This window comes from Fringilla coelebs (assembly GCF_963513975.1).
Source record: "Fringilla coelebs genome assembly, chromosome: 3".
Classification (NCBI taxonomy): domain Eukaryota; kingdom Metazoa; phylum Chordata; class Aves; order Passeriformes; family Fringillidae; genus Fringilla; species Fringilla coelebs.
The window spans coordinates 45214949-45276402 of NC_140030.1; the positions used below are offsets into that span (position 1 = coordinate 45214949).

At 44.2% G+C, this 61454-nt stretch overlaps 2 protein-coding genes across 2 annotated transcripts; one reads left to right on the forward strand and one right to left on the reverse strand.

The window, feature by feature from the left end:
• Nucleotides 1-17894: 17894 nt before the first annotated feature.
• NR2E1 (nuclear receptor subfamily 2 group E member 1) lies at nucleotides 17895-34185 on the forward strand (the record flags this gene model as incomplete). Its single annotated transcript, XM_084202039.1, has 9 exons — nucleotides 17895-17919; nucleotides 22971-23116; nucleotides 23837-23924; nucleotides 24202-24437; nucleotides 25743-25889; nucleotides 30637-30733; nucleotides 31119-31268; nucleotides 31534-31639; nucleotides 34023-34185. 9 exons carry the CDS (start codon nucleotides 17895-17897, stop codon nucleotides 34183-34185), a joined length of 1158 nt encoding a protein of 385 aa, XP_084058165.1.
• A 4256-nt stretch (nucleotides 34186-38441) lies between these two features.
• SNX3 (sorting nexin 3) lies at nucleotides 38442-56059 on the reverse strand. Its single transcript, XM_084203027.1, has 4 exons — nucleotides 55773-56059; nucleotides 43047-43142; nucleotides 42593-42717; nucleotides 38442-39140 (listed from the first exon to the last, which is right to left on the reverse strand). The coding sequence occupies exons 1-4, from the start codon at nucleotides 55932-55934 to the stop codon at nucleotides 39035-39037; spliced, it is 489 nt and encodes a 162-aa protein (XP_084059153.1). The 5' UTR covers nucleotides 55935-56059; the 3' UTR covers nucleotides 38442-39034.
• Between the last annotated feature and the right edge of the window lie 5395 nt (nucleotides 56060-61454).

Here is a 61454-nt window from a genome sequence, read left to right on the forward strand (position 1 = left end):
TTTACATTGAAAAAAGCCTGAAACAGTACAGTTTGGAGAATTTTTTATTAACTGAGGAAGGAGCATGTTATAGTAATTAAAAGAGGCCTGAAAATCAGGCTTTCTCCAGACTTTTCCTTCACTGCCATTGGTTCACAGTGGAATATGTCAGCTTTGACCCTGATGCAGTTTCTCCCTCTTCAGAGAAGTTGTGTCCGTGAAGTAGCATTAAAAAAAACCCTAAAAGGCCTTGAACTAATCAGGTGTGAAAGCTGCAGTCATGCAAAATGCAACATGCCTGACCAAGAATCAGAGTTCTTGAAATTCTTATTTTGATGCTTTGGGTCTGCCACCATGTACATATTTTCTAGTAGAATAATTGGCAAGTACATTGACATCTACGGCTCTTTACTCTCCAAAGGAGTGGCCCAAAGTATATTAATGATCCTCCCAAGGGTCCCCTGATTGCCCTACAAATGTCTTGGCTGTGGATAAGCAAGACCCAAATTTCTGAGGAGATTTGAATCATGTCACCTATCAAAAATATCCTCAGCTGGACATGCCTTGTATGTTTCTGCCCGCAATGTCCTGAAGGATGTTTGGCATCATGTGGGACTGATTGATGGCGAAAACCAATCAAGTTACAGGTATAGGATCAATATACTGATAAGAAGGAATTCACCTTTGCTCCCCCTGGAAGTCTCATCTCTGGATACCTGGAGGACTAATGGGGGCCCAGGGCTTTACCTTGCCCCCACTGAACACCACAGCCAGGCAACGATTTTCCTGATCCTTCAGAGGAGAGACAAGCGATCCCAAATCAGTGGTTATGTATTGCCCTTTATAGCTTCTGGAAACTTCCAGGGGCCCCAGCATCAGGCTCTCCCTCAGAAGGAGTATTGGTACTAAAGCCAGGGGTCTTCAGAGAAGGGGATCACTGCTAAATTCTCAGGAAAACTGGGCTCATTCTCAGACACCAAGACAAACCTCCCATGTGACATGTGACATGGAGCCAGGGGGATTCATCTCACCTGACCTTTAATGTCCCTGTGATGTTTTCTGCACCTGGGCCTTGAGGGACTGAATGCCTTCAGAGTCAATGGAAGGCAAGACATCATACAACTACCAGCCAAGAAGTTCTTGTTTTGGATGTCTGGTACAGCAAGAATGAACTGTGCTCCAGGAGAGTGTTCCCAGGACTGACTATGAAAAATCCACATACAAAACTTGAACATTTGCAGCTAGCAATGCAAATGGCTGTCTGAGGGCAGACGAATCCCACCTTCAGTCCCTCTAGACCTTGGTTTCCCATCTGTAAGGAGATGATGATTTTTCCATTCTTCCATTTTCTGCCCTTTTTTCCCTCCTAAACAGTAAGGCCTTCAATGACCTGTCTAGAATTCACCTGACAGGAAATGGACAGTTACTTTTGGAGCATCTATTAAATTTATATTTTTATGAAGTAGTTAATTTCATCCAAATTCAAAATATAAAATACATTTTTTTTCTCTGCACAAAGGGGATGAACATAACTAAGTCTGCAATTTGGATTTTTAAAATCAAGTAAAATTAATATTCTCTGTTTGTTTATACAATACCAATCACAACAGAGGGCTTTGATAACAATAGTTTCGTTTTCTTGTATTAGTCATTTAACTGCTCTTTGTGTCTTAAGTAATCCAATGACTAATTAATTGGGAAAACCTAGTTAATACTCAGTAGAATAAAATGTAAAACATTTTTTCTCAGTGTCATAATTTAACCACAGTTGACAACCACACAGCTGCTTTCACACACACACACCTCCCACCAGTGGGATTGGGATGCTGAATCAGAAAGAAGTTAAACCCCATGGGTTGAGGTAAGAGCAGTTTAATGATTGAAATAAAAGATAATAATAACACTGTGATAATAATTGTATTGAAAAGGGAGACAACAAAAATAGAGAGAAAGATAAAACCCAAGAGAGACAAGTGATGTACAATATACTTGTTTACTCCTGTGGACAGAATCCCAGCCCATCCTGGAACTACTACAGCCCCTCCCAGACAATTCCTCCTGGTTTGTATACTGAGCATGACGTTCTATGACATGGAATATCCCTTTGGCTGGTTCAAGTCCCCTGTCCTGGCTGGGCTCCCTCCTGGCTTCTAGTGCATCTCCTCTTGGCAGAGCATGAGAAACTGAAAAGTCCTTGACTTTGGGTAAACACTACTTAGCAACAACTAAAACATCAGTGTGTTATCGACATTATTCTCAAACTGAATCCAAAACACAGCACTGTACCAGCTACTAGGAAGAAAATTAACTCTCTAACAGCCAAAACCCGGACACTCAGTAATGAACATAACAATTTAAAACTTGTTATTTCAAGCTAAATGAATGATCAGTGGAAATATTTTACAGCAGATAGGATGCTCATTATTTACCTTCTTGACACAACATACTGGGTTGTGTGTACCCAGAACTGGAATTACCTCTCTGACTCTGACCTTAAAGTAATTTTTCACAGTTTGTGAAAGATGCCTCCTTGCAGTTCATTTTCCAGAGGAAATCAATTATTTTTACCAGATAGTGTAGATCCTGGTAGTGTGCAGTTAAATTAAATTATACTCAGATGTCATCTAGAAATAACAATGTCATACAAATAACCATAAAAAGGATTTAAGGACAGAGAATGTAAACCGGGGCGCCTAAAATGCATTTAATTTGTCTTGTCACCACAGAAACATGATCCTTTTCAGGTCAAACTCGAGTGAGGTCCAAACCAGCTCACTGAATGCACTGCCTTGGCAAGACAGGAGTTGGACCTGAGATACTGTAAATGTTCCAACTCCAGTACTATTGCCTGAACTAGAAATTCCACCTTGCCCCCTTCTCAGCCCTGAGGGTGTGATGAGCTGGCTTCCCAGCCCAGGAGCTCTGAATGGGCTTTCTCTGTCGTCTGAGAAGCCCATGGACTCAGCAGAAAGAGAGGTGACAGCCCTTGTCCTCTGCAACTTAAGGGTGAGCTCGACTCTTAAATGCAACCTTACACAAAGCACAGCAAGGCTGCACATTTGCCAATTCTTGGTGGTTTTCATATCAAATATGTTTCATTTGCAGGAAAAATATAGTGTTTCTTTCCCTGCTTGATGCTGTGGCAGAAGCAGCCTGGGCTCTGAGAGGCAGAAGGCTTGAAAAAGGTATGAAAGATCAACTCTATGTTGCTGCCTAACTGCCAGCAAGCATAGTGCCCATGCATAGATCACCCTTGTAAAGCTTCAATACAGTAGGTCTGCTTCTCTTAGAAGCCCAAAACCACTATATAGCTCTAAAGATAGAAGAAAGCACAACTCTCCTTCTTATTTCTCCCCAGGCCCCTGTACAGTGTCAGAACTTTGGGCATGAGCTGCACTAGACTTACAGTCTGAGACGCAGAAAGGGTGACTGAGCTGCTCAGCATTCTCCCATAGCAGACAGGAAGAAAAGCAAATGTTTTGTCCCCAAAATAATGTTTATTTAAGTGCTTCCTGGTTGATATAGGCACCTGTATATTGATCTTGGGAACTGAAGAGAAAATGTGAAGTGAAAGAAAAGCACTTTGTTCAGTCCTAGTGCAAGAGCCACTGCTGAGCACTAGACTCTCTAGATAGGAAGCAAAAATGACAGGCTCAGAAGACAGATCCATCTGTCCAAGATCCAATTCCAAATACCTGACAAGTTCTGAGGGTTCCAAGGGGGTTATATGGATGAAAAATACAAAAGGGAATCCATAGATTCTTCCCTGTATGCCATTCTTTCATATTAAGAGCTTCCTTTATATTTCCCAACTATACCAACTGAATCAGGGCCATGGGGTTTGGAAGCCTTTATGGCTACTCCTCAAACTGGATTAATATGTCAAAATCCCTTGTACATAATGGCACTGCTGTGTCCCTAGTTCTCCTCGCCTCACTGTGGCCTCCATTGTGTTGGCCAGCTGTGGTGCCAGTCCCTTTCTCCTGTTCCTTTATCTGCTGCCTTACAGTGTGATTCTGGTAACCATTTCTTTTCATCCTCGCTGTCACTGATTTGGTTTCTCTTGCTGATTTTTGCAGCTTAAGTCCCATATTTAGTACTCCAGTTTCAGCTGCTAGCTCAACAGAGAGTCACTGACCTCACTGCATAGCTGTTTCTGCCTTTTACACCTTGTGCATTGTCCAGTTACTTTTTGGCTACTCTGATTGTCTTTTTTTTCCCCTTCTTTTTGTCACTCCTGGTGATAGTTAGCCCCAGCTCCTCTCTTAGCTTCCATCACTGCCCTTCCCCACGCACTAACTGCTAACTCTTCCAGCCTCTATCCTGCCCTATTTCATCCAGGCATGTGGTCTGGTGAATTTCTCTAGACCCTTGTGTTCGTCCTCTGCATCTTTGTATTTATGCTTGGAAAAAAATCCTTCCTTCACCCACTCCCTGCTATGGTCCCTTCAGCCTCCCCCATTGCTACTCATTCTTTCATTAGCACTTTCTTTCTCCAGACTCACCAGCAAACTCTTTCTATGGATCACCCTCTTCGTCTGTTTTCAAAAAAGCCTCTAAAGTCTATGCAAAAACAACCCTTCTCTACATACCATTATGCCTTTCTCATCTCCTTACCTCTTATCCTTTCAAATGACCAGTTTACTCCCATTCTCTTGAACCCACCTCTCTGACACTCAGCAGTCTGGTTTCCAGCCACTTCACTCTGCAGGAATTGCTCTCTCTCAAATCACTAATGATGTCCTTCTAGTCAATTCTAACCACCTCTTCTCCAGTCCCTTTCCCTTTGATTTTTCCAACACCTTTGTCGTATCAGACCATTCCTTCCCTTGGAGTTCCCCACAACTCAGCTGCTATACTGAAAATTGCCTCCTTTCGTTTAAGAGCTTGGTAGCTGGCAGCCAGAATAGGGGCACAATGAAAATGATAATTCTTTGTATTGTCTTCTGCACACTAATGAAGCCCCTCTTAGAAAACCATGAAAATTTTAAGGACATACCCAACAGTTGGGAAAACTCCAGCACACAATCTCTTTGCTTCCTATAGACTTCTGTGCCAGACTTAATGTATAATAAAGGAAATTTCACTTTCATATCTTTGAATTTTCCTTGATGGAGTTTTGTAAGGAGAAAGAAAAAGGAAAATAAATGAAACTAATAATTTCATCTTTCCACAGATCTGTTGATTCCCATTTTTCTCTGTTCACTGATAAAATCAGAGATGAATTAATTCAGAACTATATACAGAAATATAAAACAGACAAACAGAGGATCAGCCTGGGAAGATAGTTGAGTCTTTCCAGTGTCAGTTTAGCCAAAAGTCAAAGAACATCCAGAGGGCAAAAGCAAATGCAGTGGCGTAGCGAAGGTCACAGTCAAAGGTTCGGGGGAGGGGGGTGTGTGGTATGGTGCTAAATCCTCCAGCTCAGTAGTGAAGCCAGAGGCTCTTTTCAAGTTAAGCTATACTAGCAGAGCTATATGGATAATGTGAACAGATGTTCCTACTGTTTGGCTCTTGCTTTACCCATTTTTACAAAGATAGCTCTACTTCAAACATAAACAGAATGTAACCCGTAATCACTTTATGTGGACTTTATAATACCAAAAGTTCATGAGCAAGGTGCACAGAGATATAACACACAAGAATTATCATTGACTTCAGATAAAAATGCTGCACTCTTGTACTCTTCTACTCTAACTTCAAGCTGTTTTTCTCCTTATAGTCTGCAACAAAGCTGTGGATGATAAATCACAGTGTGTTTTGCATTAGAGAAGGAATACGTCGCAGAAAACAGTGTTTAAAAAATCGAGGGAATTGACTTTAACTGTTGGATGCCCTACTCCCTCCCCTGTGTGTCAAAACAATTACTGAGAGTTAGATCAAAGGATCCACTCTGTAGAAAAAGGAGAAATAGAATCCAGTGTGAAACATCCCCCGGCAAAGACAGAATGTATGCAAATAAATTGCAGGTAACCTGGAGATCTGATACTATACCACCTCCAGGAGGAGAGGGTCAGCAGTTACATCTGACAGTAGCCTCTCTCTTTTATTGGGGATCACTATTTTCTAAAAGAAAAGCTAAATATTGATTAGGTGATACCTTAAATACCACAAGATTATCAAAGCAATTACAGGGATTAACTCCCCAAAATGCTCCAGTATAACCTCAGCTGCAGAAACTGTGCCAACTTGGTAATGGCTATTAACATCTGTACGCACAAGAGTAATCCCCTAGTTTTCTTTCTTTTTTCCTCCCGCTTTCTCTGATTGCTCCTATATATGTTGCTGCTTTTCTGAGTGCATGCAATATACCTCCCAGGAACCTCATTCCACATTTCCTTGTTTGACCTGCTTAGAGTCAGAGGAAGTCAAAGATTATTCAAGAAGGACACAAGACATCTATTTGCGCTGCCCACTCCCATGTGAGAGAAAACCTTCCCTGATGGAAAAAGCCAGGAGACCTGCTGTGGTCATGAAGTCCCCCGTGGATATGCTGACTTTGACCATGTTGTCTCAGTTTCATTCCCTGGCAGGACGATCTGCCTAAGAACTGAATGTCCTGCAGACACCTTTCAGAGCAGCATCAGTGGCTGAAGAAGTTTAAACCCCCAAAGAAGAGCCCTGCTTGGTTCTCATCACAGTTGCATAGTTCAGGGTCCTTGGTAGCTTTCTATTCTCAGAGCCTACTCCCATGCTCACACTGATGAGAACCTCTCCCTTTTGCTTCCATTTTCCCCTCTTCACCCTTCTCTTAGTGGGAGAAGCAACTTTAAAGCATGGGAGAGACAGACAGAGAGAGCATGACGCCCTATAATCCAACAAGTCAACTTCCCGAGCTCAAACATGAACTGATTTTTTTTTTCTTCCCTCGCCTTATAAAAAAGAAATTGACTTTTGTTTGGAGTTTGTGAAAAGTGGGACTCGGGGCCCAGTCAATGGGGCTCCCCGCGGCGCGGGCTGAGTGGAGCCATCTCGAACCAGTCAGCCGCGGCACCAATTAATCCGCTCTTTGTCACAGCCCCGGCCTCAGCAGCAGCGGCAGCAGTAGCAGCAACACATTTGGCCATTGTTCAGACCTTCATGCAACGGGATTTACCCTTTCAAAGAGGCAGTTTTGTCCCAAAGAGTTCGAGCGGAAGTTTCTCACTGACAATTTGCCCCAAATAGATAGATTTGTCAGCAGCAACCTTTAAAAGCAAAAAGCCATGGAGGAAAAAGGGGAGAAAAAGAAGTGTGGGGGGAAGAGCAAGTGCATCCTTGTCCGTCTGTCTGGCTGGAAGCCTGTCCTGAGCAGGTGGGGTGGGTGTCAGGCCTGAGGTACAGAAGGGCGAAATGGCATTGATGGGGGCTCTTGTTCATCTCAAGGCAGATGTAGCAAGGGAGCTAACAAGCTCCCAGGCTGTTGTATAGCAGCTCTGACTTCTGAAAGCCTTTCAGGGAACTTCTTTTACATGGCATTGTCATGCCTGCTACACAGCAATGTGCTAGGCTGGCCAGGGTTTCTCAGCCTCCAATACTCCAACAGCAGCTCAACCCTGAGAGGAGCAGGCCTTGTTGTCTATGGTCTCGCCACCAAAAACTGCGTTTAAGCCAATGCAAGATTTTTTTTGCAAACAGGCTTGTGTACCTTTTCCTATGCACAGTGCAGTGGGGCTCATATTCCAGGCAGGAAAAGGGGAAACAAACACATGTGTGTTTCCCACACTGATGCTGCCGGGCTCCTCATGGGCACACCCTTTGTACTTCAAGGTCTGATTGCACGGACAGAGTCAAACCTGCTCTGCTGCAAACTGCAGCTATTCACAGGCACTGCTCTTGCTCCCACCCTCAGAGCATAGCACTGCCCAATATCCTTGGCTTACGCATGGAACCTGCTCTTCCCCACAAAACTTCCTCCCATACTCCAAAACTAGAACAGGAAAACGTGCAGGAAGCTCCCTCCACAGTGTGGATTCCAGCAGATCCACGTCCATGTACAGACAGACTCTTCCAGCCTTGCTCTCACACTGGAGAGAAGAAACAGGGAATTCCCAATCTATCTAATAGCACAAATTTTGGGAAAAAATGGAAAAAATATGCCTACTTTCACCTGTGACTCCACCTTCTGTTACACCCACTGAGCCCATGGGGAGGTGAGGGGCTAGCATGGTGCTACAATCTAGAGCCCTGTTTTTCCCTAGGAAGGGTTGGGAAAGATTGCTCAGCCTGACACGAATTTCCTTTCGCATATGAGAAACCATCACCTAATCACCTGCACAGAAAGTATGGCCCGCTCTTCCCTAGAGGCCTTTGCATGGCAAAGGAGCCAAATTCATGGGAGAACAAGTGGTTCTGCTGCAGTCATAGAGCTTATCTGCTGCCACTCTGGCAGTTTGGCTCCCCAAAGTAAGCTGAAGAAATCCAGTTTGGTCATGTAGATCTGCTGCAACCATCTGACCAAAAGAAGGGCATGAGAAATGGATGCAAGGCAGCTACATAGCCCTAAAATTTTGAAACAAACTCTGGAAACTCCATTGCTGGGTGACAGGTGGTCCAGCACTTCTGTCTTGTATTTTGTCTCACTGTATCTAAAATGGGGTTTATCTATGCTACTCAAAGAACCTTATTGTTTGAGTATAGCCCAGCCCACTGTTGTTTATTTGATGGCCTTCCCAAGGCATTTCCTGAAGGGCAAAGATATGAAGACTGAGTTTAAAGTGACATAAAAAATGTCACCAGCCAGCTTTTTACCCACAAAGTTCCCTTAAGCTTGCTTACACCTGTTCTTGGAAAGGGAAAAAGGTACAAATGGCTGCAACCTAATTATAACTCAGCCTAAAGCAGGGTTTGTTCACCATTGGGTTAGGACTGTTCAAATTGTTTGGCTTCCAAGAGATCTAGAATGCTTTGATTTTAAGCTGAAACTGAGTTAAATCTGAAACATTGGGCTCCACACTTCAAGATACATCCACACCAGTGGGAGTCACATGCTCTAGGTTCTCACCACAGGGAACAAAGAGTTGCAGAGCAGCAGCATCTTCAGTCCCAGAAGGCAGATGTAGGAGCTTAGACCTTCCCCATTTGCAGAGGAATTTTAAGAGACCACAAGGGCAGGGGGGTAAGGATGGACACAACTTGCCACCGCACAGTGCGCTGAGATGAGCTGAAAGTCAAGCAGTACAATGGCAAATACATGCAAACATGGCTTTCTCCATAAGGCATCTCTCCAGTGGAGGCCTCACTCCTTCAACTGGGGTGGAAATGCACATGTAAATTACCATTTGTTCTTTCCTGGCATGGGAGGAACACCAATACCAGGGACAATGGTATTCCTGAGGAAACTTAGCTGTCCTATCCTTTATTCCCCTAGCATGGTTGGCCCTGGTTATCAATCAAATTGATGGGATTCCAAGACCAAAACTCTTCTTTCTTTAGTAGTAATTTTGCTTATGATTTTCAATAAAAGAAAAGAAAGACTACTGGATATGACAGAAAATAGTCTACTAGCTACAGTGTGCTTACCATGTGTATAATAAAAAGAACAGAAGAAGGTCACATTTCCTCTGTTGGTCTGTCAGGTTCTGAATCACAGCAACCCAATGCCAGCAAAAGGGCTGTCTGGATTTTAGTAACTTCAGCCAACACTGACTGTAATGGCAATATACAGAAAATTTAAATAAGAATCAAACAAATGCTCCTGACAGAAGAAAACTGGTTGATCAACCACACAGTAGGTCTGTAACAACTTCCCATGTGTATTTGCAGCAAAATTACAGTATTTGGATCACTCTTGGGGTTTCCTAAACATCATGATTTACTATGGAGCATAATCTCTGCTCTTAGAGTTGGAATAAAACCATTGTTGAACAATAATCTGTACATTGGATTTCTACTGATTTTGCTAAATGATCTGCCACACGGCTTTGTTCACCAGTGTCAGCACTGTCACACAACAGAGTAATTATGAAAAGCAGTTTAGGTATTGCTAGTTAAGGCATTACTAGCAGTTAAGCATTACTAGTTGTTATCGATCCACAAGCACCATTCCATGGTGGATTGGCATCCACGCCAGTCCTCGGAGCTTTTGATTCAGTGCTTCAACACTTTGTGCTCTGTGTTGCAGCATGAAAAACTAAGTCACAAGGTAAAGCCCTGTCCTGGTATTCCCATAACACATCCCCCTGATGTACATTTGTTTAATAGAGCCACGCTTCATAAAAAGGAGGGACATAGAGATAGTGGATCACACCTCACCAGGGAAATATCATCTCCTATATACATGCACCTGGAATTCCCTGATATTTATGGTGCTGAAATGTTTTTGTGACAATTGCAGCAAAACTGTATCTGGCAAAATCATGTGAGGGCATGAATGAAAATATCTGAAGTCTCTTTTAAGAGCACTTAGAGCCCAGAATCCCTGGGTTGGCAGCATCTGAGTGCCCCACACTGAAGAAAGCACTCCATGCACCGGGGTTTGTAAACCACCAAAATGTATCACATAGTTCAAGGATATGCATTGAATTCTAATGGTGAAATCTTAGTTGAGGACTGACAGGACTCTTCCACCCAGGCTGGAAGAACTTTGATAGGCTGCCTAAAACTTAGATTGTTCACGTCACATTTTCAGCTCTCGTGTACCCCAGCAATCTTGATGAAGTTGGTTAAAATACTACTTGTTTCATATTTATGAGGGAAGACTGTGGGATCAGAATCTGCCTCAGTGGTGTGTTTTCACTGGACTACATTTTCTGTTCAGTCAGGACAAGTGCAAATAGCTGCAGGATTCATTCAATTTACAGAGGAACATGGCAGACCTCTGCTTTCCACTTTTCTTAGAGGTAAGAGAGCTAGATTTTGCTACACAGGCTCAGGCCACTGGTTTTGCAAGCTCACCATCTTGCTCTCATCAATGTCTGAAATTTCAAAAGGCAGAAAATCCCAGCCAACCTCATAATACATTTAGCTAATTGCAGAGTGATGCATATTGTGCTCTTCTCTGCTTGGACTTGTTACTAATTGCTCTACCTGCAAGGATACTTCTGTGACCTATATTTTTTGAAGCAAGAGATAAAGCAAGCCTGTCTATAAATTTCTTCGTCAGTCATTAAACTGTACATATCTTCTTAAAAATCTCTCTGCACCAACTGACTCAATAGTTTCAAGCAGCACTGAATATGATATGCTGATTCAATGCTACATCTGGAAGTATTTATTGTTGTTGTTTTTAAATTCATTTCCCAAAATAGATACCACAGATCTGGTCTCCAGCCAAAATCAAGAGATATAGATAAATTGGAATCAATGGAGCTGAGCCATTACATTGCCAGCCAGAAATACAGCCCTTCCTAAGAGCATTCTTTGCTGCCACGAACAGTATTTTTTGCAACTGCCTCAAAGGTCAGCTTGTTAATAGGCTTCTACAGCAAAATTTGGGAGGTCAGTCTACCACAGAAATTATTACATTGAAAGGACAATCAATCAGGGTCACAGCTGAGGCAAATCTTTCCTATGCACACCCAAGTACTTAAGATGTAGACAGAGCTATTTGTTTGCTATACTGATGAAATGATTGTTAATGTTAGAGCATAGCTCCAAGATGTATTTATTCCTTGTAGTCAGAATTCTTTTGCAGACAAATTAAAACTGTTAAAGACCAATCTTATTTTAAGTTTTCTTTTATCGGGTTTATAATATATTTATTTGCCCTTTTATTTGGACCTTTCACTTCTTTTATACAGCTGTGTCTCTGCCAGCTTCAGTATTGATACTGTCTTTTGTGTTCATGTCAGGGAAACTAAAATGAGGCCGTTTCTCTCTAAATTAGATTGCAGCTGTTGCTACATCATTGGCTTATTACGACACTTTGATTTATATCTAACTAGCAAACTAACAAATAAGTCAAGTTACTAACTAGAGCCGCTTTGTCAAGCGCTTGTCTGGCATTGTCTAGATGGGATCAGGTACCAATGTAGGCGTATAAGCCAAGCCTGACATATCCCTTTCAAAGGCATACGTGATTAATGGGGCATTTCATTGCTGCGAGTGAACTCAGGCTTGTTCCACCCCTGAATACAAGTATTGAGGAGAAGTGCCATGGCTTACAGCGATACTCTTTCCCTGGTTATCTTTCCTAGGTGTAAATTTCCCTGCTATTCTGCACAATGCTGGTGTGCACTCCAGATGCACATGTGGAAATTGAGCTGTACAGTCGCTGTTGCTTGCAGCCATTATCTTACTGAACCGAGCCCGCACACGCACAAGGGAGAAACTCACCACTTTTTCACTGGCATCTGCAGGGAACACGGGTCTTCCCCAGAGGTCTGCTGGATAAATTACCCCACTTGGAGGATGGGCTGGGATCTGTTCAAGCCCAAACCCGCCAGAGGTAACTGGTACATTCACTGTGGGACACCTCGGCGTGCAGAGGTGGAACATGGTGCCACCAGCTAATGGAAAGTCATCCCCAGCTGCAGCCAGAAGGTGGTTTTGCTTTACAGAGGGCACGTGAGCACAGGGAAATCCCTCTTGCACCAGGAGAGAGGGAGTGCTCACAGGACAGACTTCACCAGGTCATCTTTCTGTGCCTTGGATTTTCACATTTTGGGAAAAAAGCCTTCTCTTGATTCACCTGGAGAAAATTCACAGCACCAAACCATGATGTATTTTTGGGTTTTTGTGGATTTTGACAGTTAGCTGGGGCCCTCAGCATGATCCTGCAGCCCTGGAAGGCACCTGGCCCCAGGGCACCCATGGTGGCTGCCAGGGCAGCTGCCACACAGCATCCTCAGCCACTGGGATGGGCTACAGTGGGTGTGTGGTGAGGCTTAGCCCCAGCTGGCATCCAGCCCCACACAGCCACTTGCCCACTCCCACACAGTGGAACACGGGAGGGAAAGAGAAGAGTAAAACTGAGAAAATTCATGGGCTGAGATGGAGACAGTTTAATAGATGAAGCAAAAGCCATGCATTTGAGCAAAGCAAAACAAGGGATTCATTCGCTGCTTCCCATGGGCAGGCAGGTGTTCAGCCATCCTCGGGAAAGCAGGGCTGCATCACACATAACAGAGACTTGGGAAGGCAAATGCCATCACTCCAAAAATCCTCCCCTTTCTCCTTCCTCCCCAGCTTTATATGATGCCATACGGTCTGGAATACCCCTTTAGTGTGTTGGGGTCCTGCATCCTCTCCCAGCTCCGCACACACCCCCACCCCCTCTCTGGTGGGATGGGGGAGAGGCTGAAAAGGCCTTGACTTTGTGCGAATGCTGCTCGGCAGTAATGAAAACATCGCTGTGTTATCAACACTGTTTCCAGCACAAATCCAAAACACAGGTCTATGCCAGCTCCTGTGAAGAAAATTACCTATCTTGGCCAAAACCAGCACAGTGAGACAGCCCAGGGAGGACAAGAGGAGGGCCAATGCCGCCACTGCTGGGTGTACAGTGCAGGGCCCTCCCAGGAAAGCATCTGTGGGGCCGGGGCTTTGCAAGGAAAACTCAATGCCACAAAAGAGCTTGTTAAGTTGCATTTCCACACAGGGAGCAGCCCAAGCTGGGCACCAAGCAAAGCCATGTCAGAAACCAGGAGCGTGGTGGGACAGCCAAGGAGCAGCATAGCATGGTCCCTTCAGCAGCTTTCGCAGTGATGCTGCCCATCCATCTGCCTGCAGGGGGATACAGAGAAGGGAGTTGTGGTGGTGCCATAAAAACACAGACTGTGACCTACAAAGAAGGGAAGGCACCTCAGATTTCTGGGGTGATTTGAAAGAGCTAAACCCTGAAGGTATTTATGCTGCAAGGCTGCTGCTGTACTCAGCTTCCTGCATAGGGCTGCCTAGGGCACCAAGGAACATCTCTGGATATCACCTGGCACATACACCAAGGTGGGGAGTGGAGAGAGCTTCTCAAGTACCCCAAATCAAGAGCAGCTCCTCCTCCTTTCCCTCCTTATCACCTTCCCAAGAAAACAGGTATGTTAGATTTGCCTTACCTTACCCACCTGCTTCCTATTGAGAGAAACAGATGAAAACTGCCCTTTCATATATTCTGCTGCTATATCCACACACCTCTGGCATCTTAAATTTTTTCCTCACCTGACCTTCTTCACTTTTTTCTTTTTTACCTTTTATTCACTGAAGATCTTTTGGCTCCCCTTCCAAAGACCAGAGGAGAAAAGTGAGATAAAGGCAGAAGGAGTGCTGTACTTGAAGATGGGTCACACATTGGATTTTTTTTGCTGCTAATACTCCAAGAAAGGAAAAGATAGCTGGCAAGAAACCATGGCACAATGCTGAGAAATGCCACCATGTAACAGTAGAGTCCAGGGTTCTGAAGGAAATACACTTGGAAGGGAGCACATGCAGCTTCCTGTCACAGGATTGACAACTATTTTTGCTTCCAAGGCAGTAGAAGGAGACAGTAAATTTCATTGCTGCATTAGTATTTTCTGTATATGTAGGCCTGCTTAATAAACAAAATTTGTTTAACCCAGCAGACAGCTAAACACCATACAGATGTTCTTTTACTGCCAGCACAGTGGGGTGAGGAAGAGAATCAAAAGGTAAAACTTGTGGGCTCAGAGAAAGGCAGCTTAAAGAAACAGAAAAGGAAGGGAAAATAATATAATGCTAAAAGGATATACAGTGAAAGCAATGGACAATCACCATCCAACCAATCAACTGCTGCCCAGAAAGTCCTCTGGCCATCTCCCCCAGATTTTTGATTCAGCATGATGCTGTATGATATGGGATATACCCATGGCCAGTTGGGGCAGTTGTCCCAGCAGCATCCCCTCCCATCTTCTTGCACATCCCAGCATACTCTCTGGCAGGGCAGTATGAGAAGCTGAAAAATCCTTGACTTGGTACAAGCACTGCTCAACAACAACTAAAACACCAGTGTGTTACCAACATTATTCTCACCCTAAATCCCGAACACAGCACTATGCCAGCTACTATGAAGAAAATTAACTACTACTACGTCAAAAACCAGGGCAATATGTTAAATGTTAAATGGCAATAATGGTAATCATTCCAAGTACTAAATCTTACTTAATTTCTCTTACCTTATTTCTTTCTTAATTTCTTAAAATCTTACTTAATTTCTCATCTTTTGGAAGCTGAAATACTTTTTGTCCAAATGGGCCTGGAAACAGCTTTGATAGAACAAGCAACAAAAAGCTGGAGGTGGGACAGAGCTCTTCCCTGTACTCTTGGAAGTACTCCTGCCTTCATTTTCAGGGCTGAGTTACCTCTGTCCATCACAAAAACCACAGGAAAGGCACTGAAGAGAAAAGGACAAACCTCAGCTGGTACAGGTTTACAAAGCAACACCAGGCACAGACCAGGGAACAGGGAAGGGCTGATGGTTTGCTCTCTCCACAGCAACTGCAGCCCCAGCCCACATGCAGAGCCAGCTTTGGGTGTCTGGGTTTTGTTAGTGGAGTTTTGGGTGGAGAGGTGGGATGTTTGAGCTCTTTTTTTTTCTCTTGGCAGAGCGTCTGCATGGGAGGGAAAGCCCTGTCTGCATTCAGAGCACCCTCTCTCAGGTGCATCTGAAATCTGTGGACACGGTCTGATCAGCCTTTGCAGTGTTTTTGAGGTGACTAAGTTTACAACTGTGGCTGCTATATGGCCAGAGATCTGCCTCTCTGGAGCAGGGGATGCCCGGGGCCAGATTTGGGCCCTGCTGCCATTTAATCCTCTTTCTTTTGGCCTTCAGACCTTGCTAATGCAGCATCTCCTTCCCTGTTGCTTTTCACATTGCTCAAGGAGGTGAACTTTTCCCTGCCGCCCCTGGAAGCAGATTTGGAGTGAATTTGTCTGCATTCCCTGATCCCTGAAAGTCTTTGCTTTCTGAGATCTCCCTGAGCAACTTCCCAGTCCTCTGGACCGTGTCCCTCAGTGTCAGGCAGGACCAGGCTTGTCCTGGTTCAAGGCTTCCTTCTGTGTCCTGGATGCACTGGTCTTGTGGGGAGCAAAGAGCAGAAAGTCGCTGGGATTCCAGCGCTGCCCGGAGTCATGCAGCCCTGTGACGCAGTTACAGTATCAGCACAGGAGGAATCACCCATAACCTGAGATAGAAAGACACAAGGATGAAATATGACAAGCGAGAGGACCGGGACAGTGTTTGGGACTGGTGCTTGGGACTGGGCTGAGCACCACATTCCCCCAGGATCACAACCAACAAGGGGGAAGTCTGTTGTGGTGCATCAACACTTCACACTAGTGGCAGGGATGAGAAAGAAGGGACTGAGGGACAACACCTGCTGCCCCTGCTCTCTGGTGCCGTTGCCAGGCCCAGCTTGCATCGGCAGGAGAGATAGTCTTCCCTTCCTTCCCAGATGCGCCCCTCTCGCCATCCTTCGGCTGCTCTAGCAGCTCTCACCTCTCAGCTCCCAACAGGACTGGGAAAGCTCGGCAGCTTCTCGGTGAAACCGGAGTTGAGAAAGGGTCCCACCTCTGGCCCCTCGCCGCCCCCTGCACCGCGGCTCTGGCAGCGCTCCTGGGACGCTCGGGGGTGGCGAGCTGCTGAGGGGCAGCGAGGGCGGCGGTGCCCGGGGGTCGGAGCAACCCCACGGGGCAAGGGCGGGCTCCTCGCACGGCCGCCGCGCAACAAGTCCCGGCGCCGGGGAGCGGGAGCACCGCCCGCCGTGCGCCTCCGGGAGCCGGCCGGCCCTGCTCCCCCGCGACAGCCTCCGGCTCCTGCGGCAGGACGGCGGTCCGGCTGCCCTGAGGGAAGGCTGGAGGCTCGGCCCGGCTCGGCCCGGCTCACAGCCCTGGCCCGCTCCCCGCCCGACCCCGCCGGCTGCCAGCACAGCCGCTGCCCGGGCCGGGGCAAGGGCAAGGGCACGGGCGAGCCGCAGGCGGGCTCCACCTCAGCACGGGAAAATGCAAAAGAAACGGGATCTTGATCCGTTCTTTCTGCTTTCCTTTTGTCTTCTGTTGTGGTTTTTTTCTGGGTTTTTGTTGGGTTTCGGGTCTTTTTTTTTCGGGGGGAGGTGGGGAGTTGTCGCTTTTTATGACAGCGAGGGCACAAGGCGAGTGAGGAGGCGGAATCGTCTCGGCAGCCGCTGCATTTTGTGTGGAAGCCGCTCGGGGGTTCATTAATATCATTAGCATTTAACCCCCTCCCTGCCCCCTCCCCTTGCCAGCGCGGGGTGACGTCACGAGGCGGCAGGAGTTGGGGGGAAAGCGAGGGAAGCTCAGTGGGCAAGGGGCGTCCCTCTCCCCTCCCCGCCGCTGCCTGTCACAGCCTCTCTGCTGATATTATAGGGGCCGAAGCCTGGAGCTCAAAGCGCGAAGTCAGCCAGTGTAATGAACTTCTGGAAACCTTTCCCTTTTTATACCATTCAGTTTCTGAGAGGCAGAGACTGCCTCCTCTGACGCCTTTTCCCCCCTTCCATTATTTTTCCAGGCTCTGATCTCCCTGCTTGCTGCACCGAGGCGCTCGGCGCAGAGCCCCGCTCCCTATCCTACCTTCTCCTTCGCCTCATTGTTGTCCTGGCTGCTGTGGCTCTCGCTTGCCTTCCAGGAGCGCGGTGGCGAGCACAGTCGCACCCCCAGCACCCTCCCAGGGTCCCGAGAGCATCTACTCGGAGAGGGGCAGCCGGCGGCCGCCGACTTTGGGTCACTTCGTTGTTCTTTTTCTTTTTTCCTTTTTTTTTTTTTTTTTTTTTTTCATTTTGCTCCACTTTTCCTTCCGCGCCCCCAACCCCCTTTCCGCGTCCCCGCAGCGTGTCCCCTTCCCTCGGGAGGACATCGCTGGGGGAGCGGGGCTGCGGCGAGGATGTGCCGGCCCCCGCGGCGGAGCCAGCAGTGAGCACCCAAGGGAGGCACCTGCCCCGCGGAGCAGGGGGGCCCCCGGGGGGGCAGCACCGCCTCGCCCCGGCGCCGACACTTCGCCCCGAGTTTAGCGACTCACGGGGGCTTCGAGCATGAGCAAGCCGGCGGGATCAACAAGTGGGTAATAACGCGGTGGAGGCTTCGAGCAGCCTTTCCGAGGCCGGCGGCAGCCTGGCCTGGGGGGCGGGAGGTGGAGGGGAGGGAGAGGAAGGGGAGGGGGGGTTGTGGCTTGGGTTTGCACCCCCCCACACCCCGCGCCCAATTGAAAAAGAAGTGTGTATTTCCAACCGGAGTGGCAACGAATATATGGGCTCGGGGTTGCGCCGATGGAGTTTGGGCCTGGGGCTTACAAAAAGCCGTTTTCCAGCTGCGTGCCCCGGCTTTCCGGGCTGGGAACCGCGGCAGAAGCCCGTGGGCAGCGAGCACCCGGGAAGGCGACTTCGCCGACGGCGGGGAGGGGGCTGGTCCCGCCGGGACGCGGCCGGTTACGTGCGGGTCTCCGGCACAGGGGTGAAGGAGGGAAGGTTTGGGTTTAAAAGGCATTTCGGCGTTTAAACGTGCTGGTTTTCTCACGGACTTTATGCAATCTTCTGCGACATAATGATTTCTTTTTAAGAGTTTGGAACTCCGGTCACTCAATTACACGGAATCGCGTAAGCAACTCAGTAGAAGGAGGATTTAAATGCAATACTTTGCACACCATTCCCAGTTACAACAAATAATCCTGCAACGAGGAAAGCAGAAACAACTTAAAAGTCACATTTTCCTTAATCCTAAATCCATGCACCTCATAACTGGGGAATTTAAAGCATGACTAACCGCTCTTACAGAATGGCTCAATTCGTATAATCCCAATGGGACTTTCGGAGTTTGTAATATGGATGGAGTCAGTAACAAAGGGGGGAAAAATACCCAATCCAATTTAATGTCTGACAAGTGATGGATCGGACAGCTATTTCCTCTGAGCTCCGACAGGCTCCCGGGGTTGCGGAGTGGAGGCCAAGGGAGGCAAATCTCCCTCCCGCCGCGGTACCTGCCACCGGCCGCCCCCCGCCAGCCCCGCGGCCTTCTCCTCGCCGCTGCCCTCCATTATTTTGACCCGAGTCCGCCCTTTGTCCGCGGGGGCCGGGAAGCCGGGGAGGAGGGAGGGGGCGCGGCGGCGGGGCCGGGGGCAGCCGGGGGCCGCGGCGCGGAGGGCGCGCGTGGAGGAGGCGGGTGGCGCGGTGCCCCCGGCGCTGCGGCCGAGCTGCCGCCGCTTCGGCGTCGCTGGTTTGCCCTCTTCCTCCGCGGAGCTGAGTGCGGCACCCTTTTGCCCCAGCCCCTCGAGGAAGGAAATAAAATTGTAGTCGAGGTGCTAAGGTACTACTAACCCGGGAAGGGGACGGGGCTAAAAAACCTGCGGCGGCCGGGGCTGCTTCGGCCGACTGCGTTCCCCAGGCTGCCCGGGTCGTGCGAGGCAGCCGGAGCGGGATCGGGCCCGAGGACATCCGCGCCGGGACGTTATCGGGGCTCCTGGCAGGTTTCTGAATGATGAGGAAGGGGCAGGAAGCATCGGGGAGTCTTGTCCCCAAAGGGCGGCGGAGCTTCTGCCGGAGACATTTTGCGGAGGTGAAAACCCGCCAGGCTGGATCGCTCCTTCGGCCCCACGGCGCTGAGCGACACCCCGGCCACCGCCGCCGCTTTCACTGATGACCCCCTGACCCCTGGGGACCTCCCGAAAGGGACCCCGAGGCCCGACTCAGTCAAACACCGCGGGGATGGGGACACGCTGGGTCTCCTCAGCGCCAGGGCCCGAGCCCAGCCGGCCACGGCAGCGCATGCAAAAGCCCGACCGGCTGTCCCAAGGCCTGGGCGATCGTCCCGGGGGTCCTGAGGGGCTCCCGGGCAAGGGGGCTGCGTCTTGGCTTTTCTGCCCGCCGGTGGGCGCCCGACGATGTCAGCTGCGATGTCTGCCTGGGTGGTAACAAGACCCCATCCCGCCGTCCCCCGAGCCCAGACTAACTTCTTTCAACAGCCTCTGATGGTAATTACAGTAATCGGGGCTGCCATATATCCTTTAAGCAATTATGACACACAAAAAAAGCCCCCAAGGACCCCCTGTCGTGGGATGTTCAAAACGGTTTCCCTGCTGAACAGAAATCCCATTTTCTTAGCGCTAAAACTTCTGAGACGAAGCGGTACCTCGGGGAACCGGAGCGCTTTTAAACAGAGTTAATCAGTTATCGCATGACCCTGTGTCAAGCTTACATTTTTCCCTTCCCACCCCCCGCCCTGCCTCTTACCCGTCTATTTATTTCATATTTTGCCCAGCAAGAAAGTTTTCTCATAACAGCCCCCGCGGGGCAGGGTTGGGGGTTTGGAGGGGCGGAGGGGGTGGGCAGAGCGCGGCCGGGCGGGCGGCGGGACGGGGCGGCCCCGCAAACGCGCGACGCGGGGGGCTCCAGCCGTGCCCCCTACCCGGTCCACCGCCTCGCCGGGGCCCACGGAGCTGAGCAGACAGGCCACACTGCTCTGGCCGCTGGAAACGTGCTTATGTGGGTTTGGTGACGTGCTCCAGGTGCTTGCGATCTATGGCAGGGATACGGGGACGTGTAAGGAATATAAGGGCCGTGTGTTTATATGCATGGCGTGGATATGTACTACATAGTGCATAGGATTTTTTTTTCCCAAAAGGGGAAAAATGTCCCAAAGTTAAAATCTGTCCCAAACTTAAAATCTGTGTGGGGAAAGCTAACACAAGTTTTTTCCGTCTCCACTGGCCGACTTAAGCGCCGGCAGAGGAGCCGGCCGCCCCACACGGCAGGCCGGCCGGGCAAGCGGGGACCCCGTGGCTGCCCGGTGCCCCCGGGGAGTGGCGGTCACACGGCGGGCCCGGGTGCGCGACCGAGGCCGGGGCCCGCAGCCGCGGGACGGGGTGCGCGGGGGCAGCGTAGCAGAGCCGGGCTCGGCACCGGGATGCACCACCGCTGCACGTACCGCTTCAGTGTCTCTGCCCCCACCCCCAGCCTGCCCCTCCTCCTCCTCCTTTGTGTGCGTGCGTGTGGATCCTCTCTCTCCCCGTGGATGCTAAGGACTGGAGAGGGAAGTCGGGCGCTTTCCCCCGTTTGCATTGTGCGATATCCGAATTCCCATGCTACACTTTTTGACGGGTCACTGGTGCCCCAATAGGCAGGTGGCAAGGAGGGCTTGTAATTACACACTCCCAGAAACCGTGCCTTGGCCTCAGCCCTCCTCACGGGCGCCTACCTGCAGCTCCAAAGCCGCGGTTTGCTCGCAGGCAGTGGTGTGCGGGGGGGCATCCTTCAGCTGCGCTCCTTATTAATTGCGCAAAAGTTTTCTATTCTTTAACCTCTCTCCCCCCCCTCCCACCTTCCCTCCCTCCGCCACCCCTCCCTCTCGCAGTCCCTAACCTAATCCCCGTCCCTCTCGCCGTGTTGTGTATAGCAGCTGTCGGGTTTCATTTAGGGGAGAAGCTGGCAGCTTGTGCTCATTGGAGGCAGTCAAACGAGTTTCAATGGGCAAAATCATTAAGTTAACACTTTATCTAATGTCCCTATTGTCTGCCAGCAGGCATTGTCTCAGAACCTTAGCGCAGACATGTCTGAAAGTATCTCGGACCCCTAAATTCTCTTGGGAGCGAGAGGAGCCCCTGCGGCCTGTTTCCATTGCCCCCCTCCCGCCCCCCCAGCACTGCTCCGCACGCTGCCGCTTTTCCCCCTCCATCTTCACCCACCCGTAACCAGGGCTGTCCCTGAACTACTTCCAAATAAATATAGCGGCCCCGAGAGCCCTCCATTAGAGTTTGGAGACCAAGTGTTTGTGAGAGGGACTGAATTTATAATTTAAGTTCTGGTAAGAGGGAAGAAGGTTGTTTGGGGCAGAGGGAAAGAAGAGAAGAGAAGAGAAGAGAAGAGAAGAGAAGAGAAGAGAAGAGAAGAGAAGAGAAGAGAAGAGAAGAGAAGAGAAGAGAAGAGAAGAGAAGAGAAGAGAAGAGAAGAGAAGAGAAGAGAAGAGAAGAGAAGAGAAGAGAAGAGAAGAGAAGAGAAGAGAAGAGAAGAGAAGAGAAGGAAAACAAGGAAAAGAAAAATGAAAAGAAAAATATTAAAGGAAAAAGAAAAAGTAAACAAGGAAAAGGAAGAGAATAAGGAAAAGAAAACAAGGGAAATGAAAATAAAATAAAAAGAAAAAGAATTAAAGGAAAAAGAAAAAGAGAGCAAGGAAAAGGAAAAGAAACATGAAAATAAAAATAAGTTAAAAAAAAATTAAAGGAAAAAGAAAAAGAAAAAGAAAAAGAAAAAGAAAAAGAAAAAGAAAAAGAAAAAGAAAAAGAAAAAGAAAAAGAAAAAGAAAAAGAAAAAGAAAAAGAAAAAGAAAAAGAAAAAGAAAAAGATACGGAGCAAAGGCAGAAGCCGAGCGGGGTTTTGGCGGGTTTCTTAAACCAGGCTGCAATCGTCTCTGTACGAGTTTTCACATCTCCCTGAGAGTATTTGCAGTTCTAGTCGAAGCCGGTGCGAAGGCAGCGCCCGGCGGAGCGGGGGCTGCGGCAAGGCGGAGCGGAGCGGGACAGGGGGACACTGCCCGCCCGCCAGGCTCACAGGTCCTCTGACTCCTCCGCGTACAAAACAGAGATGGAAAGTTTTGCTGCAGGTTTTGGGGTGAAGAAAATGGCACGCCTTCTCTGCCGTGGAAATCAGCCCCCTTTCGCCAGGGCTGCTAGCGGGGAGAGGAGCTTGCTTGGCTTTCCGATCGTTTTATTTTGTTTTGGTTTGGTTTATTTTGTGCATGGGTCTCCTGACTGCTCTCCTGCCCAGGGATAGTGCCGTCCTGTTTGCCGAGCGCCAGAATGCCAGAGAAACACACACCTCCCTCACCAAACCCCCCGAATTCCCTCCCCTCCCCCCTCATCCTCACTTCTCGCCGGCAAGACTGCTGCTCCCGCTGCTGTAATCTTCCTTCCAAAATGGGTCTTGGCGATTATAGAAGATCCAAATAAATGTAGCGGGGCATGAATAATGCTCATTGTAGAAAACTGACACTTGCTCAAGGAAAAGAAAGTTGGCTATAAAATCACTTCATTATTTGCTTGTACTGCGGCTCTGGGGCTAATCCCTTCGGAGGTCAGATTGCTGAGAGCTCTCTCTCTCCCTCTTTCCCTTCTCTGCTTTCAGGTCGCATTTTAGACATCCCTTGCAAAGTGTGTGGGGACCGCAGCTCCGGAAAGCACTATGGGGTTTACGCCTGCGATGGGTGCTCGGGATTTTTCAAGAGGAGCATCAGGAGGAATAGGACCTATGTTTGCAAATCAGGAAATCAGGTACCAGCAGCAGCCTAGCCCCCTCACCGCCTGCACCCCATTTCCCCAGGGGCCCGCATTGCCCCTGCCCCACCAAGAGAGACTCCCGCAGCACGATGGAGCAGCCGCGCAGCCTCACCCTCTCTAGCCAGGGGGTCACGGGCTGAGGCCGGGCGCTGGGTGCCCCAGCCGGTCTCCCCCCTGCACGTTCCCCCATCCCAGCCCACCGGAGAGGATGGGGGAGATGCGCAGGGAGAAGGGGGGATGCGGGCAGGGGAGCCAGCACATCGCCTGGGTACTGGAGGACAGAGAGGGGCGGCCTCCCGGTAAGCCTCAGCACAGCCAGGCGATGGACAAACATGGGTTTACACGCTGGCGTGTCGTGCCCGCGTCCAGGCGGAGGCAGCCCCGCTTTTCCCCTTCTGCTCCGGCCGCTCTCCTTCCCACTCCGGGAGCGTCCCCGCGGGGATGAGAGGCTGGGATCGCGGAGGGATGCGCGGTGCAGCGGGGCGCCCCGAGGGGGCGGCGCCGCCGTCGCTGTCTCGGGTGCTGAAGGCGGCCCTGCCCGCCCCGCCCGGCCCGCCCTGTCCCGAGGCCGAGCACCTGGCACGGCCCGGCACGGCCCGGCACGGCGCACGCAGGGACGGCCCCTCCGCGCCTCCCGCCGCTGCGGGGCCGGCGCCCGGGGCCGGCGGGGTGGGCGCGCTGCTGCCCCCGGCCCGACGGCTGGCTGTGTTGCAGGGAGGTTGCCCGGTGGACAAGACGCACAGGAACCAGTGCCGAGCCTGCCGGCTGAAGAAGTGCTTGGAGGTCAACATGAACAAAGATGGTACCTGCTCCCCCTCTCCCGGGGCTGGGGTGGCGGGGCAGCTGGCAGCTCTGAACTGAGGAGCGCTGTGTCACTCCGGTGGCTCCTTGGCCCGGCCACGAATGACCCTCCCATCCTGCGGCAGCCCTTGGACACTTCTCCCCAGGCACCGCTCGAGCGGGGGGCACAGGGCTGGCTTCAGAAAATTGCAGGGAGGGAGGGAAGCCCGGTCGAGCGGTACGGGGCACCAGCGCGGATCCCCGAGGTGACTGCCTCGCCTCTCTTTGATGCCCCACAGCGGTGCAGCACGAGCGGGGGCCCCGGACGTCGACGATACGGAAGCAGGTGGCCCTCTACTTCCGCGGGCACAAGGAGGAGAGCGGCGGAGCCCCGCACTTCCCCGCTGCCGCCCTGCCGGCACCCGCGTTCTTCACCGCCGTCTCCCAGCTGGAGCCCCATGGCCTGGAGCTGGCTGCTGTCACTGGCACCCCAGAGAGACAGGCTCTGGTGGGCCTGGCACAGCCCACCCCAAAGGTCAGCCCCTGCCCTGGCCCCCGGCAGGCAGCAAACCTTGCTGCTGAGGTGCCTGCGACCTGTCGGCTCCTTCTTGCCTCTGGGGTAGACATGGCAAAGAGCAAGGCTTGAGGCTTTGTGGGTTGTGGCGGGGACTTTTGTTACACCTCTAAAGGCTGTGAGGAGATGAGGTGCAACACTCTCTGGAGAAGCAGTATGCAGCAGGAGCAACTGATAACCTGCTCCATACAAACCCTGTCTCACACATTCTTATACCTTCATGGATGCAGAAATGCTCCTCCTGCCTGGAGCCCATCCACAAGTCAGTTCTAAACCTTGTTTCACAAGGAATGCAATCCCTGTGAATGAGTTTTCTTCAGAGAAATGCCAGTCTCCATGGTGGTGTAGTTCAGAAAGTACTTTGTGTACTGACCAAAGCCTGCAGCTTGTCCCCACAGACACAAAACTCAAACTTGGCTAAGCTGGCTCTCTGCACTTCTTGGTTGTGACATTTCCTGAGCAGCCCAGTGGAAGCACTGCTGTGGCCTCAACTGCACAGGAATTAGCTGAAAGGTGATTTTTTTCATTAGCCCATTTGCAGCGACATTTTGTGTCTTTGCAGAATCTAGAAAATCACAGAAGAGACTGCTTAAATAGTTCTGCATTTTCAGAGCCAGTACATAGCTTGGCAGGACCCATCATAAACGTGGTCACAACATATAGTTTTACGTGGTAATTTTAAAAAATGCTGAATCAGAATTTATTTGTCAAGAAAATGTAGCACACACTTGAAAACGTAACTCCATTCAAACCCTACACAGCCTCTAGATAGTTATGCTTGGCTCTATGCATCTACTTACAACATGTTGCGGTCAGGGAGCAAGAAGAAGGTTTAGGCTAAATGAATATTTACTGCTTTGCTGAGCAGGGCTGGAATGCTAAATCAGTTTCTGAAGCAAGGTTACAAACTACATGTTGTTAATCAAATTTTTATTCTTCTAACTCTGCTATCAGAGGCATTCTATTATGTAACAGAGTAAAGCATGACACATAATTTTGGTACACTTTTTCCCTTCTGATGCAATAATTTCATTCTCCTTTCAAGCTCCCACTCTGAACAGTTTCTTTAGTACGGCTCATCCACATGGATAAACAGCAAGGAGCAGTTTGGAGTGAGCCCACTGCAAGCAATGCCCTCTGCTTGCAGAACACGAGAGTGCACACTCTGTATTGGGCATGAGCAGGAGCACTGAATGTAGGGGAGAGGATGACCAGGCTGCCTTGGTGGCACTGTATGAAATGGCTTTATTTTCTCTTTGACATTAGTACCCACACGAAGTCAATGGTACCCCGATGTATCTCTACGAAGTGGCCACTGAATCCGTCTGTGAGTCAGCAGCCAGACTTCTGTTCATGAGCATCAAGTGGGCCAAAAGTGTCCCAGCCTTCTCCACCTTGTCCTTACAAGACCAGGTAAGGCAGTGGCAGTGGGAGTGGCAATGGCCTGGCCTGCCTGTTAAAGAAGGCTCAGACTTCACATTGGGAACTGGACCTCCAGCCCCAGACCTTGAAATCCGTAATGGACTTCAGTGGCCCTGGAGTTCAGTGCAGCGTTTCAGTCTGTCCCTGAAAACCAGGCAGTGATTTAGAAACTGCTTTCTTCCAACTTTTATCTCATGAAGGAAGTGAAAAATCAAGCTGGGAAAAAGGAATCCAACATAAAACTAATATTATGGAAGGACAAGTGCTAGAGGAGAAATCACCAGGCTGCAGATCAAACTTAGTATGCCCAAACTGCTTTTCTAATTGTAGGACAACTTCTTCTTCCATAAAATGAGGAATAGCATCTTACTTCGCTATTTAGGGATGAGAAATGCTTAGTTAAGTTTATGGTCTCAGGATATGACTGAGGTTGTTTCTGAAGACCAATTCTCCTGCTCCTCCTCCTTCTCCTCCTCCTCCTCCTCTACCAGTTCTTCCTCTTCCTCTTCCTCCTCCCCCTCCTCTCCTCATCCTCCTTCTCCTTCTCCTCTCCTTCTCCTCTCCTCTCTTCTCAACCGTTTAAGCAGACAACATTTTTTCCTTATTCACCTTGGCTTACAATTACATCAATACGGTGGAAGCAGTATTTGGCCAGCCCCCAATATTTTTTACCATTAATTAAAATCTTCCCTAATATGTTTTGTTTTCCTCTATGATAATTTCCCTTTGCCTCAAGTAAATCATAGGTGAACCACAAAAGATGAAACAATTTCTTAATGACTTGATTCTTGATGAGGACTCAGCGTGCTTTGTATAATGCACCAATTTTTAAAAAAGTAATCAGATAATTGTAAAATGGAAGGGTGGAAATCTACACAAAGCTCCAATCATAAAAGACATCTATTACTTTGATATGATTGAGCTAATTTACCAAAATGGTAACTAGAAAAACTGTGCCATAGATGTTACATAGCAGTTGTCAGAGGAACTAGTTCCTCTCCCCAGAAGCATGTTACAAGTGTTGCTGTTGATAATCAAACATGTATTTTGAACTACAAGAAAAGAGCTTTCTAGAAAACCAATAATGTTTTCAAACTAAAGGTTAATAATGATGGTCACAATGTGTTATAAAGCTAAGGTATATAAAAAGGCTCATTTTCTAGCACCAAACCCATATCTTGAAATCCTTGTTGTGAAATTAGTCAGAGGAATGCTGCTCAGCTCTTCCTGTAGTCCTGCTATGCAGTGAGGATTAGGGGAGAGATGAGAAGGGGCCTGGAAGGTCACACATGCCTGTAGGAAGACAAGAATCCCAGTGTGGCATCCTGCTGCTCTCTAATCGTGTCTTCTGCTGCCACTAATTCTGTGGAGCCCTGGGTCTGTCGCAGTGAGCAATCAAAGAACCAGGCTCAAGTGTCAGGGACAAGAAGCAGGTGTGCTGCTCCAGCAGCAGCCCCAGCACACGGGAGCAGAGTGGGTCCATCTCTGGACCAGTGATGTCCACAGAAGGCTCCCTAGGCAAAGACTTAATAGGGAGGCATTTCCCACCATCATCTCCGTTGGTGTGCAGAGGAGGAGGCAGCAGGATCTGGAAGCAGGGGAGATCTCCAAGGCATGTGACCAAGCATGCCTCAAACAGCATGGCCTGCTTATCTACCATAGGCACCACAGTGCTCCCATTAAATAATCCACTACTACCTCTTTCACTTTCATAGCAGGGACTAATCTTAGTGTGTAACATATTAAAAACCCAGCCTCTCCTAAACATCACTCTCACTTGCTGTACCTCATTGCAAGTCAGTTTCTTCAAAACTCAGAGCTGCTCTGAGTCAAAAGCTTTGATTTGGGCCTCTTCCTGCATGATTCCCCTGTCATACTTAGGAGAGCTGGAGAAGGAATAATTCTGATTTTAATCACCTATTTCATGAATAATCATACAGTTGATTTTTATAGCATTGCTATTGCTTTATTTAATTTAACAATGGCCCAGCTGTAAATGTTTGCATTTCTCTTTTGGTATCCCTGACATCTGGCTGAGGAGAAACTAAAATACTTTCCTGAATTTTGCTTTTTTTGGGTGCTCTTCTAAAAAAGGCACTGTAATTTCAGGACTCTGGGCAGTTTTATCTTGAAGACAGGGAAATAAATAGAAACCAATTTGCTGATAAAACACAAGTCTGAGCATTGCTGCATTTTTACCTATGGTATGACAGAGGCTGTGTCCCTTCCCTAGATTCATACAGACAAGTCCATTTTGAACCAGAAACCACACAACAAAAAATGTCATCCCTCTATTGCTGCTGGCCTGCACACCTGCCCACGTTATCTGTGAGACAGATTGGCACAATGCAGGTCCCCAACAAAAGGTCACACTAAGGATGGGGTTGATTAAGAAGCAAAACCAGTTGTTCAGAAAGCCTGGTATTTGTTATTTCTTTAAAGAAGGAGGGCTGAGTACGACTTCAGCATGAATTATTTTAATTGGTGGTTTTACAGACTTATGCATAGGCATGAAGAAAGCTTTAACTATTGGAATAGTCTCTTATTTCTAAAGTCTTCTGACTTTAAAGGCTTAGCGGGAAAGAAAATATGAAATTGATATCTTCCAGGAACCACCATTCATTGCCATTGTATCTGCATGAATGAATGACAAAAAAAGAGCAAATGAAAGCAAATGACAAAAGCAAATGAAAGGCTGGCAAATAATTTTCTATGTCATACAGACACCTGCACATCTGTCAGGTGGGATTATCCAGAGGAGAGACTGGGTTTGCAGGCTGCAGTGGTTAGGAAACTTTAGAGCAGGTTCATCTGCTCTCAGAAGAAAGCTGAGATGGGCATCACACTCCAGACACAGCGCCCCCTCCCCATCTCTCTTTCAGGCAATAATCTGGGCAGTTTTTGGTACTGTAAAATCCAATGTAAGTGTTTCAAACAGCAACTGTACGCAGAGACATGAGTACCTTCCTGTCACACTTCTCTTAGGTTATGGAGAAGTTCTGCAAAGCACACAGGGCAAAAAGGCATGAAATGGACATAACCCCACAGTGACAAGTTGAGAACAGAGACTCTGAGAATTCAAATTAGAACAGGATGGTTTAATACCATCCAATTCCATTCCATGTAATCATGGAATCACAGGAGGCGTCAGGTTGGAAGGGATCACATCTGATCCAACCTCCCTGCTCAAGCTAGGTCATTGCAGAGTACATGGCACAGGACTGTGTCCAGGCAGTCCTTATATACCTCCGGTGAGAGAGACTCTACAACCACTTTGGGTAACCTGTTCCAGTGCTTGGTGCACAGTAACAAAGTTTTTCCTCATATTCAGGTAGAATTTTCTGTGCAGTTTCTGCCCATTGCCTGGTGTCCTAGTGACTGGCAACAAGTAACACTGTCCTGAATAGCAGTATTGTTAAGAGTTTGCACATAGATGAAGGATTTGCTTTTACTGATGCTTTCTGTATCACCTACTACTTTCACATATCTGATTCCAAGGATATCATTGTTAATTTGGTACAGCATCTTTTTTTACTTTGTTCTTCTTTACAGACTCTTTACATACTTTAAATACCCTCCTTCCTCTTTTCCTAAGAAGCCAAGCCACTGATAGTTTCAGGGACCAGAGCAACATCAATGATTGCAGGTTTTGGGGTTTTGGTTTGGTGGCTTCATTTTTTTGGGCAATCTGCTTTCACTGCATGGAGCTGCTAGAAGGTATCTTCTGAGCCCACTACAGTTCTCACCCCTTTGAATTTCTCCCACCCTATTTTGTGACACAAGGTCTCAGCAACATGTACAGACCACCACGTGCCCTTTGGCCATGCACTTCAGCTGAACCAGAGGTCCTCCAAACCTCTCTTAAGAGCTGGTCTGGGCTAGCAATCTAACAATCCATAGATGCCCTCAAGACTAAACACGTCCGTTCTGGTTTTGCCAGTCTGCATTTCCAGAAGACTTGTCTCCTCTTCAGATGCACCATTGCCTCTTCAGGGAAATTACAAACATTGCCTCAGAGAAAACAGAGAAAAACACATCCTCCATACAGACATGCAATATGCAAAACCAGCAGAAAACTAGCAATGCTGGCAGGGTAGGTGCCTGGATATTTGCATCTCTGAAAGGAAACAACTGGAATTTCTAAGTGATTTTAAGCAAAAAAGCAGAAAACCAAGTGACACTGAGAAATTGTGTGTCCAGATGCTGTGCTTGGCAGATATAGACTGGCTTAGTAAGGAAGGGGTTATAAGATGGATATGTGCTCTAAAGCACTGCTCCCTACACTGATGCAGGATATTATCCAGGCTTTTCTTCACAAAATTCTGCCTTCCCGAGGGAAAGGAGTGTAATCCCCAGAGAGCAAGAGGAAAGACCTGTCCTAGAACACCTGTATAAGTGCTGAGGGGGAGGAGAAGAGAGCCCATACTATGCTGAGAAAGCAGGTGTGTTCATGTTGTGAGAAAATGCTTTGGGAAAAGAGTTCTCTCTTTCTTTCTCTTCCCTTTTGGTCCACAACATGGTGCACAGTGAGCCAACCCTCAGTGTTTTTCTACAATGCATAGACTTTTTTCTAGACACCTTCTCAAAAGGCTAAGAGAAGAGCTAATGAATGCTGTGGGGGAAATACCATGACAGGCATTTAAAGTAGTTTTTAAAATAACAGAAATTTACATATTTAAATTGTTTATAAATCTATAAATTATACACTATGTTATATTGTACATCTATTGTATGACAGCTGATGCTTTTGGAAGATGCTTGGAGAGAACTGTTTGTTCTAGGAATAGCACAATGGGCCATTCCAGTTGATGCTAACACTCTACTGGCTGTATCTGGTAAGAATTGCACAATTTAATGACTTTGTTACAAAAATTACCATAAAAATACATTACTGAAAAAAGAACAACATGTAAAGAATAACAAATTCCTACTGAACAATAGAGCATACCTGTCATTTATAAATCTATATTTAAATGCAAATAATGTTGTTTTGTTGTATTCATGACTGCTTGCATTGTCATTTAAATGCAAATTACTGTGTTTGTTATCATCCAAGAGAAGATTTTATATTAACTTTCATACAATATAGTCAGTTTACATGGAACCAGATAGACAAGTGTGACAATAGAGAGGACATCGATACAGAGGATTTTGTCAGAAATCAATATGAAATAAAGCAAATGCCTTTAATATTATTTATTTCATCTGTTTCTGTTTCAGGCATGAACGGTGACAATACAGATTCTCAGAAGCTGAATAAAATTATTTCAGAAATACAGGCCTTACAGGAGGTTGTGGCTAGATTTAGACAACTTCGGCTAGATGCTACTGAATTTGCCTGTCTCAAATGCATTGTCACTTTTAAAGCTGGTAAGCAGAAAGAATCTCTCACTTGTCTGGTCTGATAACTATGAGGTTGCTGCTTTAAAGTGATGTTTTAAACCAGGCATAGCTTTGAATCATCCAGTAGGTTTTCCCATATTGAATTCCAATAAGTCATTACTGCATTTTGAAAGGGCTGACAGTGGAGTGCTGGGGAACTAATGGGAACGTTTAATTTCCATTGATAGCACTAGCTGAACTGTTTTGATCCACCCAAGAGTCAAGCTGAACTAGTAACTGATCTGCTTTCCAGTGCCCACACACAGTGGTTCTGAACTGAGGAGTTTCCGAAATGCTGCTGCCATAGCAGCCCTTCAAGACGAAGCCCAGCTCACCCTGAACAGCTACATTCACACCAGGTCAGTGGTGTCTCCTGCCAGGGCTTCTGGCAGGTGTAGGGGTGAAATCCTGCTCTCATTGCATGGAAGGTGGCATTTGCACAGACCGAAATGGGGACCAGGCTGCTACAGAGAGCATACATTGGCTGTCAGCCTGCTGGGATTTCTGAAATAGAACCATAGAAAATGTTGGAAAGGATCCTTAAAATCATCCAGTTCAACCATTACCACTGCCAAGTCCATCATTAAATCATGTTCCCAAGTGCCATATCTACATGTTTTAAATACCTTTAGGGATGATGACTCCACCACTTCCATGTGCAGCCTGTTCCAATGCTTGACAACCTTTTTGGGAAATAAATTTTTCCTAATATCCAAATTAAACCTCCATTGGTGCAACTTGAGGCCATTTCCTCTTGTCCTATTGTTTGTGACTGGGAGCAGGGACCAAAACCCACATCACTACAATTTCCTTTCAGGTAGAGAGTGATAAAGCCTCCCCTTAGCTTCTTTCTTCAGACTAAACAACTGCAAGTCCCTTAGCAGTTGCTCTAGACCCTTAACCAGGGACTTGTGCTCTAGACCCTTAACCACCTTTGCTGCTCCTCTTCAAGTGTGCTCCAGCACATGGATGTTTTTAAACAAACAGAAAGGTGTTAAAAGGAGAGCTCTTCCTCCGGGAAGTGCTAATGGCTGTGCAACACTTTGCAGTTCGGAGGGCTAAATTTCCTCTATGTTTTATTCAATCAAATACCACTAAAAGTGATGCTCAAAACATTGCATTTCAGTCAATATGAGTGCCTTTCATACACGATCTACAGTTCCAATATAACCTCCTCCATTTTGCAGACACAGAAAGAAGGACACAAGGAGCTTAAGTGGCTCTTCCAAGATGTCACCCAGAGTTTGTGATCAGGTTTAAATGAAAACCCCAGAATTTGTGAATCCCATTGTGGTGCTGCAGCAAAGTCCTTTAGTTGCAGTGGAAGTCCATGAGACTAAACCAGTTGGAGATGGAGCAGTAGAAGAGGAACTTTTATACAACTCTTTCCCTCTGAAACTTTGATTTGCTGTCATAGTAGCTCTGTCAGGCAGAAGTCCTATCAGTACTAGAGATAGATGGTAGCAGTCTCTGAAGCACTTCGATTAGTCTACAGGGAATGGCCTGCACTGGCGATGGAAGTAAAAATTCCATCCAGTTATGGCTGCTTCAGAGCAAAAAGCATCACTGCTGCATAGTGGTCTCTTCCTGTTCTTAAGGAAGGCTTTTTCCATGAAGATTGCTCTCTGGAGACCTTAAGTGAGACAAGGCCTGTTGGAGAGAGAAGCCAGGGAGGAATATATAGCCACATCTTCCCTTCCAAGAGAACTTTTCCACAGCATTTCTGTGTTGCTGGAATTATTTAGATACTGTGCTACCCAGTGTATGTTGTAAACAATATCCTTTTACAAGGGAAAAGTGCAGTCCACTGACAGGACTCTCACTCAGACTCCATCGTGAGAGGGCTTTCAGCCTGTGTGTTTCATCCTCAGGCTTGAATTTACCCTCCTGCTCATGTCACTGCAGTACCAGCCCTTTGATCCCAGTGGAGTCGCTCTCAAGAGGATGCAAGGGAGGGCAGTCTGGGGAAGCAGCATGTTTCTCCAAACAACCTACCCTTCCCTTTAGGGAAACCACTGTAAGCAGAAGTTTGAGAATCACTGTTATAAAGACAGCATAAGCACAGCTAAAAATGCACATCCTGTGCTGTGCTGGCTTCAAAAGCTGGGAGAAAGGATGGAAAACATCCTATACATAAACACACTACCTGGGGAAAAGCACAGCTTCTTTAACAAAAACTTTCCTTACAAATGTCAATTGGTATTCAATATATCTGCTAACCAAAAGGGGGTGATTACCATGACAATCCAGATAGTTCTAAACTGTACTTCAAATGACAGGGCAGTTACTACAAGTCAAGCTCTTTCCTGTACTGCATTGAGAACATTGCTGTATGAGGGACACGTCAGAGCAGGTCCATTTTTTGTATTCCTACTGCTCTAGGGGGAATGAACAAAGGAGCTAAACAAAACTCAGGAACTTTGTCCTATGTTCTGCTGACTGCCACTGAGAGTTTTTCTTGGAGTCAACCTTGTTGCTCAGAAAAGTACAAAACACAGGGTTTTGGCACAGTGTCCTGGGGTGACAATAGTATCCCACTAGATTCTGAATCATTCTAGACCATGCAGACTGCACTTAGGTTGAGGTTATGTGGTTTCCTTCCAAATTTGTCTCAAACTGGGACACATAGGTAGCATTACCTGTGAAATTCAGTAAATGTTGGTCTTTTTCTATAAAATAACGTCCTTCCTTTGAAAAAACACTTTAAAACTTCAACAAAATTCTTTTTCTCTCTGTCTCTAGGTATCCCACACAACCCTGCCGTTTTGGAAAACTTCTATTGCTTTTACCAGCTTTACGTTCAATTAGTCCATCTACAATAGAAGAAGTGTTTTTCAAAAAGACCATTGGGAATGTACCAATTACAAGACTGCTTTCAGATATGTACAAATCCAGTGACATATAAATTACCTTAAAATAAACAATCAGGATGGACAGTTTGAGAAGAACTTTTATCTATGGAGAATAAGCCTCAACTAACAAAATCTACAGGAAGCATAAGCCTGGGAATGTTTAGTCCTTAAACTCATTGACAAAAAATACCCCAGTAGATATGATTCTGCTGCTCTGAACAGAGTGATTTAGATCACGGAGAGAATGCTTTGTTCTACAGAAAAAGTGAAAGTGGTTGGAATTTGGCTGCTATTCCTGTTACTACAGGATGGAGGCAATTCAGATGCCAGTCATAGTTAACAAAGACTCTGCTATTCTCTCATTCAACTGGCAGATCTGAGACAAAATGTGAAAGAAGGTACTTTAGCTTGTTCAGTATTTGGAACCGGGTGACCAAACTTGGCTTCTGTTGTAACACAAGATGTGGTGGCCTTCAGAATTGTTTTAAAAGTAGCCTATGTTGGGAAAATGTTTTTAATACGATAGGCAACATTTGAGACCAAGTTACCAAAACATTGCTTCTGCTATAATGCATCATGAAGTGGCCTTCAGAACTGATTAAAAGGTAGCTTATGACGGCAGCTCCATTCTTCCTACAAAATGAACTGGTGATCTTTGACGCAGATGTCACCACAATTTGTTCGGTTAACATCTCAAAGACAGAAGAGCTTTATACATTTCCTCCCCAACCTTCCCTCCTTCTTCTTCCACACACAGACATACATTCAAACACACACACACACACACACACACACACCTGAAAAGAGACAACACAAGAAAGGAAGACTAAAACAGCAAAACCAAATACAATGGAGATGACCGCTTCAGTGATCTGCTGGCTGTCCCGTTGGCGCAGTGCTGAAACCAAAGGCAACGGTGGCCAAACTCTTTGTCAATGAGATGTGCAGAGAAATGAAATGACTATTAAAAAATCAATGGAAGGAATTTTATTTCAAAGAAATAAAGGTTGTTGACTGATACAATGCTAACAATTTCCAAAAGTCTCCAATGCCTTTTTAGAAAACTCCAGGTTCTAATTTTGAAGCCTTGTTCGCCTACACTCTCTCACACACAAAAACGTTATAAGCTGCTTATTTGATGTACGAATAATGTAGAAAGAAAAAACATTTAAAGATAGCTGCTGTACTTTTCAAAATTTGATTTGTTATTAGGAACTAGCACTGAGAAAGATCAGCACTTGAACTATCATAGAATGAGTAAAACTTTTCCTGTACAAAGTGGATTAACCGATTTGTGAAGTTAAAAAGTTGTACTCATTGTATTTACAAAGAATAAAAATATATTGAATTTAAATTAATTTCCACTGTTCTTTCAACCATTGTCCTTAATCAGCTTCTTTCACTGTCCCCTATTACCAGGGAATAAAAATATTGTTTACTAAAATGGATTGCCCTAGATCCTGCGGAGTTTCCATCATCAGAGGTTTTTAAAAACAGATTAGGCAAACATTAAAGGAGTAGTTTAGGTGATCCTGCCTTGTGAGATCCTACATGGAGCTATTTTCTATAATCCAAATAAATACCAGCTGCAAGGTTTCTTTCTCAAGAAGGTGACAGGTAGCTTTTTCTAGGATACAACACTAAGTGCATCAGAGGCCTACCCCAGTATGTGCCTTCTGTTGCATGTTATTACAATTTTTAGTACCAGTAAACTGTGCAGCTAACAAAAGGTGATGACTACAAAAGCACTGCTTCAATTAAAAAGACTGAGGTTTTATTAAGGTGTCTAACTGCATAATAACATCAAAGAAAGAGGGAAACAACTCCTAATCAACACAACAACTCGGCAATAGTAGAAGGGAAATGCATTGTTCATATGGCAATGATAACTGAAGAACCATGCATGCTAAAATTACAGGTAGAAATATACTGTGTAAATCACTGGCTTGCAGTGCCAAGGAATACAGGTCACAAGTGAAATCCTAGCTCTGCTGACTTTCAAGCTCAAAAATCTCACATGTTTCAGAGATCAAAGTTTTAACTCTCTTTCATTTGCAGCCTGCTGGGTCTCACATTCTATCTTTTCCAAGACAGACAGACAGACAGACAGACAGACAGACAGACCATAAATACACAAGATGAGTCACAGGCTATGGGACCTCAAAGTATCTTCTATATAAATTAGCTTGGAGCACTTAAAAATGCACTTACCACAGGGCAGAGCACATTCTTAGAAAGAAACTAACACACTGTTTATAATCCATTCTTCCTGCACCTGTAATAATCTCCAACTATTTTCTGTTCTCTACACTAAAAAGAACCTAATAGTGTAGAAAAATCAATTGAGGTTCTCCAACTCTGTGACAATTCAGTCTGTGAGCTAGAGACTTACCCAGTGCTGCACAGAATCCATCACAGAACATTCATTTCAGTAAGATTCATGCTGCTGTCCCAGAGCAGTAATAAGCATGAACTACATCCACCCTCCTAGGCAACCAGGCAATCACACTGTGCAGTTTGCTGTAGTCCCTATGTTGCCCAGGCTAGAGGACAAAACAGAGCACACTGGCAAAGCAGGCAGGGCAATGGGACCACACCTGTATCTCATCCTCTTACCTGCAAGACCTGGCCCAGCTGCAGGACAAGCACAAGCTGGGACCATGCCCAGATCCCTATGGTTTAGGCACAGCTAATCTCAACTGTGTCTTGCTCCCACTGCTGCCCATTACGCTGAAGCACAACCAGTTATCCTACACTAGAATTAGGGTCTCTAGCTAGCCTTGAAGGACTTAAGGCCAGGTGAGATCACAGAGTGCTAGGCAAATGCCCTGTCATTCTAAGAGACTAATGCTCCAAAGTCCTCACTTTGGAAATAGGAATACTTTGACATCAAGCATGCAGCTTTTCACACTTCAGCTTAAATATTTTAGGTTTTTTTCATGGCAAATGATAGAGATCGTGTCATCATCTTTCAGGTTTAAGATATGGCATTTACTCTGATTTCTGGAAGAAGCTTCTCTCAGAAAATAACATTTGAGAGAAGAAAAATAACTTTGTATCTAAACCTACATAATGAAACTTCAATATATTTAATCCTTCTTTCCCCCTTTTCAAGAATAACTCAACTTTTAGGGGTGATTCAACAAGGAGAGGGAAATTTGGAAATTATTTACATTATCAAAAACACCTTGAAAAGCGACAGCCCTAGGCTGCAAATGGACTGTCAGTTTTGGTCCTTGGTTTCATGAATAGAACAGTTAAGAGAAAATCAGTGTAGTCTCAGTTAAGTATGAGGTTTCCACCTAAATTTAAATTATGCAGAGCAATTATTCAAACATCTATCTATTCAGTGCAGCTAATCACTAGTACTATGTGTAATCCAGCCAGCCACCACTGCTTCATCAGTTCAGTCTTTTACATTCAGAATTCCATAAATGAGGTCAATGGTCTTAGTTAAAAGAAGCTACTAAATTTGACAGAAAGTTTGTAGGATGCTCTTTACAGAGATTAAATGTCATAAGAAGGAAAAAAGCAGCAGAGCTGAGTCTAAGCCAACACATAGCTACCAAATAGCATGAAACTCTAGAGCAGATTGCTACTAGGATAGCCTGGAATCTGCTGTCAAGAGCATCTGGATAGGCAACTTCCATGTCACATTTGGAAGACTAAGGAAGCTTCTCTAGCTCACTTTCTTTCCATATAAAAGACAACTTCAGCAGTGCTGAAGTTCAGCCATCCAGCACCTGCATTGCACCAGTGGTCAAACCAGCACAATGCTACAGTTCACCTGTCCTTCAGTGTTCAGGGAAGTGGTCTATGATCACCTCTGACAGCAGACTTGTATGACTTCACAGCAGACTTGTATGACTTCATGTTCCTAATTCTATTTGTAGAGCAGAGCTATTTTAAACTAGGAATAATGTCATAAGTTATGTAAACATTCCTTTTTCTATATGATGGCATAGTTTTCACTACCTAGTTGAAGCTGGATTGACGCTTCTCATGCCAGGCAGAAAGGTGCCCTTTTCCCAAAGTTATTAAAGTCACAGATCTGTTGATTGCCTCTCACAAGTGGTATTCCAGCTTCCACAAGTGGTATTCCTGTATTGTGGTTCCCCAGCCTTTTATAGCTTTATGTGTTCTTTAACACTTCCAGAGTGAGTGCCAGCATCTAAGGGTATTTAGTGCTGGCTGTTAGTGATACACAACTACATTGTGCAAAAGCATCACAGTGAGGCTGTAACACCAGTTCACTTAGCATAGTCAAGCCCCTCCTCCTCATAAAGCATGAGACACTCCACACTTAAGGTCAAGAGTGACAAAACATTTGAAGTGCATTTTCGCTTTTATTTCAAAACTTTAGACAAGTTACTTTAGTATATAAATTCAATTTTTTCCTCTTACAGAATATAAAGATAATTCCCTCATTACTTCAGTATAAAGTGTTTTACAAGCTTGAAGACAATTGCATAAGTGTTTCTCATACAGAATATCAGAAATAAAGCAGTCTTTCTACAGACATTCAGACAGGTGACTACCTCAGAAACAGCATAGCATTTGAGTCAAATACAAGTGAACACGTGACACTACAGTTGTGAAAGTTCAAGTAAGGCCAAGTCAGTAAACATTGTTAAGTCATTGCAAATAATAGTGGAAAGGTCTGTGAGACATTGCAAGGGGTGGATGGTTTCATAGTATAATACTCTTAAATCAAGGATTCAGAGGGATTTAGCTAGAAGACAAGTGAGTTCTTAAATGCTATAAAGCATATGCAAAGACCAAGCAGTGTACTGGTGTTAGTGGAGACTTCGCGCCTGTTCATCCTCAGCATGCTAAGACAAACTACAACCTCTTAAAACCAAGCATAAGAACCACTAATATTTGAGAAGATGCTTTTAAAATTCAAGTATGCCTTATTTTGGATGGTGTGTAGTTTTTATCTATTACTTCATCTTGTAAGAACATGTGAAGACAACGCTCGTTCTGTGCCAGTGGGTGGCCTGCAACCCTGGAGAGAAAAAAAACCAAGCATTAGTGTGACCCAATTGAGCCTACTTGCAGCTATCCTGCAGATCAAGGTTTGTACCAATAACCTATTGTTCTGCACTTGGGCACAAATCCCCCTTTCACTTCACTGTTGGCAACTAGAATGCTGTTTAATAGCAAGATTTATCACGCTTCCCCAGAAGAAGTTAGTCCACAGGAACCCTGAGCTACCTCTGATCCCTTGGAAGCATGTTACATCATCTGTCACCAGCAATTGATGGGACTATCCAAGTAAGTGCTTATTCTAGCATTAGGAAATCTAGAGCTAAGAAAGGCAAGAGGATTTTTTTAAAAAAAGGTCTTAACACCTTTGCCATGGGACACCCTTTTAAAGGCCACTTATCCCCTCCATTTTCAGTGTCAGCAGCAGCTTGTCGCAGCAGAGCTGAAGCCTGGCTCCAGCAGGGGGTGTGAAGGTTTTCTGAAGGCTCCGGCACTGCTCCAGACAGAGACTGGACCCTAACCAATGTCCTGGCCTGGATGGGCAGCACTGCACACAGCCAGTGTGCTCATTGCTGGCCCTTCTGCTCATTGCACATGTGGCAGCTTGCAAACACAGGAGACAGAGCTTGCCTGTTCTAGGGGACACCAGCATCTCTACTGTAGATTTAATTTAAGCTGAAAAACCATCTTTTTAAAGTAAAGTAGTAAAGCAGTAAAGGAGCTGAAATTGAATTAGGAGACATTCACAAACTTGGAAAAAAATCACAACCCTTAAAATACCATTGAACCCTTAAAATTACATTTTTACCACGCAGGTAAAAATCCAAAAGAATCAGATAGCTGAAAGTTCATCATTTACAGACACGAATACCTAATGCAGTTTGGTTAGAAAAAAACTACATCCAGTTGGTCAATCAAGACAGACTTCTTTCTTCAGAGAGAAAAGTCCCCCAGGGTCCCAAGGGCAGCTTCTGTAAGCCTTGTGGCCTCCATATCTGTTAGAACATTTCTACCCATCTGGCTGAACACATACAAAACATATTCAGCTCCAGTGGCTCAGCACCACTTCCCAGCACTTCTGTGCATCTTCTCCAAATTTATCTATTAGTGTTTACTTCACCACAGAGCACACTCACTTGTCACTACTCACTTGTCATTGAGGGCAACCTATAATGAGGAAGCTGAGCTTTCCTATTCAGTATTGATGGATTATTTCAAGAGCAGTTATAAAAACTTACCCATCTTGCCAGGTTCTAGAAAGGCCAGCAGTCTCAAGCACTAGTTCATAAGGATGACAGTTTAGAGTAACTAGTTTGAGTTTCTTACCCCATCAGAATGAAGTTACTGATGTTAAACTTCAAGGAAGAGATATATAGAAGAGGATAAGGCAGCAGCAAATTCCTTCTTCCTTTCAGGAAGGCTTGAAAATTTGTGGCTGAATTGCAAGACTAGATTTGATCTCTGATTCAGCTCTTGGTTTCACAGGAATACCTTACTCTGCATTGGCTTTTCCTCAGTATTTTTCACCAAGGTGACCCTTACACATAGCAGCTGCTATTTCAAGAATTTTCATCTATTTCAAAGTCAGGTTGAGACAAACCCTTGTGAATGTCACTGTATGTAGTACTGATGGTGGTGCCAGCAAACTGGCCCAAGAGAACTGACTCAAGCTGCACTGTTGTAATTCAGATTTTACATCTCGAGGGAAAAAGCTTCTCAATAACATCCATCTCACACTCCTGAATATTAAGAACTAGCATTGGTGCACCAAGATTTTTTTTGTTCCAGTGATATCAGTTATCTGAGGGACTCTTTAATTCTGGAAGCAAAGATCAACTTTGATTATGCAATAATGTGAATGTACTATGCAAAGGACCTTCAGGTATAAATTCACTAGTGCCCAGAGTACTTGGCAGAAGCCTTAAAGCTTCTACATGGCTCAAAACTTTAGTAATACTTACATCATGAGCTGGTCATGCCATTAGAATACACCAATGAGTTAAATTGCTATGATTTGTGCCTGAAAAGCTTTATTCCAGATGTACTCAACTCTGCCATGATATCAATATCTACATTAATCTCTGTTTATGTTTCAAAGGAGGAAAAAATAATCAACAAGTTTTACACTTCCACAAAATCAATTTATTACTTGCAGCAAGACTGAAAAATGGATACTGATAAACTGGCCATTCCATTTCTGTCAGCTATACGGAGTTTTTCAGAGAGACAGCGTAAGATGACTGTTTCACATCAGCTGCTTCAGAACAGTCCTCTTCCATGCATATTGCTAGACTCAGCATACAAAACTTTCAGTAAGTGTACTTTTTCTCCATTTAAGATAGAGTTCCAAGTCTGCATGGATAAAGGTTGTACTTTACAGCCATGACTGCCTTGATTTTATAGCAAACCCAAACATATTCCATCTTACTACTGGATGCCTTGGAAGTTCACTCCACTTGTCTTTAAACAGCAACAAGAGCAGTCTGAAGCATTTTACCAGTTCAGAACCATTCTAAAATGAGTTAAGAAGCAACTATGTGAAGAAAACTTTCATAGATTTCATATGGTAACACTTACTTGTATAGGACAGATAGTTTTAGTGAACCAGTCACTTGCACCTCCAAGACACATGTTTGAACTAACAGTAACTGACAAGTACATTTTTGTAAGTTCTGGCATAACTCACAGGCATCTTCTATTCCTGTTAAACAGCATTACTATTTGGACAAGATTAGAATGCCAGGGGAACTGACAGGCTTGAACTCCCTGAGGGAGCAGTCCCAAATCCAGTTGGTCTGAACAGCATTAACCAGAAGAGCTGGTTAATTGACAACACTCCTTACCCACTGTTTGGATCTACATTGTTAAAGAGATTAAACCAGCTACTCAGGTCACTGTACAGATAGTGGTTAGTAGAGTCAGATGGCGGAAAAAGAATCATAAGACTTTGTTACTATAATTTCTGCTCACCCTTTGAAAGGCAGGGACAAAATCCACAGAGACTATTTCAAACTATGTGTGCATACCTCGAGTAGTGTTTTTACTTCAGAATCTTCAGAAAGATTCTCAAGATGATTAGAGAAAATATGCATCATCACACAAACTGATAATACCTCACATCTACAATCAAAGTAAACTGCTGTAAGTCCACTGTAAGCTCTACCATTCACCCAGTTGGAAGATATCTTTCCAGAAATTATAAAGTAGAATTATTTTGAACACTATAATTTTAGTAGCAATTTGCATAAATTAACAACAACACTAACAGTCATTTCAGCTGTTCAGGTAAGCACTAAAATACCCAAACTAAACATGGTATGAGTAATGTTAGTTGTCCTACTGCAAGATTATGTGAAAATTAACATTCTGAACCTAGTGGAGTTACCATCCTTAGGAGGATTAGTAGCTTCAATTCAGTTTTTCAGGACTGAGTTCCAGGTTTGTCTCTAAATAACTAGATCTAACACTTACTTGTTTATGAATTGCTCAAGAGCCTGCTTCCTTTCCTCTATAAAGGAATCATCAAATATACCATCATCTCCTCGGAAGGGGAGCTGGCGGAGAAGAGCTTTTCCTGGTAGAGGTGGTACCACAACCTGAAAGATTTACACAAGTGTCCTTAAGTGCAGCCTGTAAGCAAGTTCATCCACCTCTTCCTCCTAGAAGACCCAACTCACCAGTCACATTCCTGGTGGAGTAAAAAAACATGAGCAGAGAAGAACAGTACTTGCCCACACAGGTAAGCTGAAATCAAGTAGTTTATCTCTGAATTAACTCAAAACCATTAAAACAAAAAGCCTCTAGCATTGCAGCACTGAGGCTTGATAAGACTGATACACTTGGTTTATAACACAATGAAAACATTTCAGCATCATGACTCTTGGCATGTCTATGAAGACTTGTATTTACTTTTCATTTTACTCACCTTGCTTTCTCTTTCTAGTTCATTCCTTAGCCATTCAAAGTCACTATATCTTCTTCTGACTGTAGATTCTTTCAGTTTGAAGATAGGTAGATTTGTCTGAAAACAAGAACACAAGCTATTGATTAGACAGATTAGAAGTTTTGATAAACAGAAGAAAGAACCAAACTGTTAAGTTACACAGTAGTTCCATTTAAGCAACAACAGTAGTACTGAGAAACATTCAAGATACAGAGATAAGGCTCTAAGCTACATGAGTAAGCTGTGCCTCGAACAGCATAGCTATGAGCCTCATTTATATGGTATCCCAATTACTGGTATTCTGTCATCATATCACCAAGCAGAATATGTGATCTGCTGGCCACCTGGAATGTTTCTAAGGTTGCAGAAGCATCTGCTATTCTTACTGTCTCAAGAACTGGATTCCCATTATATACAAAATTGGAGACAGGAAGGGGGGAAGAAATTCTTATTCCACACAAGTTTCTCTTACTGCATTCAAGGGAATGTTTCAGATATCAGCACAGGACATTAACCAAACTTCCTGTACTTTTCTACTCCCTGATACAACGTGGCCTGCAGAATCTTCAAAAGCAAAACCTGTAAGTCTTACAGTGAATCCATTCAGGACGGATGAAGATTTGAAAGCACAAGCTGCCAAGTTTGGGTAGCTACAGAGAAGCTACCCAACAAGGCTGAGATGCATTACAACATTCAGTGCTGAGGAGATGAGACTGTTTGACTACAAAGTTAAACCAAGAAGAGTATGACTAGGGAGAGCTTTGCTGAACAGGGCTAGGAGACAGCACCTAAACCTAACACCCTTGAAAGGGACATCACATGGGAGCAAGGTTATAATTCTGCACAAGACCATTAAATACAGAGGCACCCTGCTACAAGTCCTTATACTAACTTGTGTGAGAGCCTGCATTAGTTCTGTTCATTCTTGTGGTGCAGTGTTATCGCACTTTTGCAATCCAACTCACACATTATTTTAAAAGTACACACTGAGAGAATCCTCTCCTAATGAAATCCTGGCTAGAACACTACAAAATTGTTTCTAGGAGTTATGACCTCCTGAAAGTGAGAGCATGAGACTGTAATTACCATACACAACCAGAAGTCACAGAATAATGCCTACTGTTGTCAGACTACAAATTCACAAACAGTCTTTATATACTTTTAAAGAAGCCTCTTGAGGAGCACTCTAGGAAGCTGATGTTCACTTGGGGCTACACTTACCTCCAGCTTTCCTGATGGCAGATGCAGTAGTCATTCTCAGCTACTGCCTTTTACTTTTTGCTGTTTTGTTTTTAATCTAGTAGGCCACCTAACTCAGGATCTCGTCACTGTTTGAGTAGATACCCCTGTGCAATATCACTTGTAGCATGTTATGTTTAAGTTATCACTAGGGAATACTTTTGGCTGCTCAAAACAGGTTTAATTGCAGATATATTTTCATTCACTAGGCAAGTCCATGACTTGGGTCATTGTATTGCTGCCAGCCAGTACTGGCTGTCACACAATAGTACTTGATAAATTAGTTGTCTACTTTCACTTTATGCAAGTTCATAATTTACAAGTGATAAAGTTTAGAACAATATTTTGTTATGGTATCTTATTGCTAAATGTTTGAAAGTATTCAAGCTCTCTTTCCCAGGTAAAATATTGTTGACTGTACTTGTGACCAATAATAAAATTGCATTTAGGACTAAAGTCAGATGTCAGGCTTTATAAATAAACACTCTTGTCTTGATGGTAAGAATACTCTACTCAAGTGTGAATACAGCTAGGTTCCCCAGAATGCATGAAGGAGACTCCCAGAAGTTAAGTACTGGATTATTCTCCTCTGATTTCAGCTATTGTTTTTTAAACCAAGTCCACCATTACCCAGTACATCAACTCTTTGTCAGTGCCTCTGGCAGAAAGTCCTTTAAAATATTTAACATATAGGTTCTCACCTGCAGAAAATATTCATTTCTCTCTCAAGTTACTAAAAAAGGGATTAGAACTGAATAAAAGCAGCAAAAAACCCTAAGTTCCCAGGTCTTCAGGAACTCTTTTCATGCTTCTAGGCATGAAGTCTATAAAGTTACTCTCTAAACAACATACTAGGCTTACAAATACAATGTGGGGGTAGAAGCGCCAATTGAGCTCACTTTACCTTCTACATTCCCTTTTCAACTTCTGACATGCTAGCTCAGCTAGCAAGTAGGAGAAAAGGACAGAGTTCTTTGCTTTCCCTGTGGATTGAAAAATCTCCTCAAATTTTGATCATAAGTACCATAAATATTCAGATTGTTAAGTATGTCAAAAGGCATGGACTAAATTAAGTGTCTTACAAGTCACAACTTGACAACTATATTCTAAAACAAAGTACATGTTTGCCTGGTCTGGATACGAACTAGAGCTATCTACTGAGATAATTTCTAAACCTCATGTTTCTTTAAACCCAGAAACTGCAGCAATGCTCCTTCCTCTAGAAGTAAGTACTGACAGAGCAGTGTTCCTAAGGTAAGCAGCTGTTAGGAAGGATCTATTTAAAAATGCAATTTGAGAGTCCTGTTTTATACGCTTAACCTATCTACATCTTAGGTCCCTATTTTTAATTCAGGCTATATTCACATCTGAAGTTACCGTATGGGCCTTTTTCACTAAGGATTATTGACCTGTTTGAACAGATCACCCTTTGCTTCAGTAGGCTGGACTTCTGCACGCCCTACAGCCTCCATCTCCCATGGACAGATAGTTTTCATTAAGCAAGCCAGACACCTCCTGAAGCATGGGGATTCACTGGGCAAGAATTTGGTAGGAGATAATCCTGAAGAGCCAACAGAAACTTTCATTTTCTATTAAATTGTCATTTCAAGACCATGCAGGCTATCAAAAATGTTATTCTCTGCTTGACATTTTATGTTGAGTTATCCTTGTTCAGTCGCTAAGGTGCCACCAGCTATTCTGAGTGCTTCCTGTGCTTTGGTTGTCTACTAGAACAGAGAGCAGAGTAAGGCACAAAACTCGAAGTCAGGCTAGTTTCATTTTTATGAGCATTTCTGCCCATGCTTATTCAGCATTATAATGCCAACTTTCTGGCCTGCTGAGCTGCAAAGTCTACTATCACAAAACTCATGACACCATGAAACATGGAACAGCCCCTGGAGCACAGCTCATTCCTGTAATAATTTCAGCACAATTTCTGCAGCAATTCTTTCTTCAGCTGTGTAATAATCATACCATTTATTGGAAAAAAAAAATCAACAGCTTCTTAGTCCAAAATCATTCTGCTTAGCAGTTTGAATGCAAGCCTTCAACCTGAAACGATTATGCATCACCCAAGATGTTAGACAACTGTAAATCACTAGTCAGAACTGCAGGTAAAGCATTGTTGCAGAAGGACAAACAAACCAGTTCTGCAGAAGTCACACACAGCCCAAAATCCAAAGCCATAGAAAGTCAAGACAGATTTTGTGTAGCACTGTCTCTATATAGACACCATTAGGCTTTCTCTGACAACTGTCAAACAGCCTGTATTCTGCTGGGGCAGTTAATGGCCAGCCAGTACACCAGAATAAATATTGTCCAAACTGGTGCCAAGTTACATAATTAAACAACTGGTGACAAACTCAGATCCTTAAGTCACTCCTGCATTTCTCCGCTCAGATGCCAAACAAACTTTCTACAGTCATTTGGCTAGTGCTTGACAAACTAGAAATGGGAAGCAGTGGTTCCTTACTAACAGACTTCAGGGCAAAATCCGTGTTCCCAGTAAGCATGTTTTTTCAGCTTCATCTATGTCACCATAACATATTCAACTTTGAGCCTGACTCTAAATTCAGGAGATTCCCAGTTCACCTCAGAAGCAAATGACAATCCTAAAACAGTGGATTAGATAACCAGGTAACAGTCTTCCAGCTCTTAATACAGTCACTCCTCAAGCTCTGCCCGGTTAGAAGCTGAAAAATTGTATGCAAGTGAAGAGAATTTCACAAGCAGAATGCAAGTAGTTCGAGTACTAGTCATTACTGTCCATTCAGCTTCAGATACAGTCATCAATGCAGCCATTCTGGTAAACAAATTAACTTAAATGCAGGAGGAAAACTACACTAATTTATTTGTTTATAATTAGTTTAAATTAATAAAATAATTCTAAATATTTTTAAGTCTTAGTTTTTAGACTAGCTTATCCACTGAGTGGAAGAGTCTTGCAAATCGTCAGACTTGCTCCTAAAAATTTGTTTCCAGATATAAATCAAATGCAAATTGCATTTGGGTTCCTTCAAAGAACATGCTGACAGTCCACAAGATTGTGTGACACTGTAGTCCAGTCCACCCCCACAATAGCAAACTCCCCAGATGTTGTTGCTCAGCATAGTTTGAGGTAAATTTGGCTAATTTCTTCATCTGCCACCATAACAGTCAGTAGCAGCACTGCATTGCCCGTGTCTCCCACTCCAAACAGACTGAGAATAAAGCTGCACTGTTGCCACAGCACCTACTTTGATGTCACCTTTTCAAGTAGTTTATGGTAGCCTTGAGAGAACTCTATTTCCATTAAAATAGAGTGAAAGAAAGCACACACAGCTCACTTTTGATAAAAGTTTGTGGCTTTGACTCTCAGAAGCTAAATTCAAGCATCTTGACTGTCTCATGCAAGCTGTAATCTTTGTCAAGAGCCTACACCCTTTGACTACATTTACAGTCAAAGGGAGCTCTGGGGTACGACAGTAAATAGCAGTCAGGGTGGATAAAAAAAGCATTATGATTTTCTTAACATAAGAGCCTGCTGTCCTTTAGTACAAGAAACTGGCTCCAGCAGTCCACTGTTATTGCAGAAACCTTGCCAGTGGTTTGTTTCCTTCCCGACTCGACATAAGTAGCTACCTCTCAATTTCCTACAATTATGAAAAGCAAGAAAGAAGGAAAACATGCTTTAAACTTCAGTTTCTAGAAGTTTAGATTTTTGGTGGGTATATTACTGAAGGAAAGCTCTTTCCCCACTGCAAAATGCCAGACTAGAGACTGTTATTTTTCTAAGTTTCAGTCCTTTTCATCAAAACAAAGTTCTCCATTTGGTGTCCAGATCTACTGAAGATAGGTCACATTAAAAAAAAAAAAAAAGTTAAGAGAACACTGAAAAATCTGACCACGCAAGTTTTAAACAATGCTGACTTAAACTATACCAAGAACTTTTGAGCTTCCCACTCTGCAGTACTGAAGCTATGAGGCCAGGATGTTTTCTACCTTAAAGACTAAGACAGTGAAATCCTAATAGCAACATAGTGACAGAGACTATCATAACTTTTGCCAAATCCAGTGCTTTGAGTCCAGAGTTGCTCTCTGAAAAATGATCATAGGGATGCCCGCATTTTTGCCAAAAAGCATCTATCATCACCTGAACAAATTCAACAACATCATAAACACCTGAATTATGGTATGCCATGGTTAAAAGACTCTGAATAGGGTAAGCCAAGAAAAAGAGCCTGCTTAGTGATTCTTAATTCTTCAGGCTCCATGCTCAGAAGCCAAAAATAAAAACTGGAGCCTGCTTTGAGGACACATTTGGACAAAGACTTTTAGAAAACCCAGACAGAACTAGTAACTAGATTTGGGTTAGCAAGTCAAAGCCTCCTGTGAAATACCAAATATTGATTTGAAAGAGAAGGGATTGCTACTTTTACACAATTCAAGGCGCAACAGCCATACAGCTCTGATTTGACCTACTGTAATGCTCTCTTACTCATTCCTCATTAGGAATGACTGAAAAGGGATCACAATAAATTGATGCTTTAGCATCATTACTGACATCTATCAGCTATAGTCAAATGAGGACAAAAAAAATTCAGTGAATTGCTGAAGTTACTAATTTTTTAATCAAAAACTAAACTTTTAATATGCTTTGTGAGCTAGAGACTGTCTAGCATCCCTATACTTCAAATACACAAGAAAAAAAGCAGTAAGTTAACTACTTTATAAATGAGTCTACTAAGTAGCAAAAAATTCTCTTCATATTTCCAGTTTTACTGGAACAGTAACACAACACTCCTAAGTAGCCACTAAAAGCTATAGAAAGGCTTCCAACTCCTATTCATTAATCTGCAGCGTATCTTAAAAGTTAGAGGGTGCTACAGCTTAAGCCTTTAGAAATAATCTCTAAAGCTTTATTTTCAGGTCTAGAGGTGGCTCTAAACCACTTTATAGCTTCATTTTCTTCTGGATTTTAGAGTAAAGTTGCTATATACTAGCTTATAGTTATACTTTCAATAGGCTTTGTGGCCAACACAAACTATACTGTCATATGGGAGAGTCTTCTGGGGAATACCACAGATTTTGAATTGGATTCTAAAGAAATAACCAAACTATGGACCTGTGTTCAGTTGGTAGAATGCTTGTTTTTATACCTTGACTAGAAGGTTAGGGCTTCTTCATCCTTTTTATGTTAGAAGTTAGAGCAACAATAGCAACTTCAGACCCTTTACTCAAGTGTTACAGCTCCACAGGTATTTGGATTAAGCACTTGTTAAAACAGCCTCCAGCAGTGCAACTCGCATTGCTTTACCAAGTGAAAAAACTTTAAATACTTCCCTTACTGTTAGAAGACATAAACCTCTGCTGCATCATTTATTTCCCCAGATGAAAAGCAGCAGAGACCAGACTGCTCTAAAGTTCAAGCTAACACTTTTCCAGCAAGCCATCTAAAAATAAACACATATCAAAACTCCCTGGCATCACATGCCTACCTGGACTACAGCCATCTGTCCTATAAAGATTAGTCATTGTTCCATTTGATTTGGTCTGTTCTGCGCTGTACTAAAGTGCAATCCTAAAACATGACAATCAAGACCTGCACTGTATGCACTAAAATAAAAGGAAGGCAAGTCATCAGTTAAACTATTATATTAATAAGAAGCACTATTCAGGAACTTGGTTATTTTACTTACACAGTAACAGATATCAATGCCAAATTAGTTCAGTACCTTTGGACCAGCCTCTTGAACCTAGTTTAATTACAAACCTCTACAGAAAAAAAAAAACCAGCTGTTCAAGAGTAAATCCACTTTCCTTGCTTTGGAAGTTTCTCTCATCCAAGCCATTCTACATCTCTGTCTGCCTAATCAATGTCCTTGGAAATTCTTAGCCTTCCAGTTATCTTTTCCTGAATTACTGCTTGAAGGAACAGGTAATGTTTGCAAGGATGCAGTACCCAGGCTGTAGAACAGAAAAATGGTCACCTGAATCACTGTGGTTTTATTCTTTGTAGAGAATACCTAACTGGTAGCAGTGTCTAGAATGGGTTTTAAAAGCACAATTTACTATAGTTAGGGCAGACTTGCAGTGTTATGCAAGATTTGTCGTAGTAGAGAAATAGAGAATTACTGCTGATTATGCATCTGTAAACACATCCCCACTGAGTCAGTGTTTAGTCATGACTCCACCACATGCTTCAACTACAAAACTGTACAATGCTGAAGTCAACTACAGGAATGGCCGATTTGATTCTTTTTGTGGTGGGGGAAGAAGTTGCAGCTTCAAACATGAAGGACAGGACATTTGGAACTGGTCAAGGACAAAACACTGCAAAACACATTCAAGAGCACCACTTTGCAAAACATGGCACAAGTGCTTTCTGAGCAAGTTTGACTTTTAGGTCATTTTCTGTCTTACTCTGACTTGATCACAGCAGTCAGACTTCAGTTAATCAGTTAATCACAAGTCAGACCACTATAAACATGCTGAAATGTAAATATTGTATCCAAACTAGGTCTTGAAAAAATTGGTTAAGGAGAGAACAGGATTTTCTAAAGCAATGCAAGTTCAGCAGTATTCAGATAAACTTCCCCAATCCCTTGAAAGCAATACTATTCTTAATACTGCAGGCACTTCACAGCCTGTGTATTCATTTCCGTCCCCACACTGAACCTACACAGTTGAGCACCTCTGCAGGTCTGCAGAACATACAGGAAACCTGATTGGTGCCCTAAAGAGCACTGGAGCCACCCAACTATTGCATTTCGCAATGGAAGCACAGCAAGACATTCCCTTTCTACACTACAAGACAAGCAACTGCGCTATGGAATATCAAAAAGCTAAGGTATACCTTAGGGCCAAATTTAGTAATACTGATTAGAGGCAAGAGGCCATTGAACATTAAAGAACAGAGCTAAGATGACAAAGTCTTTTAGCTTGGCTTTGGTTTGACAAAAAAGAATTCTTTAACTGTTTGGATTAATAGCTCCTGTAACAGGTATTTTATTATACTTCTAACTGTCAGTTTGAATATCAATGACTTCTCTGCAAGTTCTCACTAACCATGAACAGATGATTTAACCCTTCAGTCTAGGCGACAAACCCAACCAAAACGGGCAGCACAGAAGTCACTTTTACTTCTACAGAAACAAAACCAGATGAAATAGTGTTAACAGTTTATTTCCAGAATGCTGAATATTCTGAGTTTGAAGGGATCCACAAAATCATGAAGTCCAACTCTTAAGCGAACAGCCTATATAGGGATTGAATCCACAAGCCTGGTGTTATTTAGCCCCATGCTCTAATCAACTTAGCTATTCTCAGGGTTGCCAAAAGGATACTTCCCATAATGTAGCAAGTTCCTGGATACCCATACGCTTTGTTGATGGTATTCTAACCAAAGTGCTTATCTCTTATGGCACTGCCTTTACAATGGGTGTATGGCTGTGACGTGTGACACCAGTCACTGGATCAGTCAGCTTGTAAAGATTAAGTCTTGTCTCCTTAAAGGATTTAACAACTGAAGCTATTGCACAGAATCTGCTTGAGCAAAGACCCTCCTTTTGACCCACTTATCAAGAAAACTATGTCTCAACTACAGTAAGAGACAAATGATACCTGAAACTGGACTGAGGACTAAATACATGTTGTAGGATGCTAATATGATAATTGTAATTTGTTCTGTTTGCTTCCTGGAATTCAGAGAGAGAACTGGCTTTTAGTCCATAAATAGTAAAGGTATTCCTATGCCCTCATTCAAGAGTGTTGACTTGAACAAGCCCACCATGAAAAGGTTTAATAACAAAAAGAGAAGAGCTAATAAAGAAACAGCATACAGGGGTATTTACACTGAGAACCTGACTTTTGGTTCACAATTTTCCTCAAGAGGAAAGGGCAATTAAGGAGCTTACTGTACTCCTTTAGCAGGCAGTCTAGTTGATTATGTTAGTTTTAAATGCTGCACAATCACCATATTGTGATCATCGAGATACCTTCAGATGAGGTAAGTACTTTATCAAGTTTTATTTCACTACACGAAGCACTTAAAACTTTATACCCTGCCGCATTATTCCCAGTCTAGCTCACCCTAAGCCTTCACACACAAAGGACAACTCAGAATGGTACAAATGCTCTGCCTGATGCTGCTCATGGAAAGAAAATTCTCAAGTACCCTGTCAAAAACATGACCCACGCAAATTTGCTATTTTAGCACAGCAGGATGGCATTTTCTATCACTTACTTCCAAACAAGATGTTTGACTTTCATTGCTAGGCTGCACTGTAGTGGCACGTTGCCACACTGTGTGCCTTATAGTGGTTGCTACAGTGGAAAGCTTTCTGTCATCACCTTGTCCAGCTTGCCAAGAACAGACTGTTATTTAATGCACAGACTCAGGCTCAGAAAGTCAATACTTTGGCCAACTGTCCATCTGTGAAGTAAGCTGCCTAGCTAAAAGTGCTGCATAGGGTCTACCTGCAGCACTCCTCTCAAGACTACTTAAATGCTTGTCAAAGCACCATGCAACTACCCCAGCACACAGCCACCCTGCACAGAGACAATCACTGTGACAAATCTTCCTAAGTTCCAAACCACTACTGCCTGGCTTATGCAGTAGCGTACTGCTAAGCAGTCTACCCAAAACTTTAGAGTTCCCCATCAGGCTTTCTGACTTCCACCAGAACTTGATGAATACAGCATTACAAGAACCAAAGCATGAAGTTGTTCCACTTGCTGCTTTCCAGACAACAAAAATGCTTCAACTGCAGTACCGGTAGAAAGCTTGCCAATAAAAGTTTTGGGGAAACTCTGCAGTATTTCACACACATATGTTTTGCAAGATACTTTTTATCAGATATCACCTCAAGAGTCAGCTAGCAAGTTCAGTCTTTCCAAAAAACCCCAAAAGTGAAGCTCTGAGATTCAGACAAAGATAGAATTACAGAGTCTGTAAACACCATGACAATGGTACAAGTGTAATTGTCTCAACACAAACTTGAATTTCAGCGTCCTCTCTGACAATGTTTCTGGCTTAGAATGCTTTCCAGCTGTAACACGAGGCTACAGTCCTTTAGCTTTCAGCAGAATTTGGCAGCAGTTAAGCCATCCATTTCTGCACACTTAACGTTTTACTGCCGGTGTTACTTGAAGACACAGCTCTCCAGATATGATACAGGTAACTCACACCATCTTATCAGGTTTGCTCTGCTGCTGCTACCAGCACTGTTGAAGGAAACTGAGTATCAGCTGCTACTTTCTTACTTTCTGTGACCACAGGCACTTGTCAAACCACAGAGGCCACTGGTGACTATTATCAGCCACACTCCAATGAGCAGCTTATGGTACTAGGCCTATCTTTCACAAATACAATACCACAACAATCCATGTTTGAATTCTCCCTCTGTGCTGAAAATTGTGTATTAGCGACATGGTCCACGTTCTGCTGAGAAGCAGTTAAATGATGCAAGTTTAGAGAGTGAACATAATTCTGCATGACTCGTATTACCTGCTCTGTAGCCTTCCAGCACACAGAGACATAAAAGTCAAATTTACAGTTCATGGTAGCTATGAACTATGTGTACGGCAGTGCACAACTGGAAAGGGAATGATCAGGAGACAGTCCCGTATACCAGCAAGTACAGATGTGAGCAAGGAGGGTGGAGGATGCAATGTTTACACAGCAGTCAGTCTGGGAGGAAGAACAGAGGAAGGTCACAGTACTATCACAGGGTACATTTGTTCAAATCATTCTTGGTCTTAATTAGAACAGGAATCCAGAATTTTCTACCCCAAACACCAGGTGGGCTAAGACTAACCTGTCTCAAAACCTGTTCTTCTGCTTCCCTTTCTGATGAAGAACTTCAGCTTAGTATTTTAAAAAATTGTTATTTTTTAATCACAGGAAGCTTGACATCATGGCCCAGTCCCTTTTGGATCATCTTCCCTGGATCCAACCATTCCAAATGCTCAGTCTCATGGAAAGAAACATCATCAGGAACTTAAGGTGCAAATACTTTCCAGCAAGATAGAATTACACACATCTTTCTTCTAAGTGGATTGCTAGGGTTCTGATAAGGGCAGTGCAATGCAACACAAATCTGCAAGTTCTAGTTTGACTTCACACTGATGCCAAACATAGGCTACAAGCGTGTTAGTTTATTCTTCCTGCCCCACAGACACATCATGAAACACAGAAATAGCTACTGAACACGACAATTTATAAGCATCAGAAAAAAAGAAGTATCCTTCCTAGTAGCTTTAGATTTCAGGCGATTTTTCTTTTTCAAGTAAGGTTACACCAAGCTGGAGATTCAGACCTCTAAAACCAGAAAATTCACACAAGATTAAGTCTTATCTGGTGAATTTTAGTGACCGAGGCAGCAGTCCTTAGCTGTATCCTTCCCTGCTGTGAAGAACACATATTGCAGAGAATGTGGGCAGGAAATCAATGAAGTTTCACGCTTTATTACTGACTGTAACAACTGACCAGGTTCAATTATATATAAGAGACCAAAATTATAACAGAGCTCAATTATAACAGAGCAAAGATATACAAAGTAGCAGACTCAACCACTACCTATAAAAAACCCCCATCTGTAAGTACCCAACTTTCTCACCCAGCTTATTTCTAGCCATGTAGACCAAAAAGGGTTCCCTGCCTCCAGGCCCTACCAGACACAGGCAAGGACTGCGCTGTAGACACTGCATTTTTTGACCATTCCTCTGGGCCCTGTTTATGAAACTAGAAAGGCCAGGGAACACAGTAATGACTTCACAGAGCTTTTCTCAAGCTTAAGACTACTAGCCTTTGGGGCAAATCACTGAACAGCTCTTCCAGCTAGGAAGGATTCTAGTGTTACTACGAAGAAACATTTGACAGCAGCACATCGTGAGAACAGCTCTATTTATTAGGCACTACAATTTTATTTCAGGTACAAAAAGAACAGGAAGCCCTCCTCCATACACACACACCTTATCACTTCAGCAGGCTCTGATCTAAGTGCATGTGCCCGCTAGACTTATTTACACCTTCTCTATGTACTTTTTGAGGCCGCTGGAATCCTGAACTTGACCTCTTCCTCAGGGCAGATCTACCCATATTACTCCATCTCAGAGAGTGGAGAGTTTGCTCTCCTCTATTTACCTGGAGACAGACAAGCAAAATTCTCTCAGTACAGCGATATTTCAGTCTGAGGACAACCTGTACACAGCAGAGCCGAAAGAGCACTTGTCCTCTGGTTATCTGAAACGAGCTGCACCGCCTTAGCTACCAGGAGCCCGTCACAGAGTTATCAACCCCAGGCCGAGGATTGAGAGTTCACTGCGGCTCTGCCACCGCCCCCCAGCGCCCCGCACCGCAGCAGCCGTGACACCGGTCCTGAAGGACACAGCGGAGGGAGCCCGTCACCGCCACCCCGGCCAGCCCCGGGCGATACGAGAGCCCGACACCACCAACCCGGCTCCCGGGCCGGGCCGGCGCTGCCTCACCTTGACGCGGATCTCGTAGGTGGTGAAGCGGCCGCGGCCCACCCCCACCGTCTGCGGGTTGCCCACGTCGATCTCCAGGAAGTTGCTGGGCGGCCCGTAGGCGTCGTTGAGGTTCTGCGGCTTGCTGATCAGCCGCCGGGTATCTGCGATCGTCTCGGCCATGGCGGAGCGGGCGCCTTCTCCCCTGAGCCAGCGATCGAGCCCCGAGCGCCGCTGCCGCTGCCTCCGCCACCCGCGCCGTCCGACCGCCCGCCCTGCGCCCAGCTGACCGACCGGCAGCGCGCACCCGCACCCGCCGCCCGCCAGCACTCGCAAGGCAAGCTGGGTAACGTAGTTCTTCGGGGCCGCCCCCCTTGCTCATGCCTGGCGCGGCCTCCCGTCTTCTGAACTACATGTCCCAGGGGCGCTGGGAGCGGACAGCGCTGGCCGAGAGCGCTGATTTGTCAGGTCCGCCCACCCCTTCGGCCGGGTGCGGGGGCGGAGGCGGGGAGTTTTGGGGGGTGGCTCTGCTCTCCCCGCGCATCCTCATTCTTCGGGGATTGAAAAGACTGGGTGGGAAATGCTGTACATGCAAGGTGTTATACAAAAGGAAGCAGCCCGCTGCAAACGTAGGCTGGTGGAGATGCCCACCAAAAGCTTCGTGTTGAAAACAAAGTTTCAAGTCACTAACCCAAGCTGCAATTGATGTGACGCTGTTGTTTGTAGTTGCCTTAAGCCTTTTAAAACTTACTGCAATTTTAACAAATGGTACACATTTAATAATAATGTTACCAATGGGGTCAGATTTTATGTCGTCATAACTTGCAAAGCTAAAGAGTTCTTTAAGGATAGGATAGGATAGTGTTTACAGACTAAGTTATTAAAATTACTTGAGAGAGCAAGAAAGAGTGAGAGAAAGGGAGAAGCAGAATTGTCCCCTTCCAAGACATGAGGTCTTAATTTCTCATTATCTGATTAGGTGGTATATTAGGATAAATAAAGTATTTCCGAAAGTAGTGCAATGTTTACCTAGAATGTCAGTGAATTGAATTTATATCAATCCTCTATTACTTCTAAATTTTTCTATCATCTTGTAGGCCTTCAGACCCCTCCAATAATTAAATGCATATATCATTTTCCTTCCATTGTTTCTTATGAAGGAGTTCTAGTAATGTTCCTTTACTATCCAGGTTGAATGAGACTGTGTGAAAACTAGTGATATTTTTTCCAAAACCTGTGTAGGCAGTGGGTAAAATGGCAGGCTGCCCACAAATCCTATCTGAGAGACACAAAGTTAACATCTGGCAAGTTTAGTTAGCTGTTGTCTGTGTTAATAAAAAGGTAATCAGAAAGCAAGATGATCCCAAAATTCAAAAATAGTTCATCCCCATAACCAGTATACTCTGGGTGATCTGCTTGGTAACTTTTCTGTGAATTTCCTTGTCATCAGTCCTTCAGTGTTATTTCTCCCACGTACTAGGCACCTTCCTTACTTCCACTAATGGCTGCTAACTATTCACTTTATAATTATAGTTTTACAAAGCAGGAATGAAGGGGAGATTTACCTGAGTTATACTAGTTATTAAACTGGTTGTGCTGCAAGGCAAGAAAAAACTCATTAACTCTACTGAGATTACATATGCATATGGAAAAGCTTTTGTTTGTTACACAAACTATGCTGCCACATCTGACTGCAAATGTGAAAAAGAAACAGAGCACTGGTGTTGTCTTAACTATGTTGTCTGTCTCCTGGCCAAGCCTGGTTTTGTTATCTGTTCAAAGCAACAAAAAAGTGTCCAGTACTGTACATTTGGGAAGTTGCTGTGTCTGTTATGAATAAAGAATTTGTTCTCATGCTGGGTAGCTATTAAGAGTGAGGCTTAAGCTGAATGCTTTTCTCACAGCACACCTTCACAGTGCCACTATTCTGTCTGCTTTTCCCGTCAGGGATGGCTGGTGGTGGAGAGCCTTGTGGAGGCTACAGGAAGTGACTGTTTTAGTCCCCACTTGTTAACAGCATGGGTATATAAAGGGGCTGCAGTGATTTCATGAGGTGTCCCATTTCTGTTTTTCCCACTGCAGTCAAATACAACTCCTCTAACCTGGGAGACAAAGGGGAAGATGCCCAGCTTCATGACTAGAGCCCCCCTTACATCACGAGAAAGCATAAATGCCACACTGGCTAATAAGGCAAGGAGAAGGAGTGAGGGTAGGGGTAAAGCAGAGTCCTTTGAGCCTCTTTGTTTCCTTCCAATCCTCAGAAAATGCAGTTGTTTACTATGAATCATGTTCCAGGGTTTTTTTTGTGAACATGAGTCTAGAAGAAACATGAAGCATGAAAAAGCAACTACATGCTATATGTAGTTGTTTCTTCATGTTAGAAAGGTTCATTTCTCAGCATGAAGGTGAGCATGAACTCAGAAAAAAAAAGTTTTAATTCTGTTTCTGACTTGCACTTTGGGCGAAATTTCAAATCTGAGGGGAGAGAGGTCAGCTGTGTTTGTAGGTTCAAAGATTAGGTCAAGCATTTAGAACTGGATTCAGTGATCTTTCTGGGTCCCTTCCAAGTCAGTATATTCTGTCATATCAGTGAAAATCCTAGTGAACCTAAATTCTTTAACAATCAGGTACTCACTGATTTGTTAGTACACCTTGTTTATTAAACCATAACATAAAGATTTTCTGGCATAACTTCATGTGACAAAATGGATACCAGAGTCTCACAGCACAAATCAATACAAGCAATATTAATGGATAATTAATTCTGGAATTTTGGGCAGTAATACTTCTCCAGTAGTTTTTTGTTTCTTTCTTTGTTATTTGAAAGAAAGAGTCATATTTAACAGAAAAGGGAACCAAATCTCTCCATTACCCAATTAAAACTCTCCAGCCTTTCTGACAAGTGTCCAGGTTAGCAGATTTTAGACAGCATAGGCATATTTTGTTAGAACTTGTGGGGAATGCTGACTCAGGATAAGGCAAAACCCACAAGGCATTGAACTAATTGTGAAATGCCTTGTGTGGAAAAATTACTTCCTGATCCCTGCAGTAGCTGCCAGATCTTTGAAACATGATGTTTGAATGTCTGCATTGTGCTCCTGCCTGAAAGACAGTAATATTAAGCTTCTAAACATAATTTGTAATATCTACATTTATATATACATCCATTTACTGTGAACTCCTATTCTGAGAGATACTGAAATACTACAGTGAATATACTGAAGTGAAGCTGAAATACTACAGTGAATTTCTAATGCATTGAGCTATTTGAGCTGGCTGAGATGCAAACTGTAAACAGGTAGTGAAAAGGGCTGTAAGTCCATAATTTTGAGAATGTTTTTACAGCTTTGTTAACCTGAGGATTTATGAGCAATGTAGACTTTTAACAGCGTACTTGACTGTCTCAAAATAGATGAGATTAATACCAAGTCTACCCCCAAGTGTCTTGACATAATCCCAGGAAAATAACTTTTGATGGAAACTGTGTTGATGAAAACTACTCACAAAATCCATTTTTGCAGAGTAGGCTGAATGGTCAGTTCTATATCAAAAATGTCTTTGTGTTTGGGAACCAAAGATATTTCCCATGGTGGGAATATCTTGGAGCCTTGCAGTCAGGTAAACCCAGCTCTCCTTCTGCAGAAACTCAGAATGGTTCTGGAAGAGACCCAAAGACTCTTGGACACATCCATCCCCATAGGGTTCAGCACATCCATATTTCTAAAAGCAGTGCAGTTATACTACCAGAGGCCAGAGAAGACACATGCAGTGTGTCTTCTCTGTGATTTTACCCCTCATTTTTATTCCTTTTTTATTCCTGTTACAGGCCACTTTTGGCTAGCTGGCAGAGTAACAATGCAGCAGGGTTGAACACATGCCAATTTAATTTCTACACAGTTTCAATGCCACATTTTTGAAGGCAGGCAAAGGCACAGGTATAGGAAATGAAAGGTACAAAAGTACCACAGAATGGATCTATACCTGTTACAGGACATAAACCATGGTAATCTACAGAAATATACTTGAAAGTCCTGCTTGTTTAGGTTAACACCAAAACTTGCTTTTGACAATTGCTTACAGCCAAAAGAGTGTGTTCCTGGGATGTGCAGTCCAGTGCATGATGGCATTTCAGTTGGCCAGTGTATAGAACGTTCGTAGCATTGCAGAGGGTTTATTCATTTAAGTAGATGTCCGAATAGATCCAAATGAGAAGTTTTTCTATGCTGCCTTGCATAGCAAGGTTAAGAAAAAAACAGTGACAATTTAAATAAATCAGATGTTTTTGCTGAAGATTATACTGTCATTTTCTCCAATTATTCTTGACATTTCACCCATTCATATTGTGATCTGAGTTAATAATGGAAGAAAACCCAGCTCTTGTTGCCTTGTTTATTCTTTGTTCTCAAGGAGATAAGCTGTTTATAAAGATAACTTATTTGTTATTTAAATCACTTTTACAGAATTTGTTTGTTTCCTTGTTTGAGTTTCTAAATATATTTCAACAATTGTGATGCATCTTTGAGATGCCTATTCAATTCACTATGATTTGTACTGGAATTCATTCCTAAATGGGCACAGGTGTTGATAGCTATAATATGATGGAATGAGTCAAAACCAATAAATGCCCAATAGAGGAAAGATGAAAGAAAATGCACTGAAAACAGCTCTTTTAGGATGTGATAAATAGGCACTTTAATTCACTACTTAATTAGGTATATAGTGCTGAAGATGCGTCTGGAGCAACTACGTGTTTTAAACAGCTGAACATATTAGAGCGTAACTTCAATCACTGCTAATATTTTCAAGATCATAAACATTATTTTTAGAATTAGCAATACTGTTCAGGATATAATCAACTTTTGTTTGCAAGCTATTCTATAGTTCCCTAAAGCAACATTTTTCAATACTTTTGTTAAAAAAAGTTTATTGATATTCTATGAAAACTATTTGCTCACTTTCTAATGTTGCACAGAAATTAAATGCTAGAATGACACATAGGAATTCTGATGTTACAAAACCAAAAGTCAGTTTAAGCACTTCCTTTGTGCTTTACCAGGAGCAGACACTGTAAACTATTTCTTGCACAATGCGCTCTGCAGACATCTCCTGAAGCCCCATCCTGGCCTTGGGGTGCATTTCTGTCAGGAATGACAGGCTGGCCAATGTTATGATTAGTGATTCCTGGGTGCCAGTGCCCATTCCACAGAGTGCAGGCTTTTTTCATTGTGCCTGTCTGTCAAAAGAACTTTGTAGTTGCAGTGGAGGTGCTTGGATGAGGCAGTCAGGTACCTACCAAAGGAGGAAGGTGGTCAGCATTCTCCCAAGGAGTTCTCAGAAATCCCATATGGGTATTTGAACTGATACCAAAGACGAAGTTTACTGTATGCTAAGCAGACACTCAGACTAAATCACCCTCTAGGGTTTGAATTATCTCCAGAGAAATCTGCCTTTATGTTAACATATCTCGTTGTTGCATTTTAAATACATGTTCATAGGCATAAAAATTATACCAATAGACATAAAACTGATACTGCTGATGTGCAGATAGATTGTAACTCTGGCCAGGAATATTTGTCCTTAATATTTTATGAATATCTATCCTTAGTATTTTATGGTCCATGTTTTAGAGATTAAAGCAAATAGCACAAGACAGAAATTATCCACAAATGCAAATTCAGTTGCCAAAACTCCCTGATGGCAGCT

Coding starts and splice junctions, on each gene's coding strand:
- SNX3 (XM_084203027.1), bottom strand. CDS start 55,934: ATGGCCGAGACGATCGCAGATACCCGGCGGCTGATCAGCAAGCCGCAG. Junction 42,718..43,046: donor AACTAGAAAGAGAAAGCAAG/GTGAGTAAAATG, acceptor TAAATCTTTCAG/GTTGTGGTACCACCTCTACC. Junction 39,141..42,592: donor CTTGAGCAATTCATAAACAA/GTAAGTGTTAGA, acceptor TTTTCTCTCCAG/GGTTGCAGGCCACCCACTGG.